Source organism: Melospiza melodia, chromosome 22, assembly GCF_035770615.1.
Source record: "Melospiza melodia melodia isolate bMelMel2 chromosome 22, bMelMel2.pri, whole genome shotgun sequence".
NCBI lineage: Eukaryota > Metazoa > Chordata > Aves > Passeriformes > Passerellidae > Melospiza > Melospiza melodia.
The window spans coordinates 4,779,792-4,850,479 of NC_086215.1; the positions used below are offsets into that span (position 1 = coordinate 4,779,792).

At 47.2% G+C, this 70,688-nt stretch overlaps 1 protein-coding gene and 2 long non-coding RNA genes across 5 annotated transcripts; 1 reads left to right on the plus strand and 2 right to left on the minus strand.

The window, feature by feature from the left end:
• Positions 1–410: 410 nt before the first annotated feature.
• TMEM268 (transmembrane protein 268) lies at positions 411–19,732 on the plus strand. Of its 3 annotated transcripts, none has more exons than XM_063174677.1 (9): positions 411–1,359; positions 4,270–4,560; positions 6,562–6,671; positions 9,974–10,081; positions 11,799–11,948; positions 12,895–13,005; positions 15,177–15,254; positions 16,915–17,100; positions 18,854–19,732. In XM_063174677.1, the coding sequence occupies exons 2-9, from the start codon at positions 4,461–4,463 to the stop codon at positions 19,007–19,009; spliced, it is 999 nt and encodes a 332-aa protein (XP_063030747.1). In that variant the 5' UTR covers positions 411–1,359; positions 4,270–4,460; the 3' UTR covers positions 19,010–19,732. The 3 variants fall into 3 exon arrangements, with proteins under 3 accessions (XP_063030747.1, XP_063030749.1, XP_063030748.1); XM_063174678.1 differs by lacking the exon at positions 411–1,359 and adding an exon at positions 1,689–1,868; XM_063174679.1 differs by lacking the exon at positions 9,974–10,081.
• A 3,032-nt stretch (positions 19,733–22,764) lies between these two features.
• Positions 22,765–25,951, minus strand: LOC134428048 (uncharacterized). Its single transcript, XR_010030311.1, has 3 exons — positions 25,796–25,951; positions 25,432–25,533; positions 22,765–23,050 (listed from the first exon to the last, which is right to left on the minus strand). It is a non-coding gene; the product is annotated as an uncharacterized LOC134428048 (long non-coding RNA).
• Positions 25,952–45,303: 19,352 nt separating this feature from the next.
• On the minus strand, positions 45,304–50,914 carry LOC134428361 (uncharacterized). The gene is made up of 3 exons (XR_010030374.1): positions 50,662–50,914; positions 46,129–46,382; positions 45,304–45,466 (listed from the first exon to the last, which is right to left on the minus strand). It is a non-coding gene; the product is annotated as an uncharacterized LOC134428361 (long non-coding RNA).
• Positions 50,915–70,688: the final 19,774 nt, after the last annotated feature.

Below are 70,688 nucleotides of genomic sequence, written 5' to 3' on the forward strand. Positions count from 1 at the left end.
GCCAACCCAAACCATGCTGGCATTCCAGCCTCTGGTGATCCCAACACTCAAATGAGCAGGAGTTTGCTGCTGGAGGTGCTGATGCCAAGACCTTTTGTGTCTTGCCAAGCAAGAGGGGCACAGAGGCTGTGCTTCAGTTTGTTATCCTCACTGCTTTCAAGTGATTGTCCCACAGGAATTTGCTTGGAGCATTTCCTGCAGAGAGCTGGCAGTGCTTGTGGCTTCTGGTGTTCCCTGTCAGCATCTCTGTGTGGGTGAGGAACAAACCAAGCCAAAACTTTTGATGAGGAGCGTTTGCAAAAGACCTCAAAGCTTCCCATGGCCCTGTCTTGGGTGGGGATTGGAGCTGGGCCTTGAGCTGGTGACAGATTTATGGGATTTTTCCCAGTGCCTGGATGGTGTTGCTGGTTTCCAGTGGAACAGGATCCCATGAGTGGCTCTGGAATTGTTGCCTGTGGAGCCACGTGATGGGCTGAACTCACAGCTCTGGAGCAGGACCCATCCCTCCAGAAGAGCAGCCTTTGCTCCAGGAAGTGCACACAGACACTGCAAGAGCTGATTTTTCATTTTCTTTCAACCTTCCTCCCCTGGATTTGCTTTGTTCCAGCCCTCCATGGATCCTGCAGCTTTTGGGCAGCTCTGACACCACAATTCCCAGGCTGAGGAGTTTGGTTTTCATGGTGTCTCAGCTTTGTCAGGCAAACAACTCCAGCATCCTCTGGATGGCTCCTCTGGAGGATCCATCTGACTCTGCCTTTGCTCCAGGAAGTGCACACAGACACTGCAAGAGCTGATTTTTCATTTTCTTTCAACCTTCCACCCCTGGATTTACTTTGTTTCAACCCTCCATGGATCCTGCAGCTTTTGGGCAGCTCTGACACCACAATTCTCAGGCCAGGGAGTTTGGTTTTCATGGTGTCTCAGCATTGTCAGGCAAACAACTCCAGCATGTGCAGCACTCTGGATGATCCATCTGTCTTTGCCTGAGCCTCCTGCTTTTCTTCTGGAGCTGCTGGAAGGGAAACTTTCTCCACATCAGCACAGCCTGGTTTGGGGAGGGCTACAGCTCCTGCCCTGCTGTCATCCCTGTTCCTGAGTGCTTTCCATGACCCTTTGGTGAACAGTGACCTCTTGTCAGCCTTGAGATCTGTATTTGCCTCTTCTGATGTCTCCAGCCCTTCTTGAAACACTCACAGGAACTGATGTGGTGCAACCGTGGGATTTGTAATTCCTGAATCCTGCCTGGCTGATCCTAGAGGAGGAGGAGGAGGAAGGGGAGAGCCTCCTGTCTCTGCCACTCTTCAGCTCCTCACATTCCTCAGGCTCCAGCTCCAGCTCTGGACCCCCACCCTGCTGCAGGTGAGGAGGAGAATCTCCCCCTGGGGCTGTGCCTTTGGTGTGGGAAAACTTCTGGGGAAGCACAGAGGGTTAAACCCACATTTCTGAAAACCAGCATGGGAACACTTCTGGGGAAGCACAGAGGGTTAAACCCACATTTCTGAAAACCAGCATGGGAACACTTCTGGGGAAGCACAGAGGGTTAAACCCACATTTCTGAAAACCAGCATGGGAACACTTCTGGGGAAGCACAAAGGGTTAAACCCACATTTCTGAGCCAGCCACAGGCAGTCACATGCACCAGGGAGATTTTGCAAGTCCCTGCGTGCAGCTCAGGGTGAGAAGGGGGAGCCAGGGGCACAGGGCTGGGAAATCCCTGCTCCAGGAGGCACAGGGGACACGGGGACATCACCCAGCACCTTCCTGCTTGGGGGTGGCACAGTGTGGCACCTGTGCAGTGCACAGTGGGACAGTGGCACCTAAAGGACAGGGAGGAGGAGGAGGAGGCTGAGCTGCATTCCCAGCACCAGGTAAGGCTCTGCTGGCTGCTCTGGGAATGAGGCAGAACGACCTGCTGGATGTGTTTCTCTGCTGTTTAGTGAGGGCTTGGAGGTGTCCAAAAAAGAAGGAAGTGAATTGACCAGAGGGGTGTTGGCATTGCATAAAGAAAAAGAAGAAATGTAGAGAGCACAGAGCCTGGGAGTGCAGGAGAGGAGAGGCTGCTCCTCGAGGTGCCTCAGGAGGGATCAGAGAGAGCTTTGGGGGGATCCAATCCCCCAAATGGGCAGTTCTGCAGGGAAAGGCAACACAGCCAAACTGTGCTGCACTGAGAGGCAAAACCAAAGCTGCTTTGGCTGAGGAGCTCCCAGCATTTCCCTCCTGGGGATGGCTGGGCTGCTGCACCTTCACTGTCACCTCCTGTCCTCCAAAGCCCCCAAGTCCTCATCATCTGAGCCAGAGAGCCTGGATTCATCTCCAAATGGATGTGCCAGCAGCAGCAATGGGGTGGTTGGTTCTAATCAGGTTTTACTTCAGTTTTTAATTTATTTTTTCTTTAGTTTCCTCTTTGCGTCTGTCCTCTGTGGGCTTTTCTGTCTTGATTTTACACTCCCTTCTGTTGGGTGGCAAAAGAGGGAAAGGAGTGAGAAAACCCAGTCTGATTTTGGTGCTGGGATGTGCCCTGTGACACGTGGTGCCCATGATCCCCATGGCCGAGCTGTGCCCAGGGAACCTCTCCTCACCTGTGCAGGTGAAGAGCAGGTGCTGTGCCCATCCTGTGGGCACACACTCCCTGCTTGGATCCTTTAAGTTTTCAGGGATGCTTTAAGTTCAGACTCTTTAGGATCCTATAAGTTTCAGCTTTTTAAAGGAGTTTTCAGCCCTTTGGGGTTTTTTTTCCCCCTTGTATTTCCATGTTTTCCCCTTGTATTTCCATGTTTTTCCCCTGTGTTTCCAAGGTTTTTTCCCCTGTGTTTCCATGGGTTTTTCCCCTGTGTTTCCATGGGTTTTTCCTCTGTGTTTCCATGGGTTTTTCCCCTGTGTTTCCATGGTTTTTTCCCCTGTGTTTCCATGGTTTTTTTCCCCTCTGTGTTTCCATGTTTTCCTCCTGTGTTTCCATGGTATTTTCCATGTTGTTTTTCTTGCCTTCGTTTCCTTTCTGACATTCTTCAACCAGAGACTGTCCTGGCTTTGTGCAAGGGGGTAAATACAGCCACAACCATCAGAAAAAAAATAGAAAAAAAATTCAGAAACAAATCAATCCCCTTTGGAGAGGAGAGTGGGTGAGATCTGTGAGGGATCCTCCCACCAAGAGACACCAACAGGCTCCTGGTTTGAGCAGAGGTTAAATAGTGAGTGGTGGTTTTGGAGAGCTGGAGTGGAAGGTAATTGAAAAATAAACTCCAGAGTCTTCCAAGCATTGAACAGCCACCCACAGGTGCTGGCAGGAGGTCAGAGAGCTGTGTCAGCAGGGGAAAAACACCTGGAAAACCTTGGGCACTGTGTGTGCTGGGAGAACTTCCAGAGGAGAGGGGAGGGGAAAGGAAAGCAGAGAAGAAGAAGGAAAAGAGAGGAGAGGAGAATGGAAAAGAGAAGGGAAAGGAAAAGAGAGGAGAAAGGAGAAGATGAAGATGAAGATGAAGGGAAGGGAAGGAGAAGAGAAGAGAAGAGAAGAGAAGAGAAGAGAAGAGAAGAGAAGAGAAGAGAAGAGAAGAGAAGAGAAGAGAAGAGAAGAGAAGAGAAGAGAAGAGAAGAGAAGAGAAGAGAAGAGAAGAGAAGAGAAGAGAAGAGAAGAGAAGAGAGAAAGGAAAAGATAGAAGAAAGGAAAAGAGAGGAGAGCAAAAGAGAGGAGAAAGGAAAGGAAAGCAGAGAATAGGGGAAGGGAAATCAGAGGAGAGGGGAAGGGAAAGCAGAGGTGAAGAACAAGGAAAAGAGAGGAGAGAGAAAAGAGAGGAGATGGGAGAGGAAAGCAGAGAAGGGAAGGGAAAGCAGAGACCCTCAAAGGCTTCACTGCTGTGGGTGGGAGCTCCTGCTTGACTCTGCCTTCAGCAGATGCATTTTTCTGCCTCATCTGCACTTCTCCCCTCCTGTGGTGAGGATCTGTCCCTGTGTCACTTCCAGGGAGGGGCATTTCCACCAGCTCCAGGTCCCTCTGAAGGTGATGACTAAGAGGCTTGGCAAGGAGAAACCCTACCTGTTCCTTGCTAATTGCTTGCAAAATGTGAATGCTGATGGATGTCAGGATAATTTAAGGAATGTTTAAGGATAACTTTTCCACCTCTCATCAAAAACCAAACATAAAAAGTGAGTCAGTGTGTACTGAGCTCACACTGGCCAACACCAGGTGCTGACATCCCACAGGAGCAGAGTCTCTGTTATTATCCTTTATTTGCTGTCTCTGCAAGATTTGGGATGTTCTTTTTCTCTTTTCAGGGCTCAAAAATGCCTCGTGGCTCATGGGAAGCAGGAAGACAGCAGTGGGAGTGAGGGTTTCACAATCTGCTCCCCACTCAGCTGCTGTGGGGCTGCTTGGTGTTTCCCAGCAGGGAGAGAGAGAAAAATGCTGAATTAGAGAGAGAAATGCTGAATTTCTGACCAGAAAACACAGGAGACACACCTTCAGCATGGCCCAGAAAAGTCAGACTGGTGGAACTGAGAAAAATGGGTCCTCCCTCCTGTACAGCAAGAATGATCTCAAGGAAGGAGCCCTGCAGTGGGTGCCAGGTAAGGGAGTAGCTCATTGCTAAGGGGAGAGGCAGATCTGAGCTCAGTGTCCTTAAAATAACCACTGACAGATTTTACCAAAGATGCTCTTTAACAGCATCTCACTTGTGAAGGTACCAAAACACTGTGGATGTTTCAGCAGTTTGGGAAGGGGATGGAGATGCTTTGAGGGTTTTTTTTTAATGCCTGATATGCAGGAATGAACAAATCAACCTATAGAAAAGCAGGCCTTTCCTTTTGACCTTTGAAGCTGAGAAATCTTTGGGAAACTTGACCTGTGCTGGGAGCAGCAGGGCACAGGAGCCCCTGTGCCCAGGTGAGACCCCACCTGCAGAGCTGCCCCAGCCCTGGCCCAGCACAGGGAGGAGCTGGAGCTGCTGCAGAGATCCAGAGGAGGCTCCAGGGGGATCAGGGGATGGAGCAGCTCTGCTGGGAGGAGAGGCTGGGACAGCTGGGATTGTGCACCTGGAGAGGAGAAGCTTTGGGGGGACCTCAGGGTGGCCTTGCAGGGCCTGAAGGGGCTTCAGGAAAGATGGAGAGAGACTGTCCAAGGGCCTGGAGTGCCAGGACAACGAGGAATGGCTTTAAACTGACAGAGAGTGGGTTTAGATTGGATATTGGGAAAGAATTTCCCCTGTGAGGGTGTGAGGCCCTGGCACAGGGTGCCCAGAGCAGCTGGGGTTGGCCTTGGATCTCTGGAAGTGTCCAAGGCCAGGCTGGACAGGCCTTTGAACCCTCTGGCAGAGCCATGGATTGCTGTTCACTCACACCCTCCAGCAGGGCCCCATGTTTGCTCTCAGTGTCTCCTGGGGAAGGAAATTAGGGTGAAACCTTTCAGTGAAGCAGGATCTCAGCCACTTCCTCCGGCCCAAACTCTTCCTCTCTCTGCAGCACAGCTTGTGTAAGCTCTAGGTGGGTGCCAGATGGGCTGCCTGGAGATCACAGCTCTCCTGTGCTGCTCCTCAAATCTAGGACAGGCTGTCCTCACACTCTTTAGGCTCCTGACTTGAGTCTAGGAGGCATCTGTGATCCTGCCCTGAGCTGACACTGGAAGAGCCTTGAGCAGAGCCACACTTGCAGCCACGTTGCTGGGGGGCCTGGGGGTGCTCCAGGACTGCCCTGCCACATTCCCAAGCAAAGGGATTGCTGGAAAGCACTTGAATTCATTGCTCTAGTTGGTTTTTATGGTGATGGGGGTCTCCAAGAGGGCAGTGAGCCTCAGCACCACTGAGCAGCCTGAGCCCATTGTCCCTCCATGTGGCGGGGAAGCAGCAGGCCAAAGGCCTCCAGACCAAATCCTGACTTGAGCCAAGAGAAACCATCAGAAAGTCAAAACTGTTTTTTGAGAAGGCCAAAACTGGTTTTTGAGAAATCCAAAGCTGGTTTGTCTACAGCTCCAGGGGCTTCCAGATGGCCATGGCCATGGTAAGGGCACCACAGGCTGCCCAGCCTGGCACTGGGTTCTTGTGCCCAGGGAGGGAGCGGGGCACAAGAACCCAAATCCTGGTTCTAACACATCCCTGGGAGTTCTCTTGGCAATTCCAAGAAAACCCACCAGCAATGTGTTAGAACCTGCTCCATCCAATTCCAAAACTCGTTTTCCCTGAGAAAGATCTCTAAGAGTGTGGAAAACAAGTTGTTTGAGTCAGGGTTTGGTTTGTAGGCCTTTGGCCTGCTTTTGACCTCCACACTTCCAGTCAGGGGTTGCTGAGGCAGAACATGGTTGGGCTGCTGATCAGACCATCTGTTATCTCATGTTATCTCTGGCTGCTCACTCCTGGGATGTTTTTTGGGGTTTCCTCCCTTTCTGCAGTCTGTTTCCTTCCAGACGGTTTCAGGCTGCTTGCAGAGCTCCTTAGCAATGGCCAAGGAGGGGATTCTGGATCAGTTTAAGTCACACTAGGGTGGTTTGTGTTCTCAGGCTCCCCTTTGCCAGGAGCTGCCTGGCTGTGGGATAAAGCCCCCCTGTGATGTGCTCATGGCTCTTTTGGGCTCTTGCAGAACCCCCCCAAGGCCAGGTGCTGCTGGTGCTCAGCCTGGACAACACCTGCCCCAGCTCCTCCTTTGACATGGACCTTTGTGCTGACAAACTGCAGTCCCTTGGCATCCAGGTGAGCTCCCCTGGGAGTTAATTCCAGCTGGATTTGCATAATTTGCATTTACACCCACGGCCCAGATGGCTTTGGGGGTTTTGTTTGGTTTGAGATTTGCTTGTTTCAGCCCAACTTCAGTCTATTCCCTGTGGGCTGGAAGTCAGCTGGGATGAACTTGGCTTAAATCTCTGTGAAGAAACTCTTTGAAGATAGTTTGGAGTGATTTTTGCTTAAAATTCACTCTGATAGGGCAGAACATCCCTGGGACATCTGCCTTATCTTGTCCTTCATCACAAAAAGGCATTTTCTTCCCTTGTGACTGTCCCTGCCCTTCCCAGGCAGGTTTTATTCACTGCAGCTGAGGCAGGAACACAATTTTGGGTCTGTGGCAGCTCTGTGGGTGGGATTGGAGATGCTCCCTGTGGGAGGCAGCTCTGGGACACACATTTGGGTTGCAGAGCCCCACGAGGAGTTGTAGTGAAATGTGAGAAATGAATTTGCAGAAAATTGACACAGAAAATTTATACATGCTATATAAAGCTTCTATCAAACTTTAAAAATGTTCCATAAATTCATTTCTCACAGTGAAACAGCAGGCCAAAGGCCTACAAACCAAATCCTGACTCAAGCCAACAAACCATGAGAAAGCTGACAGCTCTTGTTGAGAACAGAGTCCTGCAGCAGAGAAAAACAACTTGTTTGCCCTGAGAAAGAGCTCTAGGACTGTGGAAAACAACCTGCTTTCCCTGAGAAAGAGCTCTAGGGCTCTGATAAACATGAGCCACTTTTATAAACTGTTTTTACACTGTTAGATAGAAAAACGAAAACTATCTCTCACAAACAACTTTTCCTGCACGTACACACTGAGGGTTTGAGTGACCAATTACAACTTGTTACTGACCAATTGGGAGTAGACAGGGGATGTTCTTAAAAAACCTTATAAAAGGGGATGTGAGAAATAAACTGGGATGGATCTTGTCTTTTTGCACCATACAATGTGTCCTGCATTGTTGGGAAAGATGAAAATTTGACAAGAAAGTCTCACAGCTATGTGTGCTTGGCAGCAAGATCTCTGAATGTAGAACCTGAGAGCAGAATAGAGATGAAGCAAGTTTTGATATAGAAGAATAACAGATGTCTAAATTAAGAATTGCTGAGCCAGTCTTAGTGGCCAACTAAAAAAGCAAAGGTTAATTTGAGCTGGAAGGAGATTTTATGACTAGAGCAAAGGATATATATTGACCACAAACAAAAAAGATGTTTTTACCAAGTAGAAATAGGTCTCAGGAAAAGCAGAAAGATACCACAGGCAAACAAACATGTAGATGTGACAAATAGAAAAATGTCATTTCAGTGGCCTCCAGCTGGATAATAATTAGCATTGGTGCCATGATTCACAGAAGGCTGATCAATCTCTTTATTATATATCTCATTATTAAGGAACCCATTGCTTTTATAGACAGTTATAATACACCTGGACCCAATTGCTCCTCCAATCCAAACACCACCACCAATGGCTAATTAAGAAACCACCCTTTGGTAAACAAATCTCCATAACACATTCCACATGTGCACAACAACAGGTGCAGCAAGTGGAGATAAGAATTGTTTCTCATTCTTTTCTCTGATCTTCTCACAGCCTTTCCCAGAAAGGCCTGGGAGAGTTGTGCTGCTCTCTGTGGCCAGAGAGCTGCTGCCACAGAAAAAAGGTCTAAAAATTTTTCACTGCCAGAAAAGAGAAGAACAACTTTAGCCTTAAACTCTACCATGCTAACTCATGTGGCTGGATAATATTGACTGTAATATGGTAATGATAGTTGTGATAGGCTATAGGTAATAGTAAAGGTATTATATATGATGATGATTGATTAGCATGTATTAAGATGCTCAGCAAAGAAAAAAATATATAATTTTCTTTATATAATACATGTATATTTTTCCTAATATATAATTTCCTTTATGTTAAAACATAATATAAATATAAAATATAATATAAAATATGATTTTAATTCAGAACTAAAGGGGCTTCAGTCTTGCATAAAGCTGTAGCTGGCAGCTTTACCACAACCCATGCCTGCTGTAAAATACAATAAACAGCATTTTGTATACAATAAACAGCATCTTGAAGAGCTGTAGTATACAATAAACATCATTTTGTATATAATAAACAGCATTTTGAAGAGCTGTAATATACAGTAAACAGCATTTGTAAGAGCTGTAATATACAATAAACAGGATTTTGAGTAGCTGTAATATACAATAAACAGAATTTTGTATACAATAAACAGCCTTTTGAAGAGCTGTAATATACAATAAACAGCATTTTGTATACAATAAACAGCATTTTGAAGAGCTGTAATATACAATAAGCAGCATTTTGTATATAATAAACAGCATTTTGAAGAGCTGTAATATACAGTAAACAGCATTTGTAAGAGCTGTAATATACAATAAACAGGATTTTGAGTAGCTGTAATATACAATAAACAGAATTTTGTATACAACAAACAGCATTTTGTATGCAATAAACAGCATCTTGAAGAGCAGTAATATACAATAAACAGCCTTTTGAAGAGCTGTAATATACAATAAACAGCATTTTGTACATAATAAACAGCATTTTGAAGAGCTGTAATATACAATAAACAGTATTTTGTATATAATAAACAGCATTTTGAAGAGCTGTAATGTACAGTAAACAGCATTTGTAAGAGCTGTAATATACAATAAACAGGATTTTGAGTAGCTGTAATATACAATAAACAGCATTTTGTATGCAATAAACAGCATCTTGAAGAGCTGTAATATATAATAAACAGCATTTTGAAGAGCTGTAATATACAATAAACAGCATTTTGTATGCAATAAACAGCATTTTGAAGAGCTGTAATATACAATAAACAGCATTTTGTATTCAATAAACAGCCTTTTGAAGAGCTGTAATATACAATAAACAGCATTTTGTATGCAATAAACAGCCTTTTGAAGAGCTGTAATATACAATAAACAAAATTTTGTATACAATAAACAGCATTTTGTATGCAATAAACAGCATCTTGAAGAGCAGTAATATACAATAAACAGCCTTTTGAAGAGCTGTAATATACAATAAACAGCATTTTGTATACAATAAGCAGCATTTTGTAGACAATAAACAACATTTTGAAGAGCTGCCTGATGTCCCCCATCTCTCATCTCAGGCTCTTACACAACATCCTTCTTTACTGAGCCCCAGCACCCAGGAGCTTTGCCCAGCCGGCTCTGCTGGGGTTGGAGCCCACCCTGGAGGCTGGCTGTGGTTCTGTGTCTGTTCCTGGCAGGTGCCAATGGATCCATGGAGAAGGCTGATCCAGGAGGGAGTGCTGAGCCCCCGAGTGAGGCAGTACCTGTTCTACAGCTCCAGGGGCTGCCAGATTGCCATGGCCATGGTGAGGGCACTGCGGGCTGCCCAGCCTGGCACCCGGGTTCTTGTGCCCAGGGAGGGAGCAGGGCTGGGCAGCAAATCCTGGTTCTGACACGTTCCTGGTGGGTTCTCTTGGCAATTCCAGTCTTGGGACTTCTGCTGGTCAGGATGACCCCAAGATGCATTAGAAAATCTCTTTTCCCAGCCCAGCAGTTGAAGAAGGAGTCAGAACTCCTCTATTCTCGTTCTCAAGGTTGTTTATTGTTTCTGATCTATAAAATTCTTTCTCTGGCCTGTCGAGGTCCATTCAGCAGGTCAGACAGAGGCACACTGACTGCCCTCAGGGTGGTGTTATCTTTTTATACTAAAACTACGTGTACATTATTTACCATAACTTTCCAATACCCATCACTTATGTTAGACAGTGAGCTTCTACCTTAAACCCATCCAAAAGTGCCACCACCACAGCAGAAGATGGAGGCCAAGAAGAAGAAGGAGAAAGGCTGGACATGTCCAGATTTCTCCATCTTGCCTCCTGAACCCCCATTCTAAAAACCCCAATAAATCCACTTTTCACCCTGTGACAAGCTAACTATCATTCTACTTAGACTTTTGTGGCTTGCAGATCCTCATGTAAGGTTGGTAATTTTTTCCACGGGTCATAATCAAAGTCACAGGTGTCTTGGGCTCTGTGCCAGGGGCTTGAGCAGTCCAGGACAGCCAGAGGGATGTCCTGAATTCCGACATTCCAGCTCAAAGAATTGCTGCAGATGGAGGGCAGGGCCTCTCTCCACCCTGTTAGTGAAGTCCCACCAAAGTCTGGTGTCTTGTCTCCACCCAGGCTGCCCATGGGTGACCAGCACTTGGTGAGGTGACAGCACCTACAATAGGCTTGGTTTAGAACTTGATTTTAAAGACCTGAAGGCATTCTGGTCCTGATGTTAATTTAGACAAACAAATCAGTCAACTTTTGGTCTTGTCTTCTGGTGAAAGAAACTTCTCCAGAGACCCAACCACGAGCATCTGCTGTGAGGCTGGTGCTTTGCAGTGTGCTGAGGGTGTGATCAAACCCAAATATTTATTTATTCATTTATTTATTTGTTTGTTTGTTTTGATAGCCATTATGCAAATCTCCTTTCACTGATACTGGGAATGTTCAATGTTCAGTTTTGAGGGGTTTGGTGCACCTGAATTTTGTCATTATGAGATGATGCCATGCCCTACATGTCACACCTGCTCCTAGGCAATCTCCTGCCCAAATCCATCCTCTGTGAGGTGAAGGAATCCATTTTTCCCTGACTTTAACCCAGCCCTTTAACCCTGTGTCAGTGCCCCCTGGTTGAGCATTACTGTAATGGAGTGGTGTCTGCACCACCTTGAAATAGGAACTTTCTAAATCCAGGCACTCTGAGAATTATTATCAATATGCCTCAGTGAGTGCATTCCTCATCTAAATGGAAGAACTCAGCTGAAATCCTTCCTAGGGATGAATCATCATTAATAATTCACTCTTTGTCTTTGGTGAGTGGTGATTTTTTAAAATAAACTAGGGCTCACTCAGTCCTTCCAATCCTTTCTTTGCTCTATTTATTATTGGAAAGAAATTTTGTCCTTTCTCACCCCGTGAAAAATCTCATGGGACCTAATTTGTAAGGGAGAAAGAATTGTTATTTCCTTCTTGCTGTGACTTTTCTCACTTTCATGGGTTTGTGACTCTCACCAGCCTCTCTATTTTCCCCCAGGTATTCTACATCTCTCTCTGGACAAACCTTTACTCCACCCTCCAGCTGTGTTCCCTGGGCCACTCCTGGGGGGCTGGCGTGCTGGTGACACTGGTGGCCCTGGCTCTCACTGTCCTGGTGATCCTGGTCATTGATGGGCACCACAGGAAGGTGAGAGGAGGCTCCTGGAGTGGGAATGTGGAGAGAGGGGAGTAGGATTCCTCCTGCTGGGGCATTTGCTGGCTGCAGGCAGAGAATACAATGATCCAGGGAGGAGGGAACAATTTTACAGCACTCAGGGAAGGCAAGGGGTGTTCTGCAGCCAAGGGAGGGGATGGAATGCTTGAGAGGGAAGGGTTGGAGCTGCTCAGGCTGGATCAGACCTCCTGCTGGTGGAGAGCAGAGGGTTAGAGAATCTCAGCCTGGTTTGGGTTGGAAGGGACCCTAAATCCCACCCAGTGCCACCCCTGCCATGGCAGGGACACCTCCCACTGTCCCAGGCTGCTCCCAGCCCTGCCCAGCCTGGCCTTGGGCACTGCCAGGGATCCAGGGGCAGCCACAGCTGCTCTGGGCACCCTGTGCCAGGGCCTGCCCATCCTCCAGGGAACAATTCCCAATTCCCAATATCCCATCCAGCCCTGCCCTCTGGCAGTGGGAGCCATTCCCTGTGTCCTGTCCCTCCATCCCTGTCCCCAGTCCCTCTGCAGCTCTCCTGGATCTTCTTTGAGCACTGAGAGGCCCCAGCAGGGTTACCCTGCAGAGCAGCCCTTGCAGAGTGTGGATTGTGCTCCCAGCTCCTGCCCTGCTCCTGCTGATTCCTCCTTGCATTCCCTGCTGCCTCTGGCATCACTGGCACCATTTCTTTGGCTGAAGAATAAGATTGGAAAATCTGATTCAAAATCCAGAAGGGGGATATGGAGCAAATTATTCTTCCAAGAGGAGACCAGGCAAATGTGGGGGTTCAGAGGTTTGGGAAAGGAGATTGCTGGGGGGTGGAAGGGAGAACATGACACTGGAAATCAACCCCACTGTTCTCCTTTCCGAGCTGCAGTATTTGGCATTATCCAGCTGCAGTTTTGCTGTGGATTGTGTTATTTTTCCTTGCATTCTTTAACAGCTAAATGTGAACACAGATGTGAGGCTGGCAGCTGTCAATGAAATCTTTATCAAATACAGCATAATCCTGGGGATTACAGATGTCCTGGATGGACCACACAACATCCTGCAAGTATCCTTGGTGGGAATTGCTCAGGGAATTAGTGGAAATTGGTCAGATCCCTCCTGGATAAATTCCTCCTGCTGGAGACATTTATCAATTCCATCAATTACCTTTATCAATTTATCACAGCATCAATTATTATTGATGCTGTGATCCAGAGGATGGCATTCCTAGGATCTGCTTTGTTTCCTATGGGGAGAGTATGAGGAATTGGGATGTTTTTATTTCTTCTGTAAGTGGGGATTGAGATATGCCCAAAAGTGATTGGAAATAATGAGTCTAAAGGATTAAAGTGGGATTCATTAGTGCAGACAATTATTCCTAAAAATGTGTTATAATTATGTGCCACTGATGATTCTGCCTATAGGCAGAGGGATAGCAAAGTTCCTATGGCAAAAAACCCCAAAACCAAACCAAGAAAACCAAACAAAAACTGAAAAACTGCTAAAAAAAAAAAAAAAAACAAAAAAACAAGGGGGAGAAAACCAAACAGTCCTCAAAACCTTGGGCTCATTTGCTCCTTTTCAGAGAGGATTTTTCTGCAATAGACAGGGATTTAGGGGAATGAAGAGAGTTTTAAGGCTCCAAGAAGGTGTTGAAGGAAGGTGAAAGAGACACAGAGAGAGGCTTAAAATACAAATGGAGAGAGAAGCCAGAGTGAAGCAGGGAAGGGGACAGAGAACACTGCAGGAGGGCAAAGTCATTCAGGAGGAGGAGAAAATTCTGAAAAACCTGAATTCCCCATTTGCAAACCTGAATTCAACATTTATTCAGGACAGCATGGTCCATTAGAGGACTAATCCAGGGAGCCTTCACCTCGACCTACCTGTCCCAAAACTGCCTGAGAGCAGCAAATAACCCAGAGATTTACAATGGCTCTGTCTGCTCCAATGTCAGATCCATTTTAACCCTCTGGATTTTGCATTTTTCCTGCATCCCTGTGCTGCTGGCAGGTGCAGCAGATGCACAAGGACAGAGCTCTGGCTGCCTCAGCTGGCAGGACTCACATCCCCAACACGCTGCTCTTGGAAAATTCTACTCAAAAGTGTCCCACGACCAGCACTAAGAATGGGCAATTTTGTGAAAAATCAGTGGAGTGAATCCCTAGAAACAAAGGAGAGAGAGCAGGAAGGGGTTTAGGGCAGCTGAGGGTGTGGGGTCACTGAGATGAGCAATGGAAATGACCAAGGCTCTTCCCAGGCTGCAGGGGCTGAGGGAGGAGGACTGGCTGCTCTCTGCTTCCCCTTTAGCTTGGGGTTTTGTCTTATCCCAGACCAGCCTGGCTTCAAACCAGCCACTGGTTTAAAGTGTGGAATTCAGGTTTACAAATGTGGAATTCGGGTTTTTCAGGGTTTCCTCCTCCTCATGGTGTAAGAGCCTAAATGAGGGATGCAGGACTCCAGGCAGCTCTCCAAAATGCAGTTTATGCCATCCAAGAGGTTACAGCAGCCCAGGGTGGTGGGTGACAGAGCTGTGCCCACAGCTGTCAGCTCCAGCTGCAGGCAGGCCTGGAGACCCTTTGGGTTTGGTTACAATGCATTAGAGACTTTTCTTTGCTCAGCATCTTCATGCAGTAGGACCAATCTATACCTTAACTATTATCTATAGCCCATCATAACTACTGTAATTACCATATTCATGTTACTGTTCTCCAATCACTAAAAGTCAGTACATTACAGTTTAAGCTAGAAGTTGTTTTTCAGTTTTCTTGCAGTGGAAAATTCTGAGACCTTTTTTCTACTTGCAACTTTGCTGACTTGTTTGCCTGTGCTCTCTTTCTGCTTGGTAAAAACATCTTCTTGTTTGGGGTGGGTTTATCCTTTGCTCTAAGCCATAAAAACCCCTTCTAACCAACACACCCTTTGCCTCCTTGGTTATCCAGTGAGACTGGCTCAGCAATTCTTTTCTTCTATATCAAAACTTGCTTCCATCTCTATTCCTTCATCAGACTCTACATTCAAAAATCTTTCTGCTAAGCACACATATCTGTGAGACTCTTGTCAAACTTTCATCCTTCCTAACATCATGGCCTCAAACCAGCCACTAGGCTGTGTTATTTGGTCCTGGCTGTCCCGAGGGCATCACCTGCCCCAGCTCTGCTCCCTGGGAGCCCAGCCCAGCATCCACAGGGATGGGAGGGAAGGCATGGAGAGATTCTTTCCTTAACCAGCCCCTCCCAGCTGTGCTTTGTGCACTTCAGCCCCCAGCCCTGCCTCCAGGCCCTGGCAGCCCACATCACTCACCTGCAGGGGACACAGGTAAGGGACACTGGGGACAGCCTGGGGACACGGGCAGGGACACTGGGGACAGCCTGGGGACACGGGCAGCTCCTGCCCCAAGCCCGGATTGGGGGCGGTGGAGGTGAGCAAGGACAGAGAAGTGGCCCAGGTCCCCTTGTGGCCAGCAGTGCTGGCACACTGTCCCCACAGGGGGTGACACCGAGTCACTGCTGGCCTGCAGGTGGCCCTGGGGACCTGCCCACCCTGTCCCTGCCTCCTCGGGCTTGTTTTGGCCTGGGATGGAGATGGGCAAGGACAAATGAGTGTTTGAGTACCCTGGGAACTGGACAGACTGGGCGGTGAATGAAGTGCACCTGTCCCTGCCTAGTTCAGCAGGAATTTGTCCAGACCCCATGGAATGTGCGTGTCTGGATAATTAACAGTGCAGCTTTAATGACGGAAAGTCACCAGGAATGAAAGGCAAATTTTGGAAGCATGTGGCAACACCTTGGAACAGCTGCCACCTTGAGCTGTCCTCCTGGAAAAAGTGGGATAGCCTGGAGGAGCAGGAATTGCTGCATTGAGTTAATTATATAAAAAATTTGTCCTCTTGGCCTTCAGAAAATGTTTTGCTCTCTGTGGGTGAGTAAATATCCACTGAACTGCTTTTGTGAGGTGAGAGCCCTGAAATCTCCAGGCTGCTCATCTCCCTGGAAGCTTCAGCTCAGGGAGGGACAGCAATTCCTGAATTCACACAGGGGATGAGAGAACTCTGTTTTTAAAGACAGGATTCTCCATGCCAGGCTGTGTCCGTGGTGCTGGGAGCAGCCACTGTCACTGAGGGCAGCCAGGCCATGGCAGGGACACCCAGCTCCAAGTGCTGGGCATGGGAAACTCCAGGAGTGAAAAATGTGCAAAAAAAGAGAAAATTGTACCTTTTAAACTCTGTCATCAGGACACCACTGCTGCCTGGGGTGGGAAATCCCAGGAATAAATCCATGGTTGTCGGTTTCTCGGCTGTTTTAAAGACCTGGAAAGGCTCGGGGTGGCCTTGGACAGCCCGCGATTCAAAGGACGAGAAGAGACTTCAGATCTTTTCCCGGTCTCGGTGTTTATTAATTGTTTATCTAAAAGATTTTCTCTCAGCCCAACAGAGGTCTGCACAGCAGCCAGCCATGAGCACACTGAGAGCCCCCGGGGCGGTCTCTTATCTTTATACTCGAAGTTACATATACAATATTTATAATTTTTCCCCAATACCTTTTACCCTTATTAACCAGTGCACTTTTAGCAATAACCAATCCCAAAGTGCCAACATCACCACAGAAGATGGAGGTCAAGAAGAAGAAGAAGAAGGACAGGACACGCCCCAATTCCTCCATCTTACTTCTTTAGACCCCCCTGTACAGAAATCTTAAACCCTGTGTTTCACATTCTAATTAACTTATCCCTTCACCATTCACCCAGTGAAATCCTCCCATCCTCATACAGGTGTCGTCTCCCGTGCAGGATCAAAGTCCAGCCACCAGACACTTCTGGCAACATTCCAGGACTCCCGAGCCCCCCAAGGATAGTCTCGGTCACTCTGCACATCAGTCCTGAGGTGCTGAGATCCCACACATGGTACCTTATAAAGGTTCTCCACAGGACAACACTGCTACCTGCCTTTGGAGAGCCCCAAAATCTCCTTCTCTTGCAGGCAGGCTTGAGGCACAGGCTGAACAAGCTCTGGGTGGTCATGGATGTGGCAGCTCAGCCCGAGCTGGGGGTGGAGGAGGAGGCTCCATGTGAAGAATCTCCTCTTTTATCCAGAGGGGTGACCCTGAATAAAGATCCTGTGACCTGCAGTGAGCTCCTGCACCTCATCCCCGAGGGCCCACCCCAGGTGAGGAGAAATATCCCCTTTATAGAGGCACCAAATCACCCCTGAGGCATCTCAGCTCCAAAACTCATCCCAGCCAGGGGGACACCACCTTTTCCTCCAGCAGAAGCACCTGGAAGCCCACACAGACCTTCTCCAGCCCTGGTGCTGCCAGGAGGAGGAGAAAGCCTGAATTCCACATTTGTAAACCTGAGTTCAAAGCTGTCTGAGCAGCTGGGGATAATCCTTGAGGAACTCATGGGTTGGGCTTTTCCTTGCTGGTCCCAAGGGTCCTGTTTGGAAGAAAACCTCTCCCCAGGGACCTGATGGCCCTGCCAAGGCTGAGCTGAGCCATGGATGAGCCCAGCCTTTGTTTCCCCTCCATGGAAAGTGCCTTCAAAGACTTGTGCCACGCTGAGCCACAAATGTGCCCTGATTCCTGCTCAGCACGGATGGGATGATTTTGATTTATTTTCCCGTCACTAAGTGAATTCAGGGCAGGTGACATCCCTGCAGCTCTCTGGCTGTCTAGAGGCCAAAACAAGCCCGAGGAGGCAGGGACAGGGTGGGCAGGTCCCCAGGGCCACCTGCAGGCCAGCAGTGACTCGGTGTCACCCCCTGTGGGGACAGTGTGCCAGCACTGCTGGCCACAAGGGGACCTGGGCCACTTCTCTGTCCTTGCTCACCTCCACCGCAGCCAATGCAGGACTTGGGGCAGGAGCTGCCCGTGTCCCCAGGCTGTCCCCAGTGTCCCTGCCTGTGTCCCCAGGCTGTCCCCAGTGTCCCTTACCTGTGTCCCCTGCAGGTGAGTGATGTGGGCTGCCAGGGCCTGGAGGCAGGGCTGGGGGCTGAAGTGCACAAAGCACAGCTGGGAGGGGCTGGTTAAGGAAGGAATCTCTCCATGCCTCCCCTCCCATCCCTGTGGATGCTGGGCTGGGCTCCCAGGGAGCAGAGCTGGGGCAGGTGATGCCCTCGGGACAGCCAGGACCCAAACAACACAGCCCAGGGTCGGTTTTAATCCAGGTTTAAAACCAGTGGCCGGTTTGAAGGCAGGAGGAGGAGGAAACCCTGAAAAATATCTGAATTCCCCACTTCTAAACCTGAATTCCCCATTTGCAAACCTGAATTCCACATTTTAAATCAGTAGCTGGTTTGAAGGCAGGTTTAATACGAGAGGCTGGTTTGAAGGCAGGAGGAAATCCTGAAAAAGCTGAATTCCACATTTGTAAACTTGAATTCCATGTTTTAAACCAGTGGCTGGTTTGAAGTCAGGAGCAGGAGGAAACCCCGAAAAACCTGAATTCCACATTTGTAAACCTGAATTGCACATTTTAAACGAATGGCTGGTTTAAAACCAGTGGCTGGTTTGAAGCCAGGTTTAAAACCAGTGGCTGCTTTTGGAGCTAGGAGGAGGGGGAAACCCTGAAAAACCCGAATAACACATTTGTGAACCTGAATTCCGGTTTGAAGCCTGCTTTAAAACAAGGGGCTTGTTTGAAGCCATGAGGAGGAGGAAACCCTGAAAAACCTGAATTCCACATTTGTAAACCTGAATTCCACATTTTAAACCAGTGGCTGGTTTGAAGCCAGGCTGGTCTGGGCTAAGACAAAACCCCAAACTAAAGGGGAAGCAGAGAACAGCCAGTCCTCCTCCCTCAGCCCCTGCAGCCTGGGATGAGCCAGGGTCATTTCCATTGCTCATCTCAGCGACCCCACACCAAATAAACCACGGGGCAGAGTGACACAGCTGCTCTGACAGATCTCTTGCTCCCTGCAGGCCATGGCCCAGCAGCTCCTGGTGCTGTTCAGCGCGTGCTACGTGCGGCTCCTGGTGACGGGCCGGCTGCCTCGGGCCAGCCCAGGGGGACACCTGGGCCACAGCAGCATCCCCTGCCTCTGCCAGTTCATCCAGAGCACGCTGCTCTGCTCCTGAGCCAGGAATGACACACGTCACCCTGCTCTTCTAAGCCTTCTGATGGTTACATTCTTGTAATGGAGTTTCTCATGCGCTGTCACCATGATATTTTCTGACAAATCCTTTTGCCAGGATTTTCCTCTTGAGAAGCCTCAGAAAAGAAATGTAAACAATAATTTTCTGATTGCTTGGATTGGGGTCTGGAGGTTACTTCCCAACAGGTGCATCTTTGATTGACGGATTGTGAGAATTGTTTTTAATTAATGGCCAATCCCAGTCCAGTTGTGACAAGACTCTGGTCAGCCACAGATTTTTATTATCCATTCTTTTATAGCCTTCTGATGTCTTCTTTATCTTTAGTATAGTTTTAGTATATAATTTTCTTTTAATATAATATATATAATAAAATAATAAATCAGCCTTCTGAGAACATGGAGTGAGATCCTCATCTCTCACCTCATCCTGAAGACCCTCACAAACTCAACAAGGAATGTCACCCTGTTCTTTTAAGTTCTTCTAAGCCTTCTCAAATTTATATTTTTGTAATGGAGTTTCTCATGCATTTTTATGTAAATCATGATTGTTTTTGTATTCTTTTCTAGAAAAGGAGAAATTTGATAGACTGTTAGTTTAACCAGGGCCATTAGAGAAGTAACAGTTTCATCCTCCAATCCAGGGTCACTTTTGAAAGTCTATATATATCAAAGTCAAGAAATAAACTTTCTTCTTTTTACCTTAGAAGTTTCAGCGTGCATGGCATTCATTTCGCGTCCTGACCTGTCCACAGACTCCAGGTCAGAAGGATGAGAGGCCAGAAGCCCTGACTTTCTTGGAACCCCTTCTTTTGTAGCCTGGTTGGATACAGGGGGACCTGATTGGTCATTTAATCAACACATTTCACTTGATTGGCTAATTAAGAAGACACCCTTTGGTAAAACATCTTAGGAGGAAAACAACTTGTTGAAAACAACACCTGCAGATAGTTTATCATTTGTTTACCTTTCTTTTTCTCTCTGCCTCACTAAAACTTCCCAGACCAATTCATGGGAAAGCGTCTCTGGCTTTCTCTCTCACTGGCCAGACTTATTTCCACAGTGCTCCACACCCACCACAGCTGGGCCAAGTGACCAGAGGGACAGGAAAACACCAAAGCAGAACTGTCCCCACACTCCAGTGTGGAGGAGTCATGGGGCAGAGAAGGGAGCTCTAATTCCTTGTCCTGGATGAACGAGTGGAAATAGGACTCTAATAAAAGATGCAGGAAAGCTGCTCACCTTGGAGAGCTCCTGCCCACCAGCTTGGTGATGAGGAGGTGCCTCAGGGGTCAGAAACAATCCAGGGACAGCCTGGGACTCGTTTGTGTCCACACCCTCCTGCCACCAGCCATTTCCCCTTCACAGAACCTCATGCAAGCAAAGGGCAGAGCTTTGCTGGGGTGGCAGCAGGAGGCTGAGCCCTGGAGCACCAGGACTTGGCACTTGCCATGGTACAGGGTGACTCTGCTCCTTCTCCTGTTGTTTCTGTCAGCAGGAATGGTGACATGAGATCCATCTCCTCCTGCCTCAGGCCCCAGCACATTCCCTCAGCAGCCAGCCCCTAACTCATGATCCTCTTATCAGTGATCTCCACAAAGGATCCTCCTTATAAGTGACTCCAGGCAAAGGATCCCCTTATCAGCGAGGTCTCCACATGATCCCCTTATCAATGACCTCCAATAAAGGATCCCCTTATCAGTCCCTTATCAGTGACCCCCCCCCAATAAAGGATCCCCTTATCAGTGACCCCCAACAAAGGATCCCCTTATCAGTGACTCCCTCCCAATGTCCAACCCCCTTATCAGTGACCCCCCACCCACCACGTAATGAAAGATCCCCTTATCAGTGACACCCCCAAAAAGGATCCCCTAATCTGTGACCCAACACAAAGGATCCCCTTATCAGTCCCTTATCAGTGACACCCCCAACCAATAGATCCACTTATCAGTGACCCCCCCAACCAATAGATCCACTTATCAGTGACCCCCCAACCAAAAGATCCCCTTATCAGTGACCCCCCAACCAAAAGATCCCCTTATCAGTGACACCCCCAACCAAAAGATCCCCTTATCAGTGAATCCCCAACAAAGGATCTCCTTATCAGTGATATCCACAAAGGATCCTCTTATAAGTGACCTCACACAAAGGATCCCCTTATCAGCGACCCCACACAAAGAATCCCTTTATCAGTCCCTTATCAGTGACCCCCCCAACAAAGGATCCCCTTATCAGTGACCCCCAACAAAGGATCCTCTTATCAGTGACCTCCCCAATGCATGATCAGTGACCCCCAACAAAGGATCCTCTTATCAGAGACCCCCCAAACACAGATAATCCCGTTATCAGTGAGCTCCCCACCTGATTCCCTTATCAGTGACCCCCTCCCAAACACACATAATCCTTTTTTCAGTGACCCCCCAAACACAGATAATCCCGTTATCAGTGCCCCCCCATGTGAATCCCTTATCAGTGCCCTCCCATGTGATCCCCTTATCCCCCTGTGCTGCCAGTGCAGGATCCCAGGCACTGCAGTGACCCCAAACTCATTCCAGAATAAAAACCCCCACACTCCCAGGCAGCTGATTTCATCCACCTTTACTGTGGTCCCGCTGTCACAGGAGGGGTCAGGCAGGGTCCCCCCCACAGCTGTGGGCTTTGGGGCCCTGCTGTCATTGCTCTGTGACAGGGCAGGGTTGGGGACAGCCTCTGCTCTGGGGGTGCCACACAGGCATGGGGAAAGGGATTCCCACACACCCGAGCTCCAAAACTCCTTATTCCATCCCAGGAGCTGATTTGGAAATGTCTGAATTTATACCAACATCGCTGGGAGCATAATTTGGTTTCGCTGCATAAAAATCGATTTCCCTGCTAGGATGCAATGGCTCCTGCCCTTCCCCTGGGGTTCCATGGCCCACGGGTGCCAGGAACATCTGATACACTTTGGGAATCTTCTGATACACACTGGGAACCTTCTGATACACGTTGGGGATCTTGTGATACACATTGGGAATCTTCTGACACACATTGGGAATCTCCTGATACATGTTGGGGATCTTCTGATACACACTGGGAACCTTCTGACACACACTGGGAACCTTCTGATATACATTGGGAATCTTCTGACACACATTGGGAATCTTCTGATACCCACTGGGAATCTTCTGATACACACTGGGAATCTTCTGATTTACATTGGAAATCTGATACACATTGGGGATCTCCTGATAAACATTGGGTATCTTGTGATACACCTTGGGAATCTTCTAACACACATTGGGAATCTTCTGATACATGTTGGGGATCTTCTGACACACATTGAGAATCTTCTGACACACCTTGGGAATCTTCTGACACACATTGGGAATCTCCTGATACACATTGGGAATCTTCTGATATACATTGGAAATCTGATACACATTGGGGATCTCCTGATACATGTTGGGGATCTTCTGACACACCTTGGGAATCTTCTGACACACCTTGGGAATCTTCTGATACACACTGGGAACCTTCTGATATACACTGGAAATCTGATACACATTGGGGATCTCCTGATACACATTGGGTATCTTGTGATCCACCTTGGGAATCTTCTAACACACATTGGGAATCTTCTGATACACCTTGGAAATCTTCTGATACACCTTGGGGTTCTTGTGATACACATTGGAAATCTTCTGATACACCTTGGGGATCTTCTGATACACACTGGGAATCTCCTGTTACACATTAGAAATCTTCTTTTTATTTCCCCTGCCAACCAGAAAATTCTGGTCATGAGACACTGATCAGGGCATTTTCTAGCAATGTGCTTCTGTGATGAGAGCAGATCCAGCAGGGATTTGCTGATATTTTCCAATCCCTGGGATGAAGGATATCCAGCAAAAATCAGTGGGAAGGAATCTTGTGGCTTTCATGGGAGGACCATGAGGGATTTATTGTCAGGACCTGCACTGGATGGGTTTGGTGTTGCTGGGGAGTGAGGCTGGTGCTTCAGGGGGTGCTGGTAGCTCTGGTTTTACATCTGCAAATGACAAGCATGGAGAAAAGAGAAGAATTTGGGATTAGCCAAGAGGAAAGATTCTGGAAGGGACAGTAAGGTCCTCTGAAAACCTCAGCTATCCTGATTGCAATTAAACACCCAGCAATTAACTGCAGAAAGGAGCTGAACAGCTTTGCTCAAAGGAGGAGTTTGATTCCCCTCCCTGATACATCCAAGTGATGTATCATTGATCTTCCCTGATCTTCCTGGAACCTTTGCAAATTCCTGGCTCCCATTGCAGGATGGCAGCTGCTCCTTCCTTCTGCTTCTCCTTCACACACCCTCAATCAAGGCATCAGTGAAGGGACACATCCCCTTTCCCTTCCCTGATCAGCTGGAACAGGACCCAGCTGTTCCTTTAGGGGCAGGTGAAATTCTGGACATGTTTTAGCACCCCCTGTGCACACAATTCCCCTTCCTCCCCTCCCACACAGCTCATGGGGCAGTGGGAAGGGAATGGCTCAGCCTTGAACCTTCCCTGGAGTGTCCAGGGCCAGCTCCAAGCTCCTGGCAGAAGCAGGAGGTGACGGGCACGGCGTGACCTGGGGCAGCTGCCTGGGAATGTTTGCTCAGCAGCGACTCAGCCAAACCAGTGCAACCAGTACGGCTGGGGCACACCCCTGCCGTGCTGAGATCCCTCTGCCTGCTGCTCAGAGCTGAGCTCACTTTCACAGGGAGCTTTGGCACCTGGGCAGTGCAGTCAGGTGATGCTGGAGAACTTTCCATGCCTTGGCTGGGGCAGGGAGAGGAGCCAGGATGGTCGTTGCTGTATCCAGTGTGCCAAACTAGGGCTGTGCTTTATCTGAAGACCCATTGTGCTTCAGATATGGGCTTTAAATGGGCCAGGGAGGGGAGCAAGGATGGTCCTTGCTGTACCCACCATGTCAAACTGGGGCTGTGCTTTATCTGCAGAGCCACCGTGCTTCAGATGTTTGCTTTAAATGACTCAGGGAGAGGAGCCAGGATGGTTCTTGCTGTGCCCACCATATCAAACTGGGGCTCTCCTTTATCTGCAGAGCCATTGTGGTTCAGATGTTTGCTTTAAATGGGCCAGGAAGGGAAGGCTGGATGGTCCTTGCTGTACCCACCATGACAAACTGGGGCTGTGCTTTATCTGCAAAGCTACAGTGGTTCAGATGTTTGCTTTAAATGGGCCAGGGAGGGAAGACTGGATGGTTCTTGCTGTACCCACCATGTCAAACTGGTGTCAAACTGGGGCTGTGCTTTATCTGCAGAGTCACTGTGCTTCAGATGTTTGTTTTAAATGGGCCAGGGAGAAGAGCCAGGATAGTTCTTGCTGTACCCATGCCAAACTGGGGCTCTCCTTTATCTGCAAAGCCATTGTGCTTCAGATGTGGGCTTTAAATGGGCCAGGGAGAGGAGCCAGGGTGGTCCTTGCTGTACCCACCATGACAAACTGGGGCTGTGCTTTATCTGCAGAGCCACCGTGCTTCAGATGTTTGCTTTAAATGGGCCAGGAAGGGAAGATTGGGAGGCAAGGTCAGGGATCTCTCGTTGCCAGCTCAGTGTATGGTGCTGAGTTTTGGTGTTTGGCAGGGTTATAGCTTACAAAGTGTCCCAGGGACACTTGTCTGGGGGAGCAGGTGACATCCTCTTGTGCCCCTAATCCCACCCCACAGCATGTCTGTCCCCTTTTCCAAAGGCTGCTGTTTGCTCTTCTGCCAGGGGCTGGAATGACGTTTAACAACAAAACCAGACAGGAGAAATAAAGCAGGGGAGAAGAGAAACCTCTGCAGCTTGGTGCTGGGAGCACAGATGGGCAGTGTGGAGGTGCCCTCACCCCTGGCTGAGCCCAGCTGAGCCCAGTCCCCCTGTCCCTGCAGGTCTGGGATGAGATATGAGGATGTCCCTGTCCCCCAAACCCACACTTACCCTGGTGCTGGCTTTGGGGCATGTGGATGAACCCATGAGTCCTACTTACTCTGGTGCTGGGTTTGGGACACATGGATGTCCCTGTCCCAAAGAGCCCACACTTACCCTGGTGGTAGCTTTGGGGCACATGGATGTCCCTGTCCCCACACTTACTCCAGTGCTGGCTTTGGGACATGTGTATGTCCCTATTCCCAAAGAGCCCACACTTTGGTGGTGGCCTTGGGGCACATGGATGTCCCTGTCCCCAAAGAGCCCATGCTTACCCTGGTGGCTTTGGGACATGTGGATGTCCCCAAATACCCCACACTTACTCTGGTGCTGGCTTTGGGACACATGGATGTCCCCAAAGAGCTTGCACTTACCCTGGTGATGGCTTTGGGGCATGTGGATGTCCCCAAATACCCCACACTTACCCCGATGGTGGCTTTGGGACATGTGGATGTCCCTGTCCCCAAATACCCCACACTTACCCCGGTGCTGGCTCTGTGGCGCTGCCTGTGCCGGGCAGGGCGGTGGCTCCCGTGGCTCCCGGCTGCACAGGCTCCTCATCCTCCTGGCCACATAGCCGCAGGCTGGGGGGCACAGGGGACACCTTTGTGACACCGGGAATCAGCAGCCCCCCCAAAGCAGCCTCCCCAGCCAGCCCAGGACCCCAGCACAGGGAGGGAGGGACTGGATTTCCCGGGATAAACGGGATTAACTGGGATAAACAGGATTTATTTCTGTGCCTGCCATCCTGGCTGTGCTCCAAACCCCTCCAGCACCAGCCCAGACCATGAAACACGCAGAGTATTTCCCCTGTAAGCTCTCTCCCCAAAGCAGAGGTTTCCTTACCATTGATTATCACTCAAACCATTTTCCCGTGGCTCAGCAGATCTGCCCTTTGCAGCTGTGCCTCTCTCTGCTCTCGCAGGCAGCTCTGCAGCACTGACTCAACAGCTCGGCTTCCTCCTTCACCCTCCCTGCCTGCCTGCCTGGCTCCCTGCCTGGCTCCCTCCCCCGGGGATGCTGCTCCCGGAACGCCCGGGGAGGGCTCAGCCTGGCACTGCCCCTGGAGGGTTGCTGGTGTTGCTTTGTGGCTGTTGGAGGAGCTGGGTTTGGGATGTGGGAGGTGAACCTTGTGCTGAGATCCCAAACTGAGCTGGAGAGGGTCCCTGCAGTGGGCACTGAGCTTGTGTGGGACAGGGAGAAGGAAAGGAACCTTCCCTCTCCTCTGCTGCTGCTCTCTCAACACTGCAGGGACAGTTTGAGGGTTGCAGGATGGTTTGGGTTGGAAGGGACCTTAAAGATCATCGAATTTCGACCCCTCTTCCATGTCCTTCTGTCCCCATGTCAGACCTTCAAACCCTCTGATACCCATTGTATGAGGGTGGTAGGAATGACAATCCCTAACAGACAAAATGTAGGCAGATGATGTCCTTGGTTTTTCCAGTCTTTACCCCATTCCACCTCCAGAGCACTGATTTAGTCCTGACTAAAGCCAGCTACTAAAGAAATGCAGCTTTTGTGCATCCTTTGCGAGACCTTGCTGCTATTTGTGCTTCTCTGTGCTCCTTAATCCCAGTCAGGTGAATTCTGAAAGCTCTTGCTTCACCCTCTGGCTAGGGCAAAGTGCTTCCCTTTCTATCTCTGCACCAAGCCCACACTGATCTGGGCTGGTTGGACTTTGCTTTCCATGGCCTTGCACTCTGTGGTTTGTATCAGGCTGCTTGAGCCCATAATTTCTGTGGAGCAGCACCCAGAGCTCCAGGATTTTGGAAAAACCAGGGCACTTCTCTCAGTGCTGACCTGAAACCAGAATTTTACTGACAAAGAGACTCCTCAGCCTCTTGATTCTACTCCAGATGTGCAAAAATCTCTAAAAAATGAGCTGTCACATTAATCCATGTGCTGCAAACAGCCTGCCATGCATCCCAATGTCATCCATCCCAATTCCTGCTGCCCCTGTGTGAGGCTGGCTGGAGATGGGGCTGGAGGTCAGGAATGGAATATTCCCATCAGAAAAACCCCAGAGCCTCCCAGGCTCTGCTCAGGGCTGGGCACTGCCCAGGGCAGCAGTTCTGCCTCTGGGCAGGGGAATTGCTGGGTCAGGCCCTGCCTGTGGCTCTGGGGCCATCGCTGGGCCTGGAGCAGAGCCTGGGCCTGCTCTGACCCCTGCACACAGGGACAGACTGGGGGACACACGGACAGACAGGGACAGAGAGGGACAGGCAGGGACAGACAGGGATACCCAGGGAAAGTCAGGGACACTCAGGGCCCCCTCTCACTGGGGCTCCTCTCCAGGCTGAGCAGCCCCAGCTCCCTCAGCCTTTCCTGGGCACAGAGATGCTCCAGGCCCTTCCTCATCTCTGCAGCCTCTGCTGGTGCCATTCCAGGAGCTCCCTGACCCTGCTGAGGAACCCAAGTGGACTCAGCACTCCAGATGTGGCCTCTGTTGAAACCTGCAAGATCTGTAGGTGTTAAAAATATCAAGGAAAAAAACCCAAACCCTGAGCAAGACCCTCCAGAGCACCCCTGTCATGGTGTTCACAGGAGTCTGAGGATGAGGGAAGAGATGAGGATCTGACTCCATGTTTCAGAAGGCTGATTTGTTATTTTATGATATATATTATATTAAAACTATACTAAAAGAATAGAAGAAAGGATTTCATCAGAAGGCTAGCTAAGAATAGAAAATGAATGATAACAAAGGCTTGTGACTGACTGAGACAGTCTGGACAGCCGGACTGTGACTGGCCATTAATTAGAAACAACCACAAGAGACCAATCACAGATGCACCTGTTGCATTCCACAGCAGCAGATAATCATTGTTTATATTTTGTTCCTGAGGCCTCTTAGCTTCTCAGGAGAAAAACTCCTAAGGAAAGGAGTTTTCATAAAAGATGTCTGGGACACACCCCCATGAACCTCTCAACCCCAATCCCTCTGGAGGACCCATTGTCCCAGTTCCAGATGAGCTCAGCAGGAGAAGGAGGATGCCTGAACGTTGTGAAGGTGTCTGGAGGAGTGCTCTGCTCCTCTGAGGTGTGGCTTCCCCAGGCTCCACACCCCGTGTGTGGGTGTGCTCCTCTCGGGTGTGCAGACACGTCCCTCTAGATGGTGCTAAGATAAAGAGAAAAGGTGGGTGGGGAGAGGCCTGGCAGTACGGGCTGCCCCTCCGGGCCCTGCTGAGCTCTCCTGGGTGAGGAGATCATCTCCCTCTCCATTTTCCGGCACTCCTGCAGGTGCTCCTGGCGTCTACTGGCAGCAAACACATCCCAGATTCTCCTTCCACTTCCAATTTCCCTTGCTGGTGTGTGAGACTGCACAAATCCATCGTGACTTTAATCAGTGCATCTGCTCCTATCCATGCACGAGACCAGACAAGTGGGTTTTTAATGGCAAAAATCCATCTTGGCTGTTTTTCCCTCTTCAAACCAGTTTTTAACTGAGCAGCACAACTCATCAGCTGCGTCCTCTTCTATCTCATGCATCATTAACCAGAATCTTCCCCAAATTCAAGCATAGATAATGTATGATTTATTGATGTGGGCAATCAAGAGAGAAGCCAGCCTGGCTGCCAGAGAACAGCAAGGATTGTTGAGAATCAGTGTGAAGGGAAGTCTTTTATATCTATGGCTGAGCAGATTTCACTGTGGAGTCCGACATGGGCAGTAAATGAGCTGTTGAAAGAGAGCTGCTGTTAGAAGAGACTGTAAAAAGGAATAGCCCTGTTCAGGCCTGCTTCTTTTTAAAATTTATTTATTTAATCTGTAAAAATATTTAATATTTATTACTTTTATATTTAATATTTATTATTTTAATGGTTATTATTATATTTTTAGATAAATCTATATAGTTATATATTTATATTTGTATTACTTGTATAATTTAATTATTTTTATATTTATTTATTTAAATTTAATTTTATTTTCTTCTCTTATTTATTATTTTTTTTATTAAATATAAAATGTGGAGAACTGTGACAGTGTTCACAGGGGTCTCAGGTTGAGGGAAGAGACGAGGATCTGACTCCATGTTTCAGAAGGCTTGATTTATTATTTTATGATATATATTACATTAAAACTATCCTAAAAGAATAGAAGAAAGGATTTCATCAGAAGTCTGGTTAAGAATAGAAAAAGAAAGAATAACCAAGGTCTGTGGCTCGGGCAGAGAGTCGGAGCCAGCTGACTGTGATTGGCCATTAATTAGAAACAACCACATGAGACCAATCCCAGATGCACCTGTTGCATTCCACAGCAGCAGATAATCATTGTTTACATTTTGTTCCCGAGGCCTCCCGGCTTCTCAGGAGGAAAAATCCTAAGGAAAGGATTTTTCATAAAAGATGTCTGCGACAGAGAATGACTCTGTGAAGCTCTGAAGCAGAACTGAGTTCCTCACCCCGTGCCTGTGCAGAGGGAGATGATTTCCACCCCAGGGCCCAGCCTGCAGGGGTGGAAATGGCAGTGGCACCATGGCAGGGCTGGAATTGAGAACCTCCAGTTGCCCCCCAGGTGTGTGACACTGCCCAGCCTCCAGGTGGGTTTTGGTGTCCCTCCTGTTGCTGTCACTCAGCCCTGGCAGCTGCCCTGCTGTCCCCACTTCCCTCACCCACAGACAGAGGCTGTGGCGTGTTTTAATTACTCCCCAATCTAGATTGGTTGGCCTGAGCTTTGTATGTGGTTTTCAGTGGAGAAAGATTCCTTTGGCCAAGTTTTCTTTCCAAGAATGTCTCAGCTCCATTTGTGACGAACCCATAAACTGGATTAAGAGCTCAGTTAGAGATTTTCTGGCGTTTGAAACCCATAATCTGGGCTGGGTTTCCAGAACAGCTCAGTCTCCTTGTAAGCAGCAAATTACAGCCAGAAGTGCTCAGCACTTTGTGATTTGTGTCAGGCTGCTCTAGCCCGTGGTTTCTGTGGAGCAGCACCCAGAACTCCAGGATTTTGCAAAAAGCAGAGCAGTTCTCCCAGTGCTGATGTGAAACCATAATTTTACTGACAAAGAGGCTCCTCAGTCTCTTGATTCTACTCCAGATGTGCAAAAATCCCTAAAAATGAACTGCAAACAGCCTGTCATCCATCCCAATTCCTACTGCCCATGAGCACAGAATGTCACCTGAAGGTCCTGAGGGACCCCATCTCCAGCCACCAACCAGCCTGATGCCATTTCAGATCCTCTCCATGACCTGTGGGTTCTGCACAGGCCTGAATTAATCCACAGCTGTTCCAAGGAGAGTGGTGGAGCTAAATCATAGACTTTCAGTTTTGGGTCGGAAGGAACCTCATAGCCCACCCAGTGCCACCCCTGCCATGGCAGGGACACCTCCAACTGTCCCAGGCTGCTCCCAGCCCTGCCCAGCCTGGCCTTGGGCACTGCCAGGGATCCAGGGGCAGCCACAGCTGCTCTGGGCACCCTGTGCCAAGGCCTGCCCGCCCTGCCAGGGGAGAATTTAATTCTGAAATCCAGCCTAGCCCTGCTCACTGTCATTTTAAACCATTTTCCCTTGTCCCATCACTCCAGACCCCTGTCCAAAGCCCCTCTCCAGCTCTCTCGGAGCTCTTTTAGAGAAATGCACCAATTTTTCCCACTTTGTTGGTGGATTTTACCCTCAGCCCTGCTACACCTGCCCTTCTCCCAGAACTCCAGCTTAGCTCTGTGGTGACACCTTTCATGGAACACCAGCTTGTTTAGAAGGGAATAAAGCAGGGAAAGTGCATTTAGGGATCTGATCCCATTCAGAAGAAAGCCCAGTGTCCCCACAGAGGCCTGGCATGATGGGCAGAGTGCCCAGAAGACCCTTGCAATAGCAATCCATGGCTGTGGATGACAAGACATGGAAGAGGATTGTTTTGGGAGCCAAAGCTGGCACTGTGCTTCTCCAGATGCTTTGTTCTTGGCATGGACAGTGGGGAATTTCTGTTGAATCAAACATTCCTCAGCTGGCTGTGGCTCTTGTCATCCTGGTGGCCTCTTTGTGCCACCGGCCCAGCCTGGCTCTTCCTCTCCAGTCCTTGGAAACAGGATATTTCTGAGTAATCCATCCCAATATTCACAAATTGAGGAGAGATCAAGGTGACTCCGAGCTTTTTAGGGCAAAATCTCCAAAATCCTTTCCCTTCCCCAGCCCTTGGCACAATGACATCCTTGCTGGGAGGGAAGAGAGACACCCACACAGCTCAGAACAGCCAGCCATGACATGGAAAATGCCCAGCCCAACGAGGTTTCAGGAGGAGGAGCAGACATGGCAGAGCCTGGGCTGCGTCAGCAGAGTGGTTTGTGCCCTGTGGGGCACGGGCAGGCGTTGGCAGTGATGCCAGCTGGGTTTGGCACATGCCCAGGCACCAGGGCCAAGGCAGGAGCTACCTCAGGGTGTATTCCGTCCCTGCTGTTTGCCAATCATTCCATTGGTGTGGGAGCCAATCACTCCAACATTGTGTGGGCCAATCACTCCAACGTTGTGTGAACCAATTCAACGTTGTGTGAGCCAATCACTCCATTGGTGTTTGAGCCAGTCATTCCATTGATGTGGGAGCAAATCACTCCAACGTTGTGTGGGCAATCACTCCGTTGGCGTGGGAGCCAATCGTTCCAACGTTGTATGAATTAATTCAACGTTGTGTGAGCCAATCACTCCGTTGGTGTTTGAGCCAATCATTCCATTGATGTGGGAGCAAATCACTCCAACGTTGTGTGAGCCAATCACTCCATTGGCGTGGGAGCCAATCGTTCCAACGTTGTATGAACTAATTCAACGTTGTGTGAGCCAATCACTCCATTGGCGTGGGAGCCAATCCTTCCAATGATGTGTGAACCAATCCAGTGGTGTGTGAGCCAATCACTCCAACGTTGTGTGAACCAATCATTCCAATGGTGTGTAAGCCAATTCAATGTTGTGTGAGCCAATCACTCCAACGTTGTGTGAGCCAACCATTCCAACAGTGTGTGAACCATTATTCCATTGGTGTGTGAGCCAATTACTCCAATGGTGTGGGAGCCAATCACTCCAATGTTGTGTGAACCAATCATTCCAATGTTGTGTGAACCAATCATTCCATTGGCTTGTGAGCCATCTCCCTGCCTGGCCTCCTTGCTGCTGCCATCCTTGGCAGGGCACCTCCAGCCACTACTGGCAGCCTCGGAAGGAAGAGTGTTTTGGGATAATTAGCCTGCAGAACACCAGATAAAAATTCCAGGCAGCTCCTCTGGAGGGACCTCCTCTCCTCCCAGAAATGAGGGAACAAATGGCTCAGAGCTTCTAGGACTTGTGTGTGTGCTCTTCAGCAGCCTGTGCCATGTAGGGTGGCCATAAAAACCCAGGCAAACCAGGCCTTACATGGAAAACCCAGGTGTACGTGGAAAACAGTGCCCCAAACCTTGTAAATTGAGATATTTCATCTTCCATCTTATAGCCACAGCCAGATGGGTGTCAGAAAGAATTTGATGTGGCACAGTTTATTCTTGAGTAAGGTCATTTGGGTTCCCTTGCTGTTGCATCATCTGAGGGCTCATGCACAGAGTGTTCTTTAGATGTTCTTGACATCCCTGCTCCACTTCCCTCAGGATGACCAGCTCATCACTGGCCTTCCTCTGGCCCCCTTCCACTGTCTGCAAGGAGGTTTTGGGGTGCCATAGAAACACAGGCAAACCAGGCCTTACATGGAAAACCCAAAAACTTAGACCTATGTGGAAAACAGTGCCCCAAACCCTTGTAAATTGAGATATTTAATCTTCCATCTTATAGCCACAGCCAGATGTGGCACAGTTTAGTCTTGACTAAAGACTAAATGTAATTTAGGTCATTTGGGTGTCCCCTGCCACTGCATCATCTGAGGGCTCATGCACAGAGTGTTCTTTGGATGTTCCTGACCATTCCTTCTCCACTTCCCTCAGGGGGACCAGCTCATCACTGCCCTTCCTCTGGACCCCCTTGCACTGTCTGCAAGGAGGTTTTGGGCCATAAAAACCCAGGCAAACCAGGCCTTACATAGAAAACCCAAACCTCCAGGCATACATGGAAAACAGTTCCCAAAATCCTGATAAACTCGGATATTTCACCTTCCTTCTTGTCCCAACAGCCAGATGGGTGTCAGAAGGGATTTTATTTGGCACAGTTTAGTCTTGACTAAAGACTAAATGTAATTTAGGTCATTTGGGTGTCCCCTGCCATTACACCATCTGAGGGGTCATGCACAGAGTGTTCTTTGGATGTTCCTGACCATTCCTGCTCCACTTCCCTCAGGATGACCAACTGGTCATTGCCCTTCTTCTGGCCCCCTTCCACTGTCTGCAAGGAGGTTTTGGGCTATAAAAACCCAGGCAAACCAGGCCTGGCAAGGAAAACCCAAAACCTCAGACCTATGTGGAAAACAGTGCCCCAAACCTTGTAAATTGAGATATTTCATCTTCCATCTTATAGCCACAGCCAGATGGGTGTCAGAAAGAATTTGATGTGGCACAGTTTATTCTTGAGTAAGGTCATTTGGGTTCCCTTGCTGTTGCATCATCTGAGGGCTCATGCACAGAGTGTTCTTTAGATGTTCTTGACATCCCTGCTCCACTTCCCTCGGGGTGACCAGCTCATCACTGGCCTTCCTCTGGACCCCCTTCCACTGTCTGCAAGGAGGTTTTGGGGTGCCTGGTAGCTCTTGGAGCCTTTTACCCTTTAAATACCAGAGTATTTGATGCTTTTTAAAATAAATAGATAAATAAATAAAGAACTGTATTACAGACAGCCTTTATTTTTAGTTTATTCCTGCCTCGTTGCTGGGCACATAGGGAAAATGAAGCATGAGTTTTCTCTCAGAAAACTGAAACAAGAAGGGTGTTTAATACTGTGACTTTCCCTTGTTTGCTTTTCTTCTCTTAGTTCAGAAGAATTCAGAACCCGTTTTTTTTTGCATGTCTCTTAACCCTTTTATTTACATTTATTTATCTCATTTACATCTTAACATTTATCACTAAATCCCCGTGCCTCTCTTGGATGGTATTTACGCTGATATCCTCATTTCTAGATGTTGTATTTCTCATTCTGATTTTCTGAAAGTCTTCTTTTGCCACTCTGCTGGTTCTTCCTAACACTTTCTATTTTTCTGAATGGGGAGGTTTTGCTGCTGAGCCTTTCTTTTCTCTTACAAGCTGCCCACTCTTCTGCTTCTCTCTGATTTCTTTCTGGTTTCAGGTTTCAGGCTGTTCACGTAATGAACAGAAACAAAAACTGACTGTTCACAGGATCTGAAACAATTCAAAAGCCCAAATTTGCCTTGTTTGTAAAAGCTGTGCTTGTGTTTTTCACTCGGTGTGGGCACCAGTGCAATCACACCAGTACAAACCAGTGCCCAGGCTGGGTTTACTGGGATGTGGGACAGAGAAGCAGCTGGCAAGAAATTCCCTCTGGCTCAGGCTGTTCTGTTTAAATAGTTATTAATTACATGAAATGGTAATAGCTATTAAATGGTTATTAATTACATTAAATTGTGTTTAATTCCTCCTCCTCACTCAGTGAAACCATTACTTTGGGATTGGTTTGGGACGTGGTTCATCAGGGACATTTTAAGGTTTGAGCTGTGCCTTGCTGAGCTCAGCTTGTCTGGAGCCACAGGGAAATCTGTGCCAAAGGATTTATTAGGGGCAGGATGGACCAGGGCTGTGCTTGGCTGCTGCTGCCTTTATTTCAGTAAAAAAGGTCTTTCCTTACTATTAAAAAATTAATATTTCCTGATGTACCCCTTGTTTTGGGCATAGCTCAAGGACCGATGCATCAGCTCCAGGGTGTGTTTTAAAGTTCTTCCTCGTAGTTGGAGATTTCTAGAAAGCCTCAAAAATAATTTCTTGAAGGAGAAAATAACCCACTTGTTTTCCTACTGCTGGGGAATTTTTCTCTAGGTGAACTTTAGGTGAAAATTTGGAGAAGTTGTAGCACTTGGTGGTTTCCATTCAGATTTTCTCCTGTGCCTTGAAAAGGGATGGAGCAGGAGGTTGTTCCTCAGCCAGGGCAGTGTTTATACCCCTGTTAGAGACAGAAATAAATGTGATTAAGTCCAGAGGAGCTACATCAGCGTGCAGCCACTGCTGCTGTGCTCTGGCAGCCTTGGGAGCAAATTAAATCAGAACTCTTGCTGCTAACTTAGGTGGGGCTGAGGGTTTTAAGGCAGGCCAGGGATTTAGCTGTTAATATTAATGGAACATTTATAGAGAAATTTCTCTGGGCTGCTTTGTAAAGCAGCCCAGGGTGGCCTTGGGCCAGGCTGTTGGCTGCACACACCTGAGGTGACTTTTATTTGTGCTGGTTTTTAAGTCTCTGGCATCAGCTGCCCTGAGTTTAATGTGGTTAGCCTGGATTCACAGCATTGTAAGTGGGCCTGAAATCAAGTTCGCTGTGCCTATTAGAGGGTGAAATTGATGTCTTTGCAAAGAGCCCAGGCAGCCAAAACTTCTGCGATGCTGAAATCTCAGCGTGGGGTTTGAGAACCACCCGGCAGATTGGCCGTGGGACTTCACAACCCTCTGTGCTGTGGGTTGTGGAGCTTGGAAAACCCCAACCAGAGGCCTGAGCCACCCCTCTGAGGTAACTGATTTCATCAGCCTCAGCACAGGCAGGGGGAGAGCACAGAATCCAGAGCCTTACTACTGATTTATTTTTAAATATTTTATTGTTAAATCTTTTATTGTTAAATATTTTAAAAAATATTTTTATTTTATATATTGTTAAATATTTTATTTTAAATATTGTATATTGATATATATTTAAAATATAACAATACTTTATATTGTTAAATGTTTTTATACTTTATTGTTAAATATTTTTATATTTTTATATTGTTAAATATTTTAAACAATATATATTGTTAAATATTTTTAAAATATTATGAATATTTTTTAATATTTTTTACCCTATTTTAAACAGGGTAAAAAATGACAAAGTATGAGGGAGATTAAATGTCATGATGAAATTTGCCAGAGCTGTTATTTTCCTGGAGAATGGTTTGGAATTAATTTCCTCTGATAGGCTGTGAATTAAAGGGGCATTTATAAATTAGCATTCATCCATATTTCTGGTGGCAAAAGCTCGGTCCCTAATCCATCCCAGCAGCTCTGTGGTGCCACATCCATTGGCACTGTGGCTCCTGGAGAGGATGGAAAGAGGAGAGGGGAGGATTTCTGTGTTACAAATTACTGTGGCAAAATCTGCTACTGGGGAGGTTGGGATGAGCTGGGCTTTATCCCAGGCTTCCCCTTGACTGGGAGCCAGCCCTTCTCAAACCCTTCTCCTGTTTTAGGGCTCTGTATCTCCTCACAAAGCATTTAAGGCAATGATCCTCTCTTTTAAACTATTTTAAGCTATTAGCTTTATTATGGTTTATTGTTGATTACTACTGATTAATTATTAACTACTACTGATTTATTATTAACTATTAATGATTTATTGTTAACTATTTTTAACCAGAATTCTCAGTGCAACCCCTTCCCTAAAGCTGATTGTGCCAGGCTGGGAGATGCCAGTTCAAAGAAGGATCAGGGAGAGGCTGCTCCTTGGGAAGCTCAAATAATTTGTCCAGAAGGAGTAAAACCAGTGCAGCTCTGGACAGTCCTGCAGGGATCAGGGCCACTTTCACAGCCCTGACCTCTGAAACCTGGCAGGGGAATAGGGGGTGACCCAGGAGGTGCTATTGGACCCAAACCCACCCCAAAGCCCCTTTTTGGGGCAGGGAGAGCTCTGGGGCAGGGCTGGTGCAGATGTGCTGGCAGCTGGCAGGGAGGGCTGTGAGGTTTCCCAGATGTGCAGCTGCTTTGGAGGATGCTGCTGGCTGGATCCCTGTGCAGATTCTTCCTCAGTTGCCATCTGGCAGGACCATTGTTTACTCTAGTTGGGAAAAGGGAAACAAATCCTCTGAGCAGCCCCTGTTGTGGAATAGCCAGGCCTTTGGGAAAATGCTGGAATTTGGTGACTCTCTCGTAGTCATTGGCCTTATAACTATATCTATATCTATATCTATATCTATATCTATATCTATATCTATATCTATATCTATATCTATATCTATATCTATATCATCTATATCTATATCTATATCATCTATATCTATATCTATATCTGTATCTGTATCTATATCCTCATAATATGAAATATATTGTGAGGAAAGGCTGGGAGAGCTGGGGGTGCTCACCTGGAGAGGAGAAGCTCCAGGGAGAGCTCAGAGCCCCTGACAGGGCCTGAAGGGGCTCCAGGAGAGCTGGAGAGGGACTGGGGACAAGGGATGGAGGGACAGGACACAGGGAATGGCTCCCACTGCCAGAGGGCAGGGCTGGATGGGATATTGGGAATTGGGAATTGTTCCCTGTGAGGGTGGGCAGGCCCTGGCACAGGGTGCCCAGAGCAGCTGTGGCTGCCCCTGGATCCCTGGCAGTGCCCAAGGCCAGGCTGGGCAGGGCTGGGAGCAGCCTGGGACAGTGGGAGGTGTCCCTGCCATGGCAGGGGTGGCACTGGATGGGATTTAAGGTCCCTTCCAACCTAAACCTGTGACTCTATGATTTAGCTCCACAACACTCCTTGGAACAGGATTCTAGGATTATATTTGTATAGAATCACATATATTTTTAATATAATATATTAAATATCATATATTTTCTTCCCCATGCTAGGCACAACATTTTGGATTTTATTTCCTCCCACCATCCTTTTCTGTGTATCCCTGGCCAGGGAATTCACCCCATTTCAGCACCCAGAGGTGCCCATTCCCTCACTGGGATACTGGCAGCCAAAGAAGCTTGGAGCAGCAACAGAGCTGAGTTTGCTGTAAGCACCATCCTTCTCTTCCCACAGTGTGTGCCAAGCTGAGTGTGGGATGATTTCCCAGGCCTCTTTTTGTCCTGGGCAAGTAATTTTTGACATTTTTTCCTTACAAAGAGGTGACCTCATCTCTGTTGTGTGAGCAGGTCCAAGGCTGCTCACATTCCTGGTGATGTCTGGGTCCTTCCTCCCCTGTCTGGTTGCCAGGAGCAAGGGCTGCAGGAGATAACCGTGACCAGGCCTGGATTAATTTCTATTTATATCCTGGATTATTTCTATTTATATCTGGGCTAGTGTGGAAATTCAGCTGTGTTGAATAAAACAAGAGACTTAAAAATAGCCCGGGTTACCGGATCTGAGCTCCCCGCTCTGGAACAGCTCATTCAAGGGCTTTACATTCCCAGATAAGCACCTTACTGCTCAAACAGCTGCTTCCACTTGGCAGGCTGGGAAATGAGGGTTATTTACAGGGTGGAAAAGCAAACCAGCCAGGGGTTTGTGCAGCTCGTGACCTGCAGTGGGAATTCCCAGTCTAGCAATGGAGCCAGGGCAAAGGGCTGGAGGAAAACACAGAGCAGCAGCTTGGAAAGGATCTGGGGGTGGTGGACTTGGCCAGCTGGATGTGAGTCAGCAGTGCCCTGGAGGCAGGAGGGACATCCCTGTCCTGGGGACATCAGGGACAGCATCACTGCTCAGGCTGGGAGGGATTGTCCTGCCCAGGGCTGGGGCAGCCTCAAGTGCTGGGGGAGTTTTGGGCACTGCAATAAAGATCTAAAGCTGTGAGACAGTGTCCAAAGGAGGGACACAGGGGTGGGGAAGGCTCTGGAGGGGCAGTGAGGAGCAGCTGAGGGCTCTGGGGTTGCTCAGCTGGAGCAGAGTGAGGGCAGAGCTCCCCGGGGCTGCAGCTCCTCCCGAGGGGCAGCTCCCATCTCTGCTCTGGGCCAGGGACAGGAGCCAGGGCACGGCTGGGGCTGGGCCAGGGCAGCTCAGGCTGGAGCTCAGGGCAAGGCTCTGCCCCCAGAGGGTGCTGGCACTGCCCAGGCTGCCCAGGGAATGGCTGGGGCAGCTCAGGCTGAGCTCAGGGAAAGGTTCTTCTCAGTGATCCAATGATGCAATGGAAGAATATGTGGGTTTGGGGAAATATGTAGTTCTCAGTTAAACTCTTTTCAATAAATTAATTGATATTCACATCTGAATAAATTTTTTCACATCTGGAGTTGTCTGGGAAGAGCTTTTGCCTATAGGTAAGGCTGAAACTGAAGGGCGTAGAGGCCACAATGGAGTATCACATGCCTACAGACTTCTGTACATGAAACAGCATGATGCAAATAATGCAAATAATGGAAGATCTCATAAATCGTCCTTCCTCACTTAACTGGAAAATTAGAGTTCTCAGTACTCCCTGGCTCCAGGAGCCTTTGGGCAGCGCTGCCAGGGGTGCCCAGGGTGGGGTTGCAGGGACAGGGCTGGATTTGATGATCCCTGTGGTCCCTTCCAGCTCAGGATTTCCCGTGCTCAGCTCTGTACCAGCACCTGCCTGCCCTGCACCAACCATGAGGCACTTTGCACACACCAAGCCATCCTTGGGAATGTTCTTTTCCCTGGCTCTGAGGGGTGATGACTGGAACAATGTGTGTCCTTGGGGATTGGTGACACTTCCCTGGGTGCTGTAAAAGAGAGAGTTATTTATGGGCTGCAGTCACTGCTCAAACAGGGCAGCACACACTCAGTGATGGGTGAGGCACTGGGGCTCCAGTGCAGGCTGAGTTTTTCCGTGTCTCAGCCCCTTATCAGTAGGAAATGGGTGATAAAGGCATCTCTGGGTGTGTGCAGCCCGGAGGGATCTGTGACAGCCTTATCACTGAGCAGGGAGCAGCGCTGACACCCCGTGCCCCACCGTGTCACATGAGTGCTGATAAAGCTGCTCAAAGCCCTTCCCTGGCTGGGCTCTAGGGCCTCCTGGAGGAGCTGGGTTTGCAGAAAATCCTGGAATCATCTTCAAAACATAGAGTGCCCCATCTCTAGAAGTGTCGAAGTCCAGGTCTGAGCAACCTGGGATAGTGGAAGGTGTCCCTGCCCATGGCAGGGGGTGGGGTGAGATGGTTTTTAAGGTCATTTCCAATCCCCCTTAAAAGTAAAATACAAAAAGAGGATTTTTTTTTTTTTTTTTGATTAGGTACAGCTGCTGGGATGGGCTCCAGGCATGGAAAATCTTTTGGCCTGAAGGGTCTGTCATGTCTCCAGGCTTTCAGGAGATGACCCTGAGAGGTCCCCTGGTCCTGCTTGGGCTGATCACATTCCCATTTCCACCACCCTGAGCTCTTAAGACTAACAGGACACAGCACAGCAACCTTGTTCCCCAGTGCTGGTGACAACCCCAGGGAGCTGTGGTGTTTGTGAGGGTGCCCAGGATGAGGTGAGAGATGAGGATCTGACTCCATGTTCTCAGAAGGCTGATAGATATGATAATATTATATTATATTATATTAATCATTACATTACATTATGCTATACTAAAATTATACTAAAGAAAGAGAAATTATCAGAAGGCTTCACAAGAATGAATAATAAAAACCCGTGACTCCTCAGAGCCTTGAACACACTGGACCATGATTGGTCATTAATTAAAAATAATTCACATGGAACCAATCAAACATTCACCTGTTGGTAAAAAATGTCCAAGCCACACTCCAAAGCAGCAAGCACAGGAGCAGCAATCAGATAATTGTTGTTTTCATTCCTCTCTGAGGCTTCTCAGCTTCCCAGGAGAAAATCCTGGGCAAAGAGGATTTTTCAGAAAATACCATGGTGACACTGTGGGGACCGTGGGCAGGGCTGATGAGTCCCCAGTGCCCTGTCAGCTCCTTGCTGTGAAGGGACTCACCTCCTGTGAATCACCCAAGTGACAGAATCACGTCACCTCCTGCCAGCTGTGGGCACAGGATGCCAGACATGGTTTTTGCTCACAGGGGAAGCTGGTGATGACAGCAGGAGTGAGGGCCTGGCCCACAGGAAGCTGCAGGATTTTTGAGCATCTCTACTTTCCAATAGCAGCTTTCCAGTAATTTCTGGGTGTTTGAGTGGGTTTTGCTTTGATGCCAGCAAGGGGGGCTATTTACAGATGCGAATGAGATGGGACTGCTGTAGAAAGCGCCTCGAGCTGTTTATTTTCCAGCATCAGTCTCATTACATGATTATGACAATGGGAAGATGCCAGCAGCTCATAATCTAGGCAGCAGGCCAAAAAACTTAATGTTACAACTTACTTTATAAGCTTCTTGACCAATCACACAAAACAAAAGCACACTGACAGTAGTTCTATCCAATCACTATAAGCACACGGACCTTTGGTTCAAACAATGCTTGCTTATTTCCAATACAATACCTACTTCTAAGCCTTAAAACATAACACACAGAGCTCCATTATTAAGCTTTAACCTTCCTAATATCTTGCTAGATAAACTTTCTGTAGCTTAGGGAGTTATTCTAGACAAGTGTTAATACACAGGCCATTGTTCTATTTGTCCTTGCTTTTTCTACAGTTTAAATAATTTTTCTGCTGACCAATCTCATGGCTGCTGCTTAGCTCTACTCACAGTTCTGTTGTATCTGAAGCCTGCCTTTTGCAGCTTTCCCAAAACCCTCTAATTTTCCCTCTAATTTTGTAGATTCCCACACTGCTTGAGACGGCAGCACCTGGGGATGGGGAAAAGCCCAGAGTAGGAATGGCAGGCATGAAATTTCTCCAAACTTGCAACGGATGCAGAACAATAAAAGTGAATGGGTGAACAATTTTTCTTGGGTGGAATTATCAGGTCAAAAATCAGAGTTAAGAACTCTGCTTGAGTTCATGCTGGATGAGCGATCCTGCCCCTCAGCATGTTAGACAAGTCACATTCACACCTAGAGCTACTTCTACCAACAGGAGAGTTATTTATGAGTGTGATTAGCATAATTGATCTGCTGATGGATAGAGCTGCCACTGTCAGGCAGCAGAGCACACAGGTGTGATTTATATCTGAGATCAGGAATTGTTGGTGTATCCACCTTTCAGATGTCTCCTGTGCAAACATCCAGACACCTCTGGCTACTGTCAAAGTGGTGGAGGAGTAGAGAGCCTGAGCCAGCACTCACAGCCAAATAAAAAAGTCTATCAAGTCTCTTGGGGTGGTTCCAAATCTCAGCAAAATTAGGAAAATCTTGTGGGTGATGAGGCAAATTGGCAGGACCGTCCTGATCAACCCTTCTGCTTGCAAAACTGCCTGGCTGTGTGGAAAAGAGGGGGGAGACACGAGGTTTCTGTGGCTCAGTGGGGTTTCATGGCACAGATTTGCTGCAGGTCCCTCTCTGGGCTATGAGAGATGCTTGGAGGAAGTCAGGATTCAAGGCAGGTTTGATTTGTTTGGTGCAGGTTGGTGGGATGTGATGAAACATTGGGTTTGGGGAGTTTTGGGCTCAACCTCGTGTCCTCTCTGCCTGCTGTCCCCTGTAGGAGTGTTGGGGGGTAGAATGGTTGGGATCGATGGAGACAAGAGATCTCTGGAGCCAGGTCTGGAACTTGGGGTTTATTGCAAAGGGCCTGGGTGCAGGGCCCTGCTGGGAGCTGCCAAACACAGCTCAGAGCAGGCCTGAGAGAAGAGAGGGGGAGAGAGGATGAGAGGGTAAGGGAGTTAAAAAGGTAAGAGCGTAAAAGGGTAAGAGAGTAAAAGGGTAAGAGAGTGAGGTTCCCATTACAATACAACAAATCTTCTTTTGTGTTGAATATTCTGATTCTCACTAACCAATCTAGTACAAGATACAAATCCTACAGCATTTCCATACAGCCTATAAGAATCATTACATTACCACACTGTGTTACATTTTAAACCCTAAAAACTCCTCTTTGGGCCCCTTCTGCCAAGCTGTAGGGTCTGCTCTGACCCTTGGGCCTGTCTGCAAGCAGAGGGTGTTGTTCCATCAAAAGGGGATCACCTTCAGCTGGCCACACCATTGTTTTCCAGTTGTTCAGTAACTGAGGGATCTCAAAGCTTGCTTTCATTTCAATCTCGCTTATAGTTTCCATATTCTCAAAATCTTTTGCCAGACAATCATATTTATAAGGCTTTCCTGTTTCATCTTCCCTAACAGTCCCCTTTGGCAGGAGCAGCTGGTGATGAAGGCACAGACCGAGAGGTGCCTCCCAGTGCCTGGCAGGGTGAAGGAGAGCAGAGAAAGCAGCAGGAGGGACAGAGTGAGTGAGTAATGGTGGCAGCTGAGTCAGCAGTCAGTCATTGACAGTCCTTTCTCATGTGGTTGGAGTGAACATCACACCGTCAGCACTGGGTGCTGGAGGTGTTCCCGACCTCAGCACAACCAGCAGGCCTGCTTTGTTGAATTCCCCTTCCACCCCATACTCTGTTTCCTGATTGAGCTTTGTCCCCTGTACCTGTTCTCTGTGAACTTTAACCGAGAGAGGGGCCAGCAGGGGCCAGGGGACTTTTAGGGGACCGCAGACGCTTTCAGCCATTGCTGTTGGCTTTTGTGTCAGCCCAAAAGGTGCTTGCCAATGTGTGTCTGACTAAATGGAAAGATGAGGTGGATTTTTTCGTTGTTGTTGCTAAATATTTCCATGCATTTTTTGAGCTGATTTAAGAGGTGGCTGCTGAAGTCATTTGTGGTAACTGAGTAAGTGGAGTCAGGGTCAGAAACTCAAGGTCCCAACTCTGTTGTTTTGGATGTATAAATTAAATGTCCTTGAGCTTAATTTTTTTTTCCCTCCACAGCTCAGAACTGTTTAAAAAAATGAGAAAAGGTTGGAAAAATTTCAGGATCTGCACGTCAGCCTAACCTTATCCACTCTTTTCTTTCCCAGTGATCTGCACATCCTGCCCCAAGGGAATGCTCAGCCTCACGTTCTCCCTGTCACAGATACCATAGGATACTGGAGAATCTTTTTAAGTCATCTGAGGTATGAAATATAATTACTGTTGCTAGACATTGCAAGAGTTTTAAATTATCAATTTTGTTGAAATCTCTGCAGAGGGAGCTGAGCCTTATCTCCTTCCAGCCTGTGATAACACAGCCCACGGAGCCCTGTTCCTGTTCCTGTCACCTCAGTGCCCCAGTTCTCACCCTCTTGTCACACAGAGCAGAGCAATAACCTCTCACTGAAATGCTCATTAGCGAGTGATAATCCTGTCCTGTTCAGGCACATCCCTCCTGTTTGATCTGAACTTAGAGCAGCACGTCCACACCCAAACCAGGTTTATGGTGCTGCTCTCTGAGCTTGGCTGTGGCACCAGAACAACCATTAAACCTCTTGGCTGAAGCTCTGAGCTCCAACGCCAGAACTGGGGTGGTTTCACCTTTTTTTAAATGCAGAAGGAAAGGAGATGCCTGCTCCAAGCCAGGTAAGATTTAGCCTGCAGTTATTAACAGCAACAGGTTCTGCTGTGTTAGAAACTGCCCCCAGCTGATTCCTTTTGCTCATCTGAGACATTTCCATGGCCCTGGGAATGGCTCAGCAGGGAACCTCCAGGAATGCAGCCAGATCCATCCTGATTACCTGAGCCCTGGGCAGATCAAGGCTGATGTGGAGCAGGTGGAAAAGGGAGACCCAAAGCTTCTCCTCTTGGCTGAGCCATTCCTCACCTGGCAGGAGGTGGAGAGGTTTGTGTTTGCTTTGAACAAACACGGTGGTGCTGTGCAGGGACAGGTTTCTGTTCTGCAGTGCTCAGAGATGTCTCTGTGAGCTTGGCAGTGGCTGTGGAGGAAGCTGTGGATGTCACACGATGCTGGAGTGTGACTTTTCCGCGGGAGCAGCTTCTCCTGTGTGTGGCAGGAGCACGAGGGCTCTGAAAGGGCTGTTTTGAAGTGACTCTGCTGGGTGTTGTGTTTGAGTGTAGCCCTCTAACACCCCTTGGATGTACAGACACATCTCTGAAGGGTGGGCGGCAGCATGGGGGAGGTGGGAAGTTCACAGGGTCCAAAGGAAGAGCCATGTCCTGGCTCAGGGCCACACACAAGCAGTTCCTGAAAGGCACTTGGGACTTGCTGGTTTCTAAACCCCAAACTGGGCCCAGTTCCCTCCTCCCCTGGCAGCAGTGACGCAGCCACCCCTGAGCACAGCCCAGACTCTCTCAGGAGGCATCTCAGGTCACCCTGTGGCTTCTGCAATGTCCTCAGCTGCTGAGTGGGACAGCCAGCCCTGCCCTGTGCTGCTCAGTTCCTGTTCCCAGCAGAGCTCAGCACAGCCAGAGCTGATGTCACCTTCCTATCACTGTCTGTGGACCTGTGACTTCCTCGTGAGAGGATGAGGAAGGACAGACACAAATCTGTCACACTGACAAGTGACAGGGCACTGTGAGGGTATGGCTGGGGCTGGGCCAGGGCAGCTCAGGCTGGAGCTCAGGGCAAGGCTCTGCCCCCAGAGGGTGCTGGCACTGCCCAGGCTGCCCAGGGAATGGGCACGGCCCCGAGGCTGCCAGAGCTCCAGGAGCCTTTGGGCAGTGCTGCCAGGGGTGCCCAGGGTGGGGTTGCAGGGACAGGGCTGGATTTGATGATCCCTGTGGTCCCTTCCAGCTCAGGATTTCCCGTGCTCAGCTCTGTACCAGCACCTGCCTGCCCTGCACCAACCATGAGGCACTTTGCACACACCAAGCCATCCTTGGGAATGTTCTTTTCACTGGCTCTGAGAGGTGATGACTGGAGCAATGTGTGTCCTTGGGGATTGGTGACACTTCCCTGGGTGCTGTAAAAGAGAGAGTTATTTATGGGCTGCAGTCACTGCTCACACACTCAGGGGCTGGGCTGGGAGATCCCTTCAGTCCCTCCCAGCTCAGGATATTCTGTGCTACTCTGATTCCCTCAGTCCATGCAGCACCAGTTGAGTTTCCCATCCCTTTTCAGCAAGTGCAGATCCTGTCCCCCACAGGCAGTGATTTAATCCCAGGCTGTGCTCCTGGTCCTCCCTGGCAGAACTGGGGCACCAGGGTGGGATTGCTGGGGGTCTGGGCAGGGCCAGGACTGGCACTGGGTGACCCTTGGGGTCCCTTCCAGCTCAGAATATTCTGTCACTTGCTACAGCAAAATGTCCCCTGGTGCTGGGACATCTCCCTGGGTCTTGAAGGCACAGGGAGCCCTTCAGGACTGGCTCTCTGTTCTGCAATCACCCCTCTGCCCTCTCACCTCCCTTTCTGCAGCTGCTTCTTCAGAAGTTTCTCCACTTTTCCCTTCAGGCTGCTGCTCCAGCAGAGCTGTTTTCCCTCAGGGTGCCCAGCAGCTCCTCCCTCCATGGGGATGAAGGCAGCTTTGTCCCTCCCCTGAGCCCAGCTGGGGGGTGATGCTAGGATGGAAATTCAGGTGCAAAACTACCCCTGTGTGGGAGATAGGTGTGCTGGAATGGGGAAATACCTGGAATGGGAAAGAGTGTCCAGCCAGAAGCTTGGTGTCTTGGCTGTGTCCCATATTCCTGTCTCCCAGCACCTCATTGGGATGTCAGGAATTCCATGAACAGCCCTCACTCAGTCCCACTGCAGCTGTGACCCTGCTGGGGTGGAAGCACAGGCCATTTGTCCATCGGGTTGGGCAATGCTCCTTCTCACCCTTGGTGAAATAACAAATTGTCTTCTCCACTCTTCATGGGCCTTCCAGGAGAAATGCATCACCTACAGGCAAACAAAACCAAAATTAGATGCCAATTTTGTAAAGATGGGGAAAAGCAAGGCCATTAGAGCTTCAAACCTCCTCCAGGTGCACCCAGGTCCTGCCTAAACACAAAGCCTGGACTTTACAGGAATGGGATTGAGCTGGGCCTTGCCCCAGTTCTCTCCAGCCAAAAGCTGCCTTACAGACACCTTGTTGGTGCTGAGCAGGAGGTGAGGTGGAATTTGGGGAGCTGCTGGTGTGAGGAGCCCAGGGGAGCAGTGCTGGGCTGCTTCACCCACCACTGGTTTCTGTTTCCCTGCTCTGGCTGTGACTGGAAGTTGCACGGCTGAAAAACAACATGGTAAAGGCCCATCCTTACCCCCATTAACTCTGCTCAGACCAGTGTGGTTGCAGCAGAAATGAGCCTGGCACAAGGACTATCTTTTATTTTTAGCCTGACTGGAAGGAGAAAGAATAGAAATTTTGTCATTGAGCAATTTCCGGCCTGGTTTTGCAAACTCCAGAAGATTCTGGTGCTCAGGTAAACACTCCAAGTGCTCAGAGCTTTGCAGCTCTTCATCACTTCCCATCACCTCTGCCAACCATCATGCACAGCAGAGATGGAAAGGGTTGGGATGGAGGTGGCTAGAAGGAAAAGAAGCGTTTTCCTGCAGTGCCTCCATCCCTTGGCTGCCCAAGCCCTGGTGGAGCTGCAGGGCCAGCCTGGGATTAGCACTCAGGGAGGGCCAGGTATGAAATGCCAGCTGTAAAACCTGGTGTGGCACAGCAAATTGGAGCCCTGACGGTGAGCACGAGGCTGTGGCTTGACAGTAAAGCTGACACACTGAGAAATCATCTTCCCAGTTACGTCAGAGCCAGGAAACTCAGAGAGAGAAATGTCCTTTCCATTACAAGATGTACCTGCTGTTCACTTGACTCAGAACTCTCCCCATCCAAGAGGCAAAGCAAATATCCCTGAGGGAAGGTTTAGTTTGGGAGCAGAGCTCTCCTGAGGCTGTGAAATGTCACTGGGAGGTTGTTTGGAGCAGCACGGTTCAATCTGGGCCTGGGTGTTTGCTGCCTCAGGGAGATCCCCAGCAGCCATTGCTGCTTTTGCATTTTAGCTTTTATATTTTCCCTACCTTTGTAACCCTGCAATTCTTTAGTGTGTAACTCCAAACTCCACAATCATTGTGAGCTGCTGTTTCCCCATTTGGGGCAGACACAACAATTCCTCTCCAGGCCTGGCAATCAAGGACACCTCACTGCCTCGGGCCCCAGAGATGGAAACAAAAGTGAGTTTGGAGCAAACTTGGGTCAATGACTTCATTAGCTGAAACTGTAATTGGCAGATTAACCCCAATATACAAATGGCCAAACTTATAAAAGTGTGAAACCTATGAAACCATCATCCATTTTGGGTGTAGGCCCTGGAGGGCTTTGTCTGCCTGAAATGTGCCTGAAGGCCCTTCAATAAATATTCCTGCTTTTTATTACCTTAATTTTGTCTGGCCTCTGTTTTTAGGTAGCCCCAAAAGGCATCACTACAGAGCAGGATGCAAGGAAAAAAGCCCATCCTAATAAATTTCAAAACTTAATTAGTTCTGTCTCATTGTTTCTGCTAGCTGGCTGCTCTCTAGAGTATAATGAAATACATCTTCCAGTTTTCTTCTGAAGGAAAGAGAACCTCTCAAACAGCACTGGAGAGCTCCCACTTGGCCATGCCCAAGCTGCAGAACAGGAGTGTGGGGAAAAATGTCTTTAAAATGCACTTTTTCTCAGAGAATAACACAAAGTGAGTTTTTTGCGGGGCACACCAGCCTCTTCTCCATGCCTAGAAACAGCATGGAATAATCCTGAGCTGCACAAACTCGACCTGCCCTGTCCCAGAGGGAAACACCGATTTCCTGTGGTGCCATTCTGGAGCTCCTGTGGGCTGGAAATGCTTTACAAATATTAGCACAAGGAACTGTTTCAGAGCATTTTTCTTATGTACTTCAGTCGTTTCTTCAGGGAGAAAAAGCACTTGCTCACCCAGCCACCCACACTACACAAAGCACAAACCCTAGACAGGTTTGTAGGTGAGTTATGAACCCCAGAGGGAAAACTAAACCTGACTTCAGCCCATTGCCCGTCTGCCCTGTGTAAGAGCCTGAGATGTGGGACTCCCAAAATGCTGTTTATTGTATATAAAGTGCTCTCTATTGTATACAAAATGCTGTTTAATGTATATTACAGCTCTTCAAAATGCACTTTATTGTATAGAAGATTTTACACCAGTTTTGGGTCATGGTAACAGAGCCACACCTAAAGCTGCCAGCTACAGCTATAGAGAAGCCTGAAGCCCCTTTAGTTCTGGTTACAATGCATTATATATTTTTCTGTGATGAGCATCTTAATACATAACAACCAATAAGCATTATACACAATACCTTTACTTTTACCTATAGCCTGTCATAACTATCATTACCATTATGTTCAATAATATCCAATCACATGAGTTAGTATGGTACAATTTAAGCTTAAAGTTGTTTCTCAGTTTTCTTGCAGTGGAAAATTCTTAGACCCTTTTTTCTACTTGCCACATCAACATGTCTGTTTGCCTGTGGTATTTTCTGCTTTTCCTAAGACCTGTTTCTACTTGGAAAAAACATACTTGGAAAATTCTTAGACCCTTTTTTCTACTTGCCACATCAACATGTCTGTTTGCCTGTGGTATTTTCTGCTTTTCCTAAGACCTGTTTCTACTTGGAAAAAACATATTTTTGTTCGTGGTCAACATATCCTTTAATCATAAAATCTCTTTCCAACTTGACTTAACCTTTGCTTTTTTAGTTGTCCACTAAGACTGGCTCAGCAATCCTCAGTTTACACATCCATTGTTCTTCTATATCAAAACTTGTTCCCATCTCTATTCTGCTCTCAGGTTCTACATTCAGAGATCTTTCTGCCAAGCACACATAGCTGTGAGACTTTCTTGTCAAACTTCCATCCTTCCCAACAGCCCTGGCTGGTTCTGGCAGGCAGTGAGTGCAGGACTCTCCCACCAGTGGAAGTGCTCCCCTGCTGGGGTCTCACACTGCTTTTGCACAGGTGCTTTTCTCCCAGAGGTGTTTTCAGCCTCAGAGAGTGGCAGAAGTTTGACTTCCATAAACCCAGCAGTGAAATGGGGACAGGGATGCACCTGCACTGCTATTGATGCAGGATTCTCCCAGCCCAGGAATAATGTGCTCTGACTCCATGATTTCAGAATGCTGAACAATTATTTATTAAGCTATATTATATTACATTAATACTATACTATAACTATACTAAAAAGATACTAAAGAAAACCTCATGACTGTCTCAGAAAGCCAGGACACAGCTTTGATGCAGTTGGCCAAGGAATCAAAACAACCCTCACTTGTCAGGATCTTTAGCTTGTCAGAGTGACCTCAAGAAAAGTTGGAAAGTCTCTTTTTCCCAGCCTGGCACTGGAAGAAGGAGTCAGAGCTCTTCATTTCTCAGTCTCAAGGTTGTTTATTTTGTCTTATCTATAAAATTCTTTTTCCTGTCCTGCCAAGGTCCGTCCAGCAGGACAGTTCCAGGCACTCTGCCTGCCCCCAGGGCAGTGTTATGTCTTTATACTAAAAACTACGTGTACAATGTTTACAATTACTTCCCAATACCCATCACCTATGTTAGACAGTGAGCTTCTACTCTAAACCAATCCAAAAGTGCCACCATCACAGCAGAAGATGGAGGCCAAGAAGAAGAAGGAGAAAGGCTGGACATACCCAGATCCCTCCATCTTGTGCCCTGAAACCCCATTCTAAAAACCCCAAAATCTACTTTTCCACCCTGTGATAACTTCACTATTATTCTGCCTAAACTGTTGTGGCTTGCTGATCTTCATCTAAGGCTGGTAATTTGCTCCACGGGTCACAATCAAACCCACAGGTGTTCTGGGCTCTGTACCAGGGTCTCTGAGCCCCCTGGCAGGGGTGTTGGCTGCTCAGGACAGCCAGAGGGATGTCTTGGGTCCTGACACTCACTGGTGTCCATTTAACAAATCACTTTGGGTAAACAATCTCCATAACGCATTCCACATGTGCCAAACAACAGGCGCAGCAAATAGAGATAAGAATTGTTTTCTCTTCTTCTCTCTGTGCTTCTCCAGGAGAAATCCTTGGAGAAGCTGTGCCTGCTGCTCTCTGTGAAGAGAGCACAGTGTCCTCCAGTGTCCCCTGGTGCTGTGCAGGCACAGGGAGCCCTTCAGGACTGGCTCTGTGTTCTGCAATCACCCCTCTGCCATCTCACCTCCCTTTCTGCAGCTGCTTCCTCAGAGGTTTCTCCACTTTTCCCTCCAGGCTGCTGCTCCAACAGAGCTGTTTTCCCCCAGGCTGTCCCAGCAGCTCCTCCTCCATCGGGATGAAGGCAGCAGGAAATCCAGACAGACTGAGCTGGGTCAGGAGCTCTGCACAGAGGATTTTGCTCTGTGCTGGGGCACAAGCTCCCAAAGCCACTGCAGGGTATGGGCAGCAGCTCTGCTTTCCCTTCCCACCCACAGAAACGAGTGTGAGAGCCAATTCTCTCACTCTGAAGTGTCTGGCTTTGTCAGCTGCAACAAAACCCAGGCATGAAGCAGATTTTCCCTGGGTGAAACTCACCTGACTCAGCGTTTCAGGTGTTCTGTGTCCACAGGCTGGACTTTGCACCGCAAATTCTGGCTTCCTTTTTCACTTTTACTGTTTAAAATGCATTGCAAGCCATGCTGGTTTGATTGTTTAAGCAGAAAAGGTGGGGTTTTTTTCCCACCAGGGAATGGAAGGGCTGAGCTGGATTTATTATTTTTAACAAAAGAATAAATAAAAATATATTAATATATAAAAATGTATAAAACAGATAAAAATAAAATAAATTTTGAGGTGGGTGTGTGAGGGGTGTGTGCCCACCTCTCTGGGAAGATCAAGACCAAAAAGGTTCCATTTCTAGTAAGATATGGAAATTTTAATCATCAAGAACAAGAATTTATTCTCATGGCGTTACATGCCAGTTAGCTGAGGTAATTTTCCTTTATGACATTACCTATTTAATTTCCATTACAAATAAATCAAAAGCTAAATTGCCCAAAGGTCATTCAGGGGAACACTTTGCCATGGCTGGCTGGCATGGAGAGCTGGGGGTTTCCTTCCCTTGGCACATCCCTGCATGGGAACATGCCTGACGTGTTTGCAGAGTGAAAACTCACGAATATTTCACCTGAACAACTCCCTCATGTCTGCACACATCTCCTCAGCATGGATGGGATGGGTCCATGCATTTCCTGGCATTTGAGGAATGAAAGGAAACATCTCCAGGACTGCCTGTTTCATTCCCAGCCATCCCAGCCCTTTTTCCTGGAGGAAATCCAACCTGGCTCGTGGCCCATCTGTTCCCAGATGTGCTGGGATAAGGATCAGCCTTTGATCTCTCACAGGAGGCTCAGCAGATGCAGAGGTTGGAGGGCTCCTGTTGCTGCAGAAGGGGTTGGGATGAGCCATGGAGGGACTTTTGGGACTGGCATAGGGCTGAGCTGAATCCCTTCACCTCCCTCAAGCCCGGAGGAAGCAGCATCACAAAGCACTGTGGGGAATAAGAGCCCTATGTGTTAATCTATGTCCAGATTAATTAGTTTATAGAGAGGATGGACCTGGAGAGCTTTGCTTTGGCAAGGAAAATCTCCTCATTGCGCCTGGGGATGATCCCAAGGTTATCCTGCCCATCCAGGAGGGTTTCTCTCAGGAGTTGGTGCTGCCTTCTCACAATGCTCCCCTTGGTTCAGCCCCCCTGAACGTGAATTTGTTTTAATTAGTCAAGTTCGTTAAGCAGTCCTTGCAGCCATCCTTACAGGGGTAAATATATGAGTCTGTGAACTCTGAGTGCTTCCAGACAGCTGCCATTTTTCAGCAGAGTCAGCTCCTCAGCCCCTGTTTCTATGGCTTGCTTGGGTTTCACTGATTCACAGAATTCACAGAATCACTGGGTTGGGTTGGAAGAGACCTTCAAGATCATCGAGTCCAACCCAGCCCCAACCCCTCAACTCAACCCTGGCCCCCAGTGCCACATCCAGGCTTTGTTAAACACACCCAGGGATGGGGACTCCACCACCTCCCTGGGCAGCCATTCCACAACTTTATCACTCTTTCTGTAAAAAATTCTCCCTGCTATCCAGCCTGAATTTCCCTTGGCACAGCTCGAGGCTGTGTGCTCTGGCTGTGTCAGTGCTGCTGCAGACAGAGCCCAGCCCCAGCTGAGCACAGGCACCTTTCAGGAGCTGTGCAGTGATGGGGGCAGCCCTGAGTCTCCTTTTCTCCAGGCTGAGCACCCCCAGCTCCCTCAGGGCTTCCTCACAGGGTTTGTGTTCCCAGCCCCTCTCCAGCCTCGTTGTCCCCTCTGGATGCTCTCATCTCAATGTCCTTCCCAAGCTGAGGGGCCAGAGCTGGACACAGCACTCAGGGTGTGCCCTCACCAGTTGAGGTTTAACTAAATTTACCTAAATTAAGCGACACAAAACTGATTAAATTCAAAGAGTGAGCAGACACTGGGTGTTGGGAGCACTTTGAGCTGACAACCAGTGCTCATTGTCCAGGGGCTCTGCTCTCATCCCTCCCTCTGTGGGAGCAGCCTCAGGATGTGTGTCCTTCCTTGTATCTTCATCAAGTCTGGACAATTGTGTTGCTCTTTGCTGCTGCAGCCTTTTCTCTTACTCTGGGAATGCAAAAAATGATGGAGAATTACAGAAACTGCAACATTCTGGCAAGGAGACTGGAAAGTTTTTTGCATTTGGGGTTATCTCACTCTTACATTTTATTAAGAGCTCAAGACTGTAGTGGTAGCCCCTGGCTGATGGTGATGGTGCTAATTAGAACTGGACAAGATATTTTTATCAGCAGTTTATCCATTGAAATCTCAAATTGAGGACAACCAAGACAAACTGTCAAATTCTGCATTGATTTTCAATTTTTTTGTTTTGAAGCCCAGAGTGCTGCATTTCAGCATTTTTCAGAATGGAATGTTACATTATTAAATGAGGCCCCGGTGTTAAATTTAGATACCTTTTGATTAAAAAAGGAAAAAGAAAAAAAAAAAAAGCTTAGTCTCCATGAGAAGATTTAATTTGACACCCTGACCTTCCCCTGACAATTTTTTACTCCATGTTCAGGAAGAAAAAAAAGTTTTTAATGGCTTTGACCTTAATTTTATGATGGATGTGAAACAGAAATTTATTCAGTGAGTGACAAATGCGGCTGTTTCTCAGTGCCACCATCTAGGGCTGAAAAATGAAGGTGGTTTCTTGTGGAGTTCTATAATTCTGGCAAAACCAGAGGGACAGGGAAAGGAGAGTGGCAGGGACAGGAGTGACCCCGTGCTCCTGCTGCCATCAGGGATGAAGGGAAGGGGCTGATTTTAGAGCAGGGGGAGTGGATCCTGTCTGTGCTCAGAGGGATAGATAAAGAGTCCAGGATTTATATGATCTGGAGGAGGAGGTGAAGGTGGTGGAGTCTGGATGCAATGCCCAGCCTTGCAGGGCAGGGAGCAGAGCCATGGTCAGGGGCCCAAAGTGGCTTTGCCAGGGAGGAAAATAAGGAAAGAGCAAATGGATCCTCAATTCCTTGGTGTGAGAAACCTCAGAGCCAGCCTGAGAGAATTCATCCTGCCCAAACACCAGTGCCAGCACAGCCCAGGATGCTTTCAATGCCCAGCTCACAGCTCCCTGCTGGAGTTTAACCCTGATATCCCCTGGTTCATCCCAGGGTGTAGCCATGATATTTTCTGAAAAATCCTTTCCTTAGGATTTTTCCTCCTGAGAAGCTGAGATGCCTCAGGAACAAAATGTAAACAATGATTATCTGCTGCTGTGGAATGCAACAGGTGCATCTGGGATTGTCTCATGTGGATGTTTCTAATTAATGGCCAATCAAGCCCAGCTGTCTGGACTGTCTCAGTCAGTCACAAAGCTTTGTTATCATTCTTTCTTTCTCTATTCTTAGCCAGCCTTCTGATGAAATCCTTTATTCTATTTTTTAGGATAGTTTTAATATAATATATATAATAAAATAATAAATCAAGCCTTCTGAAACATGGAGTCAGATCCTCATCTCTTCCCTCATCCTAAAACCTCTGTGAACACCATCAGACCAGGGAGAAGTGATGAGCAAGGCCTGGCTGCCACAGGACAGGTTTTCACTCGTTGTCAATTGGCAAAACTCCCAGGAACAACAGCAAAAACCATCCAGGGAGGGAGCAGGGCAGGGGAATCACAAGAGGAGTGAGAGCGGAAGTCATCTCCTGTGCTGGATGCACAAACATAGGTATGAAAGCCAGGACTGCACAGCTTGGCTGGGGTTGCTCTTTCCCAAAGGGCAGGAACATCTCTGAGTGTTTTCAGCATGGTCTCTGACTTGGTTTGGAAAGACAGGAGTGTGCTAAGGAAGGCAGGAGCCTCCCCTGAAATGGAGAATGTAAACCCTCCCCACCCCTCTGAATTGCTATAAATTTGAAATTAAGGGGCTCTCAGGCAAAAATATGGGAGCAGGAAATAACAGTTCTTTAATAGGGAAGGGGGAAAAAAAAGGATAAAATAAACAATGCAGTACACCAGAACAACACTGACAGAGTCAGAACCCAACCTGACACCCTGTGGGTCAGGGTGTTGGTGGCAGTGCCATTGGAATTGTGGCTGCAGCCCTCCTGCAGTTCAGGGGTGGTTCTGTTGGAGCAGGGATCCTGTAGAGAAGGATGGATTCTTCCTCTGAAGATCCAGTGGAAGGAGAGGCAGCTGCTGTTCCTCTGGGGAATCCCGTGCAGAAAGCCGGGCTGGTGTCTCAAACCCTCTGGATTATATCTGGGTAGCAATGCTTGGCTCCTCCCTCTGGGCGGGGCATCTCCCAATGGGATGCTGTAGTTCTTATCAGCCATGCAGGGACATTCAATAGCTGTTATCAGCAATGACCCCTCCCGAGGGAGGAGTGACTGTGGTCACTCAATGACAGAGATAAGGCAAACTGCCCCCTTGACAAAAGATAATCTGCCATACAGATGGGAATGGAAAACAACTTGCATTGCAATCTTCAACATCCTTCGCTGCTGCTGGGCTGGCCCTGGCTCTACTGACCAAAAGAGAGGCTGATTTTCAATCCTTTGCAGCTGCTTTTATTGTCTCAGTCCCTTTTCAGGTGCCTGAGGAAGGGCTGATCCCCAGAATCCCCCAAAAATCTTTCCCTTGAACATTGTTTTCCCCTCCCTTCCTCCCCTTTCTCTTCATTTCTCCTACAGACCCATGGAGCTTCACTTCAGCCTCTCCACCTCCTTCCCCACTCCTGAATCCACCCTCCCCTGCAGGAGTCTGCTGGCCCAATTTCTATCAATATTAATTCATAATGCCTCAGGGCTCCTTTTGCTCAGGCCTGGAACTTTGCTTTTACCACCAAAATTTATCTTCATCAGAAATATTGACATCAGGAGCTTCATCCAGGCATCTCTGGTGATTGTTTTTCCCTTTTTGCTCAGTGGCAGGCTTAAGCAAAACTCAGTTCACTGCTTAGAACAGCAGCGCTGAGATCAATGGCAGAGCTTTATTTTTGCTTCTTTTTTAAACTGAAATATGATTGCAGCCAATTTATGAGCAGGAATTGCAGCAGCCCCTGTTTTTCTCTGGCCACCTGAGTTGTTTCAGAGGTTTGTAAAGAGGTTTTTAAATCAGGGAAGAGATGAAATAAAGTATTGCACCAACTGTGAGGGATGTGCCCCACGCTGAGCTGGGAGTTGGCTGGAGCATCACAAATGTCTGGGAAGAGGGAGGGGGGGATAAAGGGCTCCAGGATTTATAGGATCCAGAGAGGGATGGATAAAGGATGCCAGGATTTAAATGATGCAGAGAAAAAAAGAGATTTATAAAGGTTCCAGGATTTATATGATCCAGAGACGGATGGATAAAGGATGCCAGGATTTATATGATTGATCCAGAGAGAGATAGATAAAGGATGCCAGGATTTATATGGTCCAGAGAAAAATAGATGTAAAAGGTTCCAGGATTTATATGATCCAGAGAGGGAAGGATATAAAAGGCTCCAGGATTTATAGGATTGATCCAGGGAGGAAGTAAGTAAAGGGCTCCAGGATTTATATGATCCAGAGAGGGAGTAAATAAAAGGCTCCAGGATTTAAAGGATCCAGAGGAAAAGAGAGAGATAAAAGGCTCCAGGATTTATATGAACTAGAGAGGAACAGGGAAAAGGCTCCAGTATTTAAAGATCCAGAGAGGGAGGGATATAAAAGGTAGCAGGATTTCCATGGTCCAGAGAAGGAGGGATAGAGGGTTCCAGGATTTCCATGGTCCAGATGCTTCACTGTGGCTCTCCCTGCAGTTTTTGCCTGGAGGTCCCCCCAGGAGGGTCCCTGTGCTCTGTCACCTGTCCCAGGTGTGACAATAGAGAAAGTACTGAGCAGCTCCTGTTGGAATCTTGGGTGCTGAGAATTTTAAACTTTCTGTGCTGAAAAGCACAGACCCACAAGAGAACACTGCATTTAACCTAAGGCTGTAGAGAAAGCTTCCAAATTGAATTAATAACACTAAGATTACAAGTGTGTAGTTAATTACAAGTGTGTAATATCACAGAGTAGAAAACTTAAAATTTGAGATTTTAGAGTATAAAAATAAATATGAAGCAAAGTAGAAGTTTTAAGGCAGAAGCAAATTGTTCTTGTTCACCTTCTTCCTTCTTCTTCATCGGTTTGGGTGGTATTTTGAAATTAGACAGAATAGTCTGCATTGTGGACTTTGAAAAATCAGTTATTGGGTTAAAAGGGAAAATAATTTAAGTGTCATTTCTTAATTGGATAGTTTAGTCTTAAGAGACCTTGTCACAAAAAATAGTGAACCATTTTGTACCTTATAATGAAAGGCTGCCAAACTCATACTTGTGAGACTATTTTACTAATAAAAAATAATAAACACATAAGTCCAGACATAAACTATCTCAAATGCCTTCAGTCCAAACCTCAAGAAACCATTAAGCACCCGTGCCATTAACATTCCCAACATTCCTCAGCCCAGCTGGAAAGCCAGTGCCTGGAAACGCCTGATGGTTTTACTCAGCCTCACATTCCTCTTCCTGGCAGCTCCTCCCAGGTCAGACCAACACTGCTGGAGCCTCCAGCCTGTCCTGCTAACTCAGGAAGTCATTTGACATATAAAAAGATGACTTAATTTAGCTTTCCCTAGACTGCAGAACATCCAGCTCCATCAGCTTCCTGAGCCCTGGAGCTCCTGCCAAACCTCTCCCTCTGCAGTGACTCCTCTGCTGTGGGCGACTGTGAGGGCACCACATTTTCCACATTTCCATCACCTTTTGGACCAGTCCAGTAAAACTCAGCTCAGTCCTGGCTGGCCTAACCCTCTCCTTGGCTGCAGGCTCTTCCAGCTCTGCTGTTCTTCCTCTTGTCAGGAAAATGAATCCACAAACACCAGAGGTTTATGTCCAAAAAGGAGACTGAGGAGTCCTTTTTGACTTTATTCGAATAAAGGGAGAGGCCATGGGGCATTCCCCTGGGATCTCTCACATTTTTGGAGGATGCAGCCTCCTTTTTATCCCAATTTCCAGCCACATTTCCCTTCTCTCTTTCCCCATTGGCTGAGGTACTTGAGAGGTACAGACTTCCCAAAACACCTGATACCAAAGATTTCCCTCCAATGTATAACCCTCCCTTTTAATTTTTAATTGTTACAGAATTTAGGGGTTTTTCTTCCCCATTGTTTCTTTCATCTTTCAATGTCTAATTTCATTTCTCAGCAAACCTAAAGTTTATTTGTAAAAGCAAATATCTTTCCATTCATCAATCAGTGGAATCCTTCCCATTGTTTCTTTTCTCTCCCAAGAGCGTGTTTTATCTCCCAGATATTTTATCTTGTGTTTTTTATTTTTTATTTCTATTGATTTCTATTGATTTTTTTTATTTATTTATTTTAATTATTTATTTTCATTATTTATTTTTATTATTTTTTTATTTTCTCCCAGATATTTTATTTTGTGTTTTATATTTTTATGTTGTGTTTTACTAGAGAGTGCTAGTTTTATCTCCCAGCAGACCCACAGCTTGTTTGTAAAGACAAATTCACTATTGCTCTCACTCCCCAGGATCAGGACACTGACAGTAAGGGTGGCTGTGGCCCAGCCTCACCTCCTCCCCCTCTTGGGGCATTTCTGTGTTTGCCAGGTTCCTGCTGTCCCCAGGTTCCCCTTTCTGTGCCAGCTGCCTGGGGGAAGCATTTGGGAAAGCAGCAGTTCCCCTTCAGGGGTTTTGCAACCCTGTGGAGAGTTTAGTTCAAGCATGGCTTAAAGAAAAAGGCCATGGAGCCATGCAATTGAGAGAAAAGTAAAAGGTAGTTGCAAAGCAGTTCCAAAAGCAGTTCCCAGCCTGATTTCTATAAACAATTAGACTCTCTCAGGCATCACTTTATAAACAATAAGGTTCTCAGGCAGTCTTCTCATAACAAGCGAAACACCCTCTCTGGGAAAAGATGGCACCCTGGGAACAGATATGGAAGTTTTGGGAACCTTTCATATCACAGTGGGAACACTGATTTTATTTTGTGTAAACAATCAATGGTATTGTAAAACAAAAGGAGTGGTTAGAGTTTTCTCTGTTAGCCTATCATGAACCTGGATTTTGGAATATGCATGAAGTTTGTTAACACTATTATTTAAACTGGCTGATCGATCAATAAACTTGAGTTTGATGCGTTAAAGGATGGTCGTTGTCCCCTCACTTCAACGCAACCCTGCTGCTCAGGCTGCTCCTTCCCGCAGGCAGGGACAAGGTGCAGCTGCTGGGACAGCGCTGGCCTGGCACCAGCCCGGTCTGGGAGCCTTCATTGGCACTGCAGCCACCAACCCTGCCTGGCCCTGAGCTGCAGTCTCGGGTTTCTGTGCTTGAGATGACCCCCGAAGTATTAAAAAGTCTCTTTTTCCCCAGCCCTATGACTGAAGAAGAAGTCGAGATTCATCAGTTCTGCTTCTCAAGGTTGTTAATTTTTCCTTATCTATTAAATTCCTTCTCTGACCTGCTGAGATCTGTCCAGTAGGTTGGGTTGTGGCACAGTCCCTGCCCTTGGGGTGGTGTTAACTTTTTATACTAAGAACTACATGTACTTTATTTACAATAATTTTCCAATACCTATCACCTGTGTTAAACAGTTTGTCTCTACTTTAAACCAATCCAAAAGTGCCACCATCACAGCAGGAGATGGAGGACAAGAAGAAGAAGAAAGAGGACAGGACACACCCAGATTCCTCCATCCTGCTTCTTGAACCCCATTCTAAATCCCCAAAATTCTACATTTTCACGTGGTGATAAATTCACTATCATTATATTCAAACTGTTGTGGCTTGTAAGTCTTCACACAAAGCTGGGAATTTTTTCCATGGGCTAAATTCAATGGCACAGGTGGTTTTGACTCCGTGCCAAGGTCTCTGAGCCCCCTGCCAGGGTATCCAGGGCAGCCAGAGGAATGTCCTGGGTTCTGACATGCAGGGACCTTCTGCGGCAGGATGTTCAAGTGGTGCTGCAGAGGGTAAACACAGTGAAACTCCCTGAAATGATGCTGAGAGGTCAGGGGAAGCCATGGCTGAGCAGTGACTGTGGGGTCCAGCCCAAAGAGAACGGACTGAGGTGGAGAAAAGGGGAACGAAGCATCTCTGCCATGTCCTGATGGTGCCTGTGACATGGCAGTGCCACTGTCACCTCTCACTTGTGTGCTGCCTGAGCAGGTCTGTGAAATCCCTGGAACAACACCAGTTATTGCACAAATCTGGTGTCTGTTAAATATACTCAAATTTACTCATTTGGAGATGATTTCCTAACATGGCTGTGGCTGCCTGGATTTGCCTCACATCCCAGCTTCAGGACGCTTCTGAATCACTTGATCCGGCATTTCCAAGGCAAGGCAATGCCCCCATGCTGGGAATGAATCACACCAAAGGCTGGGAACCTCTCTAGCCTCCTCTTTCCATCCCCATGAGGAGGACAGTGATAGCTGTGTCAGACAGGAGCAACTCATCCCTTGGAAGTGCAGGGTGTGCTGGGAGCTGGATCCCAGGCTGGAATCCCTCGTTCCGAGGGAGAACTGAGGCTGTTCTGAGCCTGTGGCCAGTCCTCCATCATCCACACTGTGGCATTCACATTCTCTGGAAAAATCCCTTCACCCAGGGTTCTTCACCTGGGAAGCTGAAAAGCCTCAGAGAAAAGGAAAACAATTCTTATCTCATTTGCTTCTCCTGTGTTGTGCTCATGTGGAATGTGTTTGGGGATTGTTTACCCACAGGTGATTGTTCCATTGCATTCTGCTGGGAGTTGTTTTCACTCTTTGGCCAATCAGGGCCAAGCTGTGTCAGGGTTCTGGAGAGAGTCAGGAGTTTTCATTATTATCTTTTTAGCATTCTGTAAATATCCTTTCTGTATTCTTTAGATTAATAGAATAGAATAGAAATAATAATTAGAAATGAATCAATAATAAATAGCAAGATAATAAAATAATAAATAATGAATATTTATAAATGATATATTATATTATATTATATTATATTATATTATATTATATTATATTATATTATATTATATTATATTATATTATATTATATTATATTATATTATATTATATTAGCTATAATATATAATATATAATATAATAATAAATTAGCCTTCTAAGAACATGGAGACAGATTCATAATTTCTGCCTTTTTTGGGACATTTCCCAGCAAGTACAAAACTCACACCTCTTCCCAGATGTCAGGGCACAAGCCCAGAGCGTGCACAGCTCCTGGCAAAGCCCACACTCTGCCTTCCTCCTTCAGCCAGCACTAAAGGTTAAGAACCAGCTGGGCTGTTTTGTAATCTCATTACAGGAATGACCCCTCCACCAGAGTTATCCCTCCTGTCTTGCTGTGCTTCCTCCTTTCCTGAGGTCCTGCAGGAGCAGCTCTGTTGTGTCTGGATGCTCTGTCTGGGACGCACAAAATTAGCCCTTTATTACTCAGAGCCATTGCAGCAGCTGGATGCCCATAAAAGCTTTCCCAGCTCAGCCCCAGGGGCAGCCCATGGCCAGGAGGGTTCATGGCAGGAACTGGCCATTGCCTGGATCTGCATCAGAGACTCCAGCTCTCCAAATTCCCTGTGCCAGCAGCACAGCTGGGTTTCCCACCACTGGTTTTCCTGGGACACCTGAGAGGTCTCTGATCAGTGTGGGGAATGGATTTGTAGGGAAATCTCAAAGCCTGACAGAAGGATGTGCGTCTCTATATAAACTTAGAGATAAGAAATGCTGGCTTAGAAATGCTGTGGGATAGGACAGATATTGTTGAGAGAGAAAAAAGTTAGAAAAAAGTTCCCAAAGATGGCCTTGCAAATAAGACTGGATATTTTGGAGAAAGAGAACTATGAAATATACATTGTAGTGGGACCCATGAGGGGTAATTTTAGATGATTGGCTTTAAGGCATCTACAGCATGGTACGACTAAAGCTGATAGGCCAAGAAACACTTATAATATATTGTAATTAGGAAGTAATTAGCTTCTGATTGTGATGGTGTGAATTATAACGTTTGTATTGTCTCACCCTTCACATGAGACTGAAAATGGAATAAAATCTTTTAAAACACCTCTCAGTTACCCCATCTCTGAGTCAGAAAGGGCTTTGTCCCACACACCCCTAAGTTCTTCTGCCACCAATTGCTAACTCAGCTCAGAGACCACCCAGTTACTGGGGGTGAAAAGGAAGGAAAATGTGACTTTTCTGGGAAGTGCTGATTCCTTACATTCCCTGGAAACTCCCTGATGGCTGTTTCCTTCGAGCATGACCTGATTGGGGTGGTGACCCCACTGCTGAGGGAAGCTGGTGTCACCCACCAGCAGAGGGAAAGGCTTGGGAGGATTCAGGGATGAGGTGGGGCTGACAGCTTGTGTTTGCTGAAAGATCTGCAGAGTCACTGAGGGATTCACAGGCTGGGAGAGGTCCTTGATCTCCCCATTTCCCATGGATTATTCATGCAGCTCTGTGGTAATTTTGGATCTTTTGGACCTCTGTGAGCTGTGGCTGAGGGGGTCACACTCAGTCAACTTTTCCCATCTCCACCAAAATCAGGGTGGAAGGGGTGATTCCAGAGAGAGGGGCTGTGGCTCTAACCCAGCACCACCCTGTCTGTGATCTCTGTGCTTTGAACACAGCGATTTTGCATCCTCTCAGTGCCTTCAGATCTCTGTATCACCTTCAATAACGGGCCCTGACTCCACATGGCAGCAAACAGAGGGTGTCTCCCTAAAAAGAACAATTTCCTCATCACACAAGGAACAAAACCACGTCATTTCTGCCTTACATCATGTGAAAATAATTCAAATAGCACACTAGACAGCCACCTCATTTCAAATGTGTCATTTTCCTCCCAATCTTCCCCTGCTTTTACTGTCTGAGAAGTTCCAAATAGCTGCCTCTGCATATCTTCTTTATCACTCAGTGCTTAGGGCAGGCTTATCTGCTTCCCACCCTGCTTCCCTAAACAAGTCTGTTTTCCTCCTTGTGGGCAAGAAACTCCGATTTTCCATGAGCTTTCTCCTGCAGACTCAAGCCTGGGGATGAAAATCCCAGCTTGGTCTGTGAGAAGCATGGAAATCACACCACAGGATGTGGATGTCCCTGTGGCAAGGTGAAGGACAAAGCAGATTTTGGATGACAGCATCCTTTGGGCTCCCTTTGAGTGTTTCTCTCCTCCCTGCACCCATTTCCCCTTCATTCTGTGGGTCCTGGGAAGGGAAATCTGATTTCTCTCAGCCCAAAGTGAAATATTCCTCCTCCTTTCCTCCATTTCTGTGCTGGGGAAGAGCCCCTGAGCTCCCTCTGCCATGGGGATTCCCAGCACTGCTGATCTCATGCCCAAATTCCTCCCAGAAGGAGCTGTTTACCAAAGGGACCTGCAGGAAGGTTTGCATTGGCATCTGTTGCTGTTTGTGAGGCATTTAGAGAACAAAATCTGAGTGCAGCCTGGCTTCCTTTTCACTCCAGGACTGAAACAGGAACATCTGTCAATGCCAAAGGAACAGATACGAGACACATGTTTGGTTATTTAGTGCTGCTTTTCATTTAATTATGGAAAAGTCCCCTGAGGAGGGTGAGAAATGTGATTTTTCCCTCTTATGCTAAAGCAGAACTGAGCTCAAGCCTTTATCCAGCACAAGGGGAACATTCCCAGGGATTGGAGTCCATGAGCCATGAGGGGTTCTGTGCCTGCTCCAGCCTGGGCTGTGTGGGACCCTCCTGGAGGGAATTTCATCTGCTGCAAACAGAATTTTCCTTGTTAAAGAAAACCACTGGCTACATGCAGATATGAACAGGAAAAGCAAATTGATTTGAGATTCTCCAGCAGGATGGAGTGAATAGCTGCAGGATTTATGGAATCACAGGATCATGGAATGGTTTGGGATGGAGCAGCCTGGGATGGTGGGAGGTGTCCCTGCTATGGCAGGGGTGGGATGGGATGAGATTTAAGGTTCTTTCCAACGTAAACCTGTGACTCTATGATTTAGCTCCACAATGCTCCTTGGAACAGGATTCTGGGATTATATTTTTATAGGATTACATATTATATTTTTAATGTAACATATAAAATATTATATATTTCTTCCCCATCCCATCCCACCCCTGCCATGGCAGGGACACCTCCCACTGTCCCAGGTGCTCCAGCCTGGCGTTGGGCACTGCCAGGGATCCAGGGGCAGCCACAGCTGCTCTGGGCACCCTGTGCCAGGGCCTGCCCACCCTCACAGGGAACAATTCCTAATTCCCAACATCCCACCTAAACCTCCTCTGATTCAGTTTCCCCCTTGTCTTATCACCATACAGTTCCTGATGAACAACAAACATTGAACAAAGAAAGCAACATTAAATCAACCTTTAATCCACGGGATTTTCACAGCTGAATAACATTTTAGGAGAGGATAGAATGATTTTAGTTCCTGCATCTGCCATTGGAAATCTCTCCCAGTTTAAAAGCCCAGTGCAAGTCTTTAGTGATGTGGGAAAATTAAGCATGTGTATTTTAGTTGCTCATTTGTTGAAGTCCATCATCATTGTAGGATGTTTTAAATCTGTGCAATTGAGCTGAACAGCCTTATGAAAATAAAATGTGCCTTTGGCACTGAATTTTAAACAAAATATGTCCCACAGAGTATCAGATTCTACCACCGGTAGAAAAGCTCTGCTGCCATAACTGACATTGGTTTTTTGGTTATTACATGTGTAAATGAAGGTTGTTTTTGGTGATGTAGTTAAAGAAACCACAAAACCTCTCAGTTTGGGGTTGGAAAGCTGCATTTAGTGATGTTCTGAGCCATCCTTGCCCAGAGTGGGATGACTGGGGCAGGGCTGCAGGGCTCTGCTGGGATCCCTGAGCTGAGCTCCTGGCAGGACCTTGTGCAGCCAGGAATGGATGGAAATCCTCATCAGCTCCCATCAGTGCTGCTGAAATTTCCTTCCTTAAGACACTCTTAAAAAGAAGTCTTCATCACTTCCAAATGAGCTTCCTTTGGGGTGTTCTACTGAAGGACACAAGGAATTTTCCACCCTCCTTGGAAATATATTCAAGTTCATCAAGAGTTTCTTTAGCCCATCTCCCTCTCTAAGTTTCAGTACAGAACTTCAAGTCCCTGCAGGTATAATAAAGACTAAATCCTTTGCTTCAGAGCTGATAGAGGTTTCATTATCCACAGCTTTATATAATTTCAGTTGGAAGTGATTCAAGCTGTTGCCTCATGAATAATTGCAGCAATGCCAGAGCCAGGCCAAGGCAAGGGAAAATTCTCATTTTATTCAGTTAATGCTGGGGATGAGCAGACACAAACTTACTGGGAAGAATTCTTGCTTGCACAAGGCAGCTTTAAAATTTCACACCACTCGTAGAAATTAAAAGTGCCACCAGAAAGAATTTTTATCATGGTAGATCCTGATTTAGGTTATGGATGGGAGCAGAATTTTGGGTGCCTGAGGTGAATCTCTGTTTTTGTCTTGGTGCCTTTGATTCTCTGTCATGGGTGAATCATTGGTGGAGTTTCACTGAGAACAGCGCTCAAATTTCTTTCTCACCTTTAATTTTTGTTCACAGCTGCTCTGGATCTGATTGCAGCTGTGCAGTTGTTGTCACCTGACCCTGAAGGAAAAGCCCCACGTGTTTTCTTCCAGTGCCATCAGTTTGGAGGCTTGTATGGGAATTTTACTGGCTCCAAAATGTTGGGAACATCCAGCTTGTGTAAGACTGAGGGACAAATCAGTGAGGGACAAATATGTTCATCTGCCCAAGCACCTTGATTGCTTTAACAGAACAACATTTGGGTCCAGGCCTAGTCTAGATCTCAGTTCCTCGTTCGATCCTGCACAGAAAAGTGGATTTTTTTGGGTTAATATTGTGTTGAACATCAAGTGGCTCCATGAGCTGCTGAACCCCTATTTCATTAATCCTCCCTTTTGCTGGATTGCATTTCCCTCTTTTTCTGCACCTTGCCAGGGTGCAAGTAAAACCCCAATTTTGCATCAGAAGGAAAGAAAACAGGTGGTGAATTTTCACCCTTTTCATTGTAAATGTGGCATTTTTGAAACAATTTTTGGCCTGACCTGCTCTGTACCTGAGAAGCTCCAAGTGCAGCTCCAGGGCAAGCACCGGGGCAGTGCTGCTGCTCCAGGGCTGTTTTGCCACTTCCCTCCTGGCAAGTTCATATCCAAAATGGACTGGGAGGCCAGAAAATTGTCTTATTTAATAGGACATCTTATTTAAATGTCTTTATTTAAATATTTGATATTTAATCTTATTAAACAGAAAGGGGATTTTGTGCTAGAAAGGGAATGCGTGTTCCACCAGTGATCTGATTTTGTTGTGGGTTTTTTTCTGGTTTAATTTTTGTTATTCTTACTCTTAAGTGCTGAAGAACATTGCTAAACTCCAGAGAACGGGAGAACAAATCAAACTTGCTATCCCAGCAAAAGGAAGCTATTAAATTTGTTCAGCTGTGCCCTGATCAGCTGCCCTGCCTGGGCTGGGGTGAGGTTTGCACTCAGCAGTGCCAGCCGTGCTCCTCCTCTTCAGGAGGTTTGATTTGGCCCAGAGTGGAGCAGTGAAAGTGCTGGGAGCTGACAATCAAAAGTCTGCTCACCTGGGAGGTGATGGGTTCAGGCTTGAAGAGAGCTCCTGGGAAGGTGACTCAGGCAGGGTCGAGTTCCCTGCTCTGCAGGAGATGGGAGAGGTGCCAAGCACTCTAAAATCGGTTGTGCTATTCCTGAGGAATGATTAATCCCTATGTGGGATGCTGTTTGCACAGGAAGGGAGAGGCTGGGGAGCCTTTTGACTGCAGATGTTGTGCCCTTGGATGGGGAAAGGTTTCATTTCAAGGTTTCTGGGTGTAATTGCCCTGGAATCGTTTGTACTGTTGAGGAAACGGGAGGGCCCCTGGGGCGAGGTGTGCTTGGGGCTCCTCACACCTCAGGATTTAAAGAGGGGTCATGGAAATAATTCATAAAAGGTGATGAAATCCCTGTTTGTGAAGTCATGGAGGTTGGCTCCCCAGAGGAACAGAGTCATGGAATCACTGAGGTTGGAAAAGACCTCCAGGATCATCGAGTCCAAGCTGTGAGCAATCCTCACCTTGTCACCACCCTGGAGCTCTGAGGGCCACATCCAGGGGTTCCTGGGACACCTCCAGGGATGGGGACTCCAAACCTCCCTGGACAGCCTCTGCCAATGTTTAATCACCCTTTCCATGGGGAAATTCCTGCTGATGTCCAACCTGAACCTCCCCTGGCCCAGCCTGAGGCTGTTCCCTCTCCTCCTGTAAACTCAGCACCTGGCAGTGGCATTTTAGAGCTGGATGAGACCTTTGAATCAAAAGGAAAATCCAATTATTTTCCTGACATTTCATCTGGAAATTAAATTAGATTTCTTAATTATTACAACATTGGGTCCCCTGCTCCTACCCAGCTCTAACAGGAACACTTGAGGGAAACCCAGTCTGTTGCTGGAACTGGTGGGGGAGAACTGGGCAGCACCCACCTGAGAGAGGAACAGCCTCTGCTGATCACTTGGTAACATCTGTGAGCCATGAAAGGCCATTTTCTGTCCAGGAAGTGTCACAGACACATTTTCTGAAAAATCCTTTCCTTAGGACTTTTCCTCCTGAGAAGCTGGAGGCCTCAGGAACAAAATGTAAACAATGATTATCTGCTGCTGTGGAATGCAACAGGTGCATCTGGGATTGGTCTCATGTGGTTGTTTCTAATTAATGGCCAATCACAGTCAGCTGGCTCGGACTCTGTCTGAGCCACAAGCCTTTGTTATCATTCTTTCTTTTTTTATTCTTAGCTAGCCTTCTGATGAAATCCTTTCTTCTATTCTTTTAGTATAGTTTTAATGTAATATATATCATAAAATAATAAATCAGCCTTCTGAAACATGGAGTCAGATCCTCATCTCTTCCCTCATCCTCAAACCTCTGTGAACACCGTCACACAAGAAGGGTTTTCTCCCTGTGCCTCAGGCAATCTCAGCTCTTTGGGGTTGTTTCCTCACAAACTGAACACCCCAGGCAGAAAATTCAATTCAATCCTTGAGTTGGGTGTCACAGAGCACGTCTTGAGTTCTTTGCAGACTTTGTTCTGTGCTTTTTTCCTCTCAATGTCATTTTCCACTGCCCCTGGGGCTGTCCCCAGAGCATCCAGGGGCTCTGTAGGGCACAGGGAGGTTCTGGCACTGCTGTCCTGCACTCAGTGATGTTATTTCATGACTCAGCTCCAAGGCACAGTGATGTTATTTCATGACTCAGCTCCAAGGCACAGTGATGTTATTTCATGTTTTCATGACTCAGCTTTGTTCTGAGAAGGTTTTTCACTCGAAATTGGCACCCAAAAGAGGCAGCAGGGAGGGAACCCTCTCTTTGCTCACTCATTTGCATCACAGAGTTACAAACTCTTCTGGAAGAGTTCTGTGGGCTGCTTTGGCCTCTCCTAGCAAAGAAAACATTTGTTTGCTTCCTCCCCTGCTGAGGGAGAGCCAGGGGTTTTGTGTGTTCTCATGTTTCCATGTGTGGTTTCCTTATTCCCTGATTCCACGCTCTAGGCCAAAGTTAATCACATTTTGCAACACTCCTGAAGCCGCTCAAAACCTCAAAGCTTCTCATCCTCACCGGTCTCTTTCAAGTCTTCCTGGGAGCTTTTTGCTGTTTCTTCACTGCATCAGCTTCAGGAAGTTCATCCTCACTGCTGGGAAGGGGGCCTCAGGACCAGCTGCAGAAAGGCAGGAAAAAGAGATATTTTATAAAGAGGTATTTTAAAAAGGGATATTTTAAAAAGGGATGTTTTAAAAGGAGATATTTTAAAAAGAGATATTTAAAAAAGGATATTTTAAAAAGAGATATTTAAAAAGAGGTATTTTAAAAAGGGATATTTTAAAAAGTGAAGAACTGGAAAGGGGCACTGGAAATTGAACCTGCAAATCACGAGATCTCACTGCTGATGCCTTGTGCAGGCTGCCCTAGAACAGAGGCTGGACAGAGCTAAATAATAAAGCAGGGATTTATTAAAAGCTTCAATGGATCCACCTTGGCCAGCACAAGAGCCCAGCCAGGGCTGCACCCAAGATGAACCAAAATGACCCCAAAATACATTTCTAAGCTCTCCTTTGCTTCCATCTGGAGCCATCTGGGTGCTGCCAGGTTGTGGCCTTTGAAGACTCTTCTATAAATATCATTTTTATTCCCCTTAACTCCCTCTAGCCTCTGTTGCATCTCCTTCAGGCACCACCTGGGCTCAGCACAGGGAGATTTTCACTCTCTATTCATGAACATTTCAGTCTCTATTCATGAGCAGCTCATTTTCCCTGCCTCTGGTGCCACTGGGGCCCCCTGTCCCTGCCTGGAGGTGCCAAAGCCAAACCGAGGGTTTGGGTGTCTCAGGGTGTCTCTGTGCCAGGGCTCCATCCTGCCCAGGGAGGGGACAGCAGGGCAGGGGACGCTTGTCCTTGGCAGGACTCAGGTCCTGAGTGCCTCAATCTTTGATGTGATGGACAGAGGAGAAAAAGATAAAATAATAGTAATAGTAACAATAATAGTAGTAATAATAGTAATAACAATAGTAATAACAACAACAACAACAACAACAACAATAATAATAATAATATGCAAATAATAATGAAATTTAATAAGAATAAGAACAAATATAAACATAACACAACTCATAAACATAAAAAAATGTCTCAATAATAATAAAAAAAAAAAAAAGCAGCCTCATGTCTCCCCTGTGAACCAAATTTATAACCTTAGGGGATTTTGGCAGGACTCAGGTCCTGAGTGCCTCAATCTTTGATGTGATGGACAGAGGAGAAAAAGATAAATAATAGTAATAGTAGTAGTAGTAGTAGTAATAATAATAATAATAATCCATAAATAATAAAATTTAATAAGAATAAGAATAAACATTACACAACTCATAAACATAAACATAAAACAACGTCCCTATAATAAAAAAAAGAAAATAAAAAGAAATAATAATAATAACAACATAACACAACTCATAAACATAAACATAAAACAATGTCCCTATAATAAAAATATAAGAAGAAAATAATAAAAAGAATAAGAAAATAAGAAATTAATAAAAAGAATAAGAAAATATAATAATAACAATAAAAATAACAATAATAATAACATAACACAACTCATAAACATAAAAAAAGGTCCCAATGATAAAAATATAATAAGAAAATAATAAAAACATAATAAGGAATTAATAAAAAAATAAGAAGAAAATAAAAAATCAATAATAATAATAATAATAATAATAATAATAATAATAATAATAATAATAATAATAATAATAATAATAATAATAATAATAATAATGCTCCATGTCTCCCTTCTGACCCAACTTTGTAACCTCAGGGGATTTTATTCACTAAAACTCCTCTGTTTAAGCCCTGCTCTGTGGTGCCTCTGTCTCCTGGCTCTGGTGGGCTGGCACACCCCCATTCTGCATTTCAGCACACCCCAACATTTGGCTCCAGCTGCTGCTGCAGGACTTCCCTGGAGTGTCCTGGCAGGGTGTGACACCAAGGGCTCTGCCAGGCTCCCCTGTCCCCCTGATGGAGCCATCTGAGGGATGTGCTCTTGTCTCCACTCATCAAAGCACCACAACTGCACCTCCTGCTCCAGCTCATCGATGAGATAAGAGGAGGAGAAGAGTAAATAGCAGGAAACCCCCAAATTTCCCAGCTTTTCCCTCA

What these genes read in the sequence shown, in the direction of transcription:
- TMEM268 (XM_063174677.1), top strand. Translation starts at nt 4,461, where the DNA reads ATGGCCCAGAAAAGTCAGACTGGTGGAACTGAGAAAAATGGGTCCTCC. An exon ending in AGCCCTGCAGTGGGTGCCAG is followed by an intron (nt 4,561 to 6,561) that starts GTAAGGGAGTAG and finishes GGGCTCTTGCAG; the next exon opens with AACCCCCCCAAGGCCAGGTG. An exon ending in GACCACACAACATCCTGCAA is followed by an intron (nt 13,006 to 15,176) that starts GTATCCTTGGTG and finishes AGCCCCTCCCAG; the next exon opens with CTGTGCTTTGTGCACTTCAG.